Source organism: Lotus japonicus, chromosome 2 (assembly GCF_012489685.1).
Source record: "Lotus japonicus ecotype B-129 chromosome 2, LjGifu_v1.2".
Taxonomy (NCBI): Eukaryota; Viridiplantae; Streptophyta; class Magnoliopsida; order Fabales; family Fabaceae; genus Lotus; species Lotus japonicus.
The window spans coordinates 20,702,268-20,773,683 of record NC_080042.1 but is presented as its reverse complement, the minus strand read 5'-3'; the positions used below and the strand labels follow the sequence as shown (position 1 = coordinate 20,773,683).

The following is a 71,416-nucleotide window of genomic DNA, read 5'->3' as shown; positions in this document are numbered from 1 at the left end:
ATCATCAAATGTCTCATATCAATTACTAGAATCAGTTTCAGAATCAATCCCAGAAATAAGCAGAAACATAGCAAACTTGCATATAATCCTGGTACTAAATGAGCAGTCCAAAAATTATGAAAATTTTACCAAACATAGCCTTATACGTTATCTTTCATATAAAATTGGTTTCACCCAATTTGGAATTCTGTAGAGAGAGTTATGGTCTCTACAGCACAGGCTGTTAGGGTTTCTGCGAGCAGAAACAGAGTGAACTTGCAGATAATTCTGGTATTGAACCAGCAATCTAAAAATTATGATAATATTACCCAATATAGCCCTATGAGTTAGCTTTCATACAAAATTGGTTTCACTCAATTCGGAATTCTGTAGCGAGAGTTATGCTCTCTATAACACAGGCTGCTAGGGTGTCTGCGGGCAGAAACAGAATGAACTTGCAAATGATTCTGGTATTGAACCAGCAATCGAAAAATTATGAAAATATTACCCAACATAGCCCTATGAGTTAGCTTTCATACAAAATTGGTTGCACTCAATTTGGAATTCTGTAGAGAGAGTTATGCTCTCTACAACACAGACTGTTAGGGTATCCGCGGGCATAACAGAACAGAACCCAATTTTCCCCAGAACCTCAATTTCGCTCAAAATCAATTTTGCTCACCACATGTTAACACTCAACACAGTCTCTCAGTTCTGAATTTTCAAAGAAGATGGGGGTTCCTTCATGTTAAACTCAACCTCTGTTATTTTACAATTATACAAGATAAATTCAAACCCTTACCTCTTGAAGATCAAATTCTAGGTTTTTCTTCTCTTTTCTCCCTTTCTCTCTTTCACGCTTCTTTTCTTCTCCTCTGCTAACTTCTCCAATTCTCAAATTCTGATTTCTCTCTTTCTAATTCACACATATCCCTTAAATAGTCATACTAATGGGCCCCACTCTCAATTACTCACACAAAAACCTAACAACCTTATTTATCTAAATCTTATACTATATCACATAAGATTTAAATTATATCACAAATATCACTCATATATAATTTAAATAATTTACTCACTCCATATATCACATAATCACTTAATTATCTAATAAAATCACATAATTCATCAAATTACCATATAGCATAATAATAATTAAAATAAAATACTAAATAACCAAATAACGAAAAATGGGGTGTTACAGGCGGTGCCATCTCAGAACAGGTGGACGCAACAACATAAAGAGGAGCAAACTCGGCATTGGGATAACCATGGCTATGGTGGTCCTCAACGTCAGACAGGATTAAGGAGAGCTGATGTAAATCCTTTGAGCACGCAGCAACAGGGGCGGTGGTGGTCACGTAGAGAGGAGCAGCAATGGCATCGAGATACCTATGGTAATGTTGGCTTTCAACTATAATCAAGATCTGGTGTAGCTAATGCAAAATTGAAAACGCAGCAGCAGTGGCGAACACAACCAGAGGGCAGACATGAGAAATTTGAAAGGAAGAAATCAGGCCAGCAGTCATTCTCAGTGTTCATTGACTGTCTAGGCGAGAGGATTACGCGGGCGAAATTAAGGTCAATCTTTGGTAGAGCAGGGAATCTGTGTGAAGTTTTTATACAGCAGAGAAACAAGTACGGGCGACGCTTTCGATATGGATTTGTTCGTTTCCAGAGAGATGATGAGGCATGGAGAGCCATTCGTATGTTTCATGGCTTGCGCTTGGAAGGAAATTTTATTGTGGTTCAGAAAGCAAAAATACAACGGCCTTCTCGGATGTCGAAGGTGTCGTCGCCCGGACGCTATAAGTATGAAATTCAAGGAAAAGTTTGGAGACCAAAGGGACAGCCACAGACGAACACCCAGGGTGCAGAAAAACAAGAAAATGAGGTAACATAACAGCAAAGGGAATTATCTCAACAGCCAGTGTTTGGCCCGCTGCGTTTCACGAATCCAGAATCTGGTGATGGTTGGTTCAGGAGATGTGCTCAGGCACGCACCCTTGACCTCACGTCTGTCAACACTGTGCAAGATGAGTTGAGTCGAATTGGGATGTATAATTTTCACCTTATTCCATTAGGAGCAAATGAGGTGATTCTGGAATTTGAGAATAATGAAGAAATGCTGGACACAATTGCAGAATGCCGGACTTTTTTGGAACAAAAGCTCTCTGATATTAGACCGTGCACTGCGCTTACTTTTGGCGTTGCACATCTCGTTTGGATTCGCCTCTGGCAAGTACCATTAGGATTATGGATTGAACACTTTTTTACTGCAGTTGGAAACATAATGGGAAATTATGTGTTGTCGGATGCAGCAACGTTGTCGAGGCATCGAGTTGATTATGCCCGAGTACTAGTTAGAATGCATCACCCGCTGGTTCAAAGTCTCACAATGTCTGTTGATGTCGATGGTACTTCCACTACTAGAAATTCGCTCATTTCCTGCGCATTTTCCTGCGAATTTAGCTCCAAAATTCGCAGGAAACACGTTTCCTGCGAAAAATTTTGCGAATTTCAAATACCCAGCTAATACCTTCGTGGATAATGCTTGCTGCGATTTCCTGAAATCGCAGGAAATTCCTTCGACATTTTCTGCGATTTTCACTTCAAAATGCGCTGCAAAAGTCGCAGGAAATTTCCTGCGACATTTTCTGCGATTTTCACTTCAAAATGCGCCACAAAAGTCGCAGGAAATGGCAAAAAAAATTCGCAGGTAAGAACATTTTCCCTAGTAAATTCGCAGGAAAGTTTTTAGAGGTAACATTTTATTTATAGCCCAGATTTTGCATTGAAATTTTTTGGGTAAGCTAGATTTTGCGTTGAGATCCTTTTTACTAATGATTTCCTATATTCACAAGGAATTCATAGAGACAATTTCTTAAATGCATGCAAATCTATTCAATAGAGAATATTTTAAAATTGAAACATAAGCAAACAAGTGGGGAAAAATAGGGTACATATAAATGGGGTAGTATTTAAGACTTAAAAGCAAAGCAAAATATTAAATGTCATAAAAATTAAATGCCTAAATGTCTAATACTTAAAAGCAAAGAAAATGAGTAACATATTAAAATGAGGTTATAATGATCATAAGAATTCTTCATCTTCATCTTCATCTTCATCTTCATCTTCATCTTCATCTTCAACTTCATCTTCATCTTCATCTTCATCTTCATCTTCATCTTCATCTTCATCTTCATGGCTATGTTGAGGTGATTAACAAGTGAAAGCTCCACTAGACTTATCATCAAGCACATGGATTCCTTGTTAATATGCAGCAGAGGAACAAAATTAGGATAAAACAAAATCATCTAACTTCAAACTTCAAAGGGATATGTAGGGACACCACATCACTACAAGGGGGACTAAAATTAAAAGTAAAAGAAAAGAAAATATTTGATTTAGACGTGACAAAGCTATAACAAAACATGCAACAAACTAATTAGAATACACTGACCCATGAAGAGAAAGGCACAAAAGATAAGAAAAAACATAAAAGGGAATAGTAAGCAATCTTACTTCTGTCAACTCCTTTTATAGATCAACCACTGCAGTTTCTTTCGCTTGAATCAAAGCTTTCAAAGCTCTGGATCCAGCTGTTTCAACAACTAGCTGCTAAGATACTCGGGACTGAGCTTTGTAGCACAGCTGAAGTTCCACTTCCAGACTCTGCTTTCTCTTTCCATTAAGAACCTTTCAACCACAAAATACAACATTAAACTCAGAAAGCCCAGGGTAAGGTGGAAATGTGTAAGAATCCCTAAAGTGAAAATGATCATAGAAAAATTACAAGTCTTCTTCTACATACTCACCTAAGTTGAAAAAGCTACCATAAGCTAGAGCTAATTCAAAACTGGACCTATTTACTTTAAGTTGAAGCAGATAGGAGTGGACAAAATACCATAACTGATAAAAAAGACAACAACAAAACAGAGCTAATTCTCTCACCAGTCAGCAGTATTCCAAGTGCAGTTAACATGAAACTAATCAAAAGAGCTAGAGTAACTAAAAAACCACTCACTTCTTATCAATGAAGAGCTTGAGATGTTCCATGTATTCACTAAAAGATAATTGAAGTTACATGTGACTCTTTTGGCCCAAAGAGATCCCACGGGTTCTGTTAGGAAACAAATAAAAAGAAAAAAGGAAACTGTTATCACAGTCTAAGAATTCTGAGAGGAAAATGATTAGTGTGTTTCTCTTAGATCTGTAATACAAGGCGCAGCTATTATATACAGTCTGCATACTTACATTTAGTTAGTAACTATATCAAACATAACTAAGTGACTTAGTAACAATTATGCTAACTCACTATTCTAACATCTCTGCATGCATACATTGAGACATTGAGTTCTTTTAAATGTGAGTGTCAATCTTTACCTCTTATTCCCTTGCGTCCTTTAGCCACTCTGGATCTTTCTTAGGTGAGAACCTTAGGTTTAGTGATGAGCAGCTGTTCACAAAACACAGGAATAAGGAAAGAAAAAGAGGATAGAAGAAATTAATAGCAAATCAGAAGTATGAATCCTGGAATCATAAAATAATACAGTAATTACCTTGGTGATTTCCCTAAATGAAGAACCCACCTTTATAGTGCCCCTCAAAACTGAGACTACCATTCAAAACACTCTCTCTAAGTAGACCACCAATTAAGCAACAAAATTCTCAGAACATACAACCCCACCAATGTTCCTGAAGAATAAAAGTATAGTACATGTAAGCTTACTCAATGTAACCATTGACACAAGCAAAATATTGACATAATAATGTATGGGGTTGTACCAAAAAGAATGAAAGAGGGAAAGTTAACCCAACAATTACCTCCCATGTCTTTATACCTAAGCTTCAATTTCAGCATAGTACTATATATCCAAGAGCTCTCTGTAGATTTTAAAGTTCAATACTCATTAAGCTTCAAACTCAGTTAGGAAGAACTCTGTAAGGTAAAACCTTTCCCAAATATATCACCCAGTGGAAGCAATCACAGATTCTTAGTACAGTTTTCATATACATTCAAACCACATGGAAATCAACTAATTATTTAAGAATTTACAACTCATAATGTAGAAGGCATCAAGTCCAACATACTAATAATGTAGAAGGCATCAAGTCCAACATACAATATCACATGTAGCAGCAGTATCACATACAATTCATCCTAACAACATCTGTTTGAAACACAGATAGACAAGTAGCACATGAGAGCTTGGAAACTAATTAAAAATCTGTATCATATTTACAAATCATAACAAAAATTAAGACATACATTTCAGGTATTTACCACTATTAGGGTTCCAACTCCTAAGAATCTCTTCTTAATCTGTGAATCCAAATAGAAACAAAACTCAAAATCAGGATCAAAGAAAAACTAGCAAAAAAATCTAGAGTTGCTTAATCTAAATTACAGAACATACAATGCGATAAAAAGAAAAATTCCATGGTTTAGGCATTATTGGTGGACCTTAATGCAGCACAAAACAGAAATAAACCCTACATCATGGCGAGGGTAGAGTACAGATGCAGTGAATGACAGCTCTAGCGACACTGGATCCGAAATAAGAAAGAGTGCATGGCCAGAGAATGTTCAATCGCGAGATGGAAAATCACAAATCGAAAATCACAAATCCCAAATCACAAATCACAAATCACAAATCACAAATCGAAAATCACAAAACGAAAATCACAAATCGCAAATCACAAATGGCACGCGCGATCTGGTTGAGTATGTGCGTTACCGGTGTAGTGTCCTCCGGAAAAGTTGTTGGCGGCGTCTTCCTTGCCGGAGATGAGTTGTTCGGGGTGGAAGAGTTGGCGGTAGGTGCCGGCACAGACTTCGTTGATGACGGTGGGTTCAAGATCGACGAAGACGGCGCGTGGGACGTGCTTGCCGGAACCGGTTTCGCTGAAGAAGGTGTTGAAGGCGTCGTGAGTGACGACGGCGAAGGAGGAGTCGGAAGGAGGAACCCTAGGACGCGAGCGAGAGCAGCAGAGAAGAGTTGAGGAGAGAAGCCATGGTTGAGATCGGATAGCGAGATTGAATGAGAAATGAGGAGAGTTTGAGTTCACTTTTAATATATTATTATTATTTAATACTTTTAATATATAATATATAGTTTCCTGCGAAAATTGCTTAGATTTTAAAATACTTCAATTTTTTACCATTTTTCCTGCGCATTTTCCGCAGAAAAATCCCTATAAAATTTCCAATTTGCTGCGAAATTTTTAGCGAAATTTTTCATAAAAATATTTTCGCAAAAACATTCGCAGCAAACATTCAGATTTAGCTACGAATATCTGTCCGTAGGTAATTTTGCAATAAGCTTTTCAATTACCTGTGAATATTTCTTCAAAAAATATGTTGAAAGCGCAGAAAAATTCGCAGGAAATACCTGCGAAAAAATATTGCCAAAAAATGCGCAGGTAATTAACACATTTCTAGTAGTGTTCCTGTATTATTTTAGTTGAGAAGGATTATGTTACTTATGATTACGGGTGTGTTGAAAATATGCCAACTACGCCATGGAAGGAATATGTGTCAGAGGAAGACGATTCTGATGATGATGATATGAACGATGGTTTTGGTATAATCATGGACGACGCTAAGGAAAAAGGTTTTCAGCCCGCCATAGATGTTGTTTCCGATGAGGAAGATGAAGTGTATCGGGACGATAGATTGGAAGGCCTTGCTGTTCTTGAAGTTGAAGCGGTTGTGCAGGGGCTGGACGGTGGCCTGAAACAGAACACGGAGGAGATGGATCCGCAGACGGAGCCGCCGGCGAGAGAACAATCAGATGCAGGATTTTTGAATTCTCAAACGGTAGCCATAAATTCTGGAATTAATTCAAGGGAGCAGTTACAGGACCTATTTGATGCTGGTTATACGTTGAATGACATTGAGGAATGGAGGAAGAATTTAAAAGGGAATCAGATTTCTGATAATGGAAAACAAATTTTGAATAAAGAAATTCAAAATCCAGCCCTAGATGATTCAAAACAATATCCGGTTACAGGGTACTCATTTAATTCCAAGGATTTGGTTTTAAAAACAGATTATTTTAGGCATTCAAATGCTTTGAACTGGGGCCCACGTTTCTCTCCTCAACAACAAACACAAGGGACGTGTTTGCCAGGAAACAAAGCAGCACAAAACGTGTTTTTGAGCTTCCAAGAACAGACGTGTTTGGCTAACAAGGAAAAAATCAAAAACGAGTTTGGGGAAGCTGTATGTGCAACTGAAAAAACAGAGGTTTTCGTTCACACAACTCCAAATCAGATTGTGAGGAAACTCATCTCCACATCCGTGCAAGTGACTCCAAAGCACGATCAAGGTAAACAAGAGGAGGTTCATAAGCAAATTTTGTCCCCAACTAAGCATGTCGAAACTCCTGTCCAGAAATCCACTTCTGTTATAGTTTCACCACAAACAAACTCATCACAAAAAAGCTCTCAGAGGGGGCGCCCAAAGGGGAGTAAAAATAAGCCTAAACCACTGCCTATTGAATTCTTGGAACCAGTTCCAGGAGAAGACGGAGTGACGACTCGCGCACAACGAACTTGGCTAGTTGGAAAACAATTGGGTCTGAAAGCACGAGGGTCGGAAGCTTTGATGATTAGAGGCTTGGAAGCACAAATCCGACAAAATCATCCACACCTTAATTGATATGCCAGGTCCGTGGTTTACATGGAACGTACGGGGGTTGGCAGGGTCAACGAAGAGGGAAGCCGGAACTTTTGTTATTACAGGAAACAAAGTTAACTGAGCAGCGACAGCGTACGGTAGAGTCATGGACACAAGGTATGCAAATGCGTCATGTGGAGGTTCATTCTGAGGGTGCAGCGGGGGGCCTCATGTGTCTGTGGTGGGAGAACTCTTTACAGGTAGCAGATGGTGTCTGTTAAGTTGTGGTGGCCTTGGTGAAGGCTGTGGGCGAATGCTGCTGTTGCATAGTTGCTGCTGTTACTGTTGTGGACGTTTACTGTTGCTGAGGCGGGTCTTTTTTTGTTGCTGTCGCCTGTTGCTGTTGCTGTTATGTAAAAACAGAGCTCTATGATGTTGTTGTTGTTGTTGTTGGCTGTGTTGCTGTTGTGCTATTATGCTGTTGTTGAAGTTGTTATTGAGTTATGTTGTTGTTGTTATCTGTCACAAAAAATGTGATGCTGCTGTCAAAATGAAAGTGTTGTTGCTGTTAAAATAAATGTGTTGTTGCTGTATGCTGTTGGTGCGAAAAATGGATGATTCCGACAGTAGCTGTTGCTGGTTAATAAGAGCTATGTGGTATGTTATGGATGTTGTTGTGCCTGTGTTTGCTGTTTTGCTGAAGCTGTTATTGAGTGTTGGTGTAGATGCTTGATGTTGCTGTGAAAAGAAATATGTTGTTGTTGCTGTCATAATCCACATGTTGTTGCCGTTAAAATAAAACAGCTACTGATAGTTACTGCTGGTGCGAATATGGAAGGTTTTTATAGATGTTGTTGCTGGTTTTGGTGATTAATAAGGTTCATGCTGTTGTTGGTTTTGGTGATTGATTTAATGCATTGAGCTTAAGAATGTAATATCATTGAACTCAGATACAGACTGGCTATCTCAAGATTGTAGTACTCTTTTTCCTTGCTAGGATTTTCCCACTGGGTTTTGCCTAGCAAGGTTTTAATGAGGCTCTATCTTGGGATTTCGTTTATGCCATTCTGTGGGATGGTGGTAGGATTATTTTTTAATTGGCCAGCTTGTTCATAGGTCGTTCGAGTTCAGTTTAGATTGTATTTGGTTCTCGCCTTGAGTTGCTATTGACTCAAGCGCTTCTATTAATAATATACATTTCATTTTCAAAAAAATGTATGTATTGCTGGGAACGTAAGGCGCAAAAAAAAAATAGTGAGAATGGAGAATTTATTTTTGACGTCGACAACAAATTGATTGATAAAAGGTTTTAAAATCTTTTGACAAAAAGAGAATACAAACATGGGCATTTTGGTCATATTCAAAAAATGGATCCTTTTTGCCAGTTTTCCGTCCGATTTGGGAAGAAAACTTTTTCAGATTAGTCCCACCAATTTCAAAAAAAAAGATTAAATAAGAAACAGGGCAAAGCCCAACCCTTACTAGGGAAGTTACAATGGACCAAAGCCAAAAATCTGGTTTGACTATTCAATTGAAGACTGTTCAACAGTACAATAAATTTTTTTTTTTTTTGATAAACCAAAAATTGCATTCAAACTTGGCACAAGGGGTGCCAAACCCAAATACAAGGAGAGAAAAGAAAAATAAAAGGAAAAGGAAAAGAACCCAATGCAAAACAACAAGCTAATGAAGCCCCCTCAAAAGCAAACCAACAACAACACAGCAGCTCACTATCCAATCCCAAATACCCAAAACCACAACCAAAAAATACAAAAGATCCAACCACACCATGATCAAACCCTGCCCACAGAAACACGAAACCAGATGCTGACAAAACAAACCCATACGACAACAGCTAGAAGCCAAGCTTACAATGGAGCTAAGAAATTCATAGGACTCAATTTCCATTCAAACAGAGAATTACAAAATACCTTCCTCTTAGTTTTGATCCAATGCCAAGACCGGACTTGAATCAACTCCAAAAGCAAACTTGAATCAAAATTCCCATCTTTAAAAATGATGTTGTTGCGCATTAACCACAAAGACCAGCAAGTCGCCATCCAAACAGTCAGTAAAGCCTCCCTCTGCGATCTCCGACAACTAAAGAACGGAAATTGAACAAATAAGGATTTTATCAGATCAGGTAAAGCAGTAGAAACCCCAAACCAGCGACACACTGCCTGCCAAACCTCCATGGAGCATACACAGGAGCAAAATAAATGATATGTACCCTCGTCCACCAGGTGGCAAAACGGACAGAGCAGATTTTGAGCATCCCGCATAACTTGACGCCGCCAAAGAATAACCTTTGTTTGAACTCGATTCAACAACAAACGCCAAACAAAAGCCTTAACATTTGAAGGGACAAGGCCTGTCCAAACCAGATTAAAATCAATATATGGATCCACCACAGCTGCAACCTGCAAAAAAGAGTAAACTGAGTTAACTGTATAAATCCCTTCCCCACTTGGCTCCCACAACCACCTATTTGGCCTGCCTTCCCGCAAGCAACCACTATTAACCCCCTTGAGCAAATCGTGCAACCACAATTCCTCCCTCCCTCTCAAACCCCTCCTCCACTTCAACAACCAGCGCCACACTCCATCCCGCCACTCCCCAACCTCCTTTATGACAGCATACTTATTCTGAGATAAGTTATACAGCCTATGAAACCGACCTTCCAAATTCCCCAAGCCCGTCCAATCTTCTAACCAGAAACTAGTTTTATCTCCTTCCCCCAGTGACTTCCCAAGACCTTCATCAAACCAGTGCCTTGACTCATATGAACACAATGAGATCACATCTCTCCACCATGGGGACCTAGACTCGCCAATGTCAGTCTGAGCTTTAATCACCCTACACCAAAATGTATCAGGCTCATTTAAAAAACGCCACTTCCACTTACCCATAAGAGCCTTATTGAAGATTGAGAAATCTTTTTCATGTTTTTTATGAGTTGGTCATGAAAGAAGGTAGGGTCATCAATGGTGACATATCCTGCTATGGTGCTGGCTATGGCTGTTCTGAATGCAGAAGCGAGGCATGGTTTCGCCACTTGGCATGTTGAAGCGAAGTGGATGATTTGCAGATAATGGTTTTGAAGACTTTAGAATGTTGTTGAGAGCTGAAGTTATGTTATATTAATTTTAGTTATTAGATGTTCTGAAACAGCCTATGAAGTCTGCAACTCAGTCATATGTTGTGTTATTGATTCCATTAATCTATTAGAAGCTGAAAATTATTGTCTTAATGATATTGAAGTTTCTAAAATTAGAAGAAAGGAAATAGACTTTAAAGATGTTAATTTGTCGCGTATATGCTGTCAAAATTTAGATTTAGTCTTAGCATTTTATTTTAAGTAGTTTTATTGATTTGAGTTATTTCTGAGATGTGTCTTCTTTTTGTCTTGGTTTGTAAAATTAAAGTTTGTATCTATTCACAATAGTTATGGGACCTACTTTCGACTCCTCAAATATATTGTTCACTGTTTCTAGTGGTCTACAACCACTGGATTCTTTTTTATTAGAAAGGCAGAAACTTGTGGCTGTTTAACCTCCAAAAGTTGTTTATCACCGGCAATAAACGCTTCAGGAACAAGCAATTTACAAACAATCAATTTAATTACTCTATACAAAAGAAGAATTTTAGAATTGAATAGAATGCTTATTAATAGGCATATAGTTTACATACAGTCCTATGAGCACCATTTCATCGCGTACCAATCAACATGTCTCAATTGGTTTGATTTTTTTTCCTACAGGACAAGAAATTAGTTTTGATAATTTGTCACTTGAAGAGAAGAAACGATTTCATAGAGCTTTTGCTTTCAAAGCAGGGATTGCAAGATGAAATTAGAAATGATTAATCCAGTGAGAATCCTCTTGGGTCTGAAAACAACTTCAAGTTGCAAGGTATTATAAGCAGGACAGTTTCAAGTTACAATAGTTTCTAAAGCAGCTAAGGCAAGCTAGAGTCAACTTTCCAGATATCTAGAATAGCACTAATTTACAAAGATAATAATGCATTTTTAAATTTCAACAATTATACTTTGATGTAACAAGAAAATTCATTGCAATAAAATAATATTCGAAGTCCAATTCCTTGTGAATATTTCTTTTAAAAAAAACAAAATTAGAAGTAAATATTTCCACAAAATGTGTAAAGGAGACAAATCTCTATCACACGATAGAGCCACCAACCACGGTTGAAGTTAACTTTTTTATTTTCAAAAAACAAAGTTATCATAATACAATTTTAGACCCCTTGTATCTTGGTCCTTGATCTGTCAGTCACAGACTCACAGGTGAAGTCTCCTCTTCCATGGCCTTCCTCCTGTTATTATTGGCTTGTAGTGTTGTTTCTGTTGATCTATAATAGGATGTACACAGGCTTCAAGAAAAAATTCCTCTACTCCTTCCTCCAAGCATTTGTTAATCCTTGAAAGCACATTCTCAAATGACATAATCACCACTGGTATGTATCTCAAGGATGAAGATTCCTTGATTTCCTTAAGCAAATCATAGCCTATCTTACCAAGCATACAACAATCTGTTATAACAAAGATTCACCTGCACTTCACGTAAAGGCATAAAAATACCATGAAATTTCATAACCCCAGAAAAAGAAATTGATCTATTTCTGATAAACATGCTTTAAGAAGGAAGATAAATTGGGTACAATCCCTCACCATCCTAAACAAAAAATATAAAAGACACAAAATAAAATAAATATAACAAGGAAGCAACAAAACTTCTCAAACTGCCAAGTTTCATATTATAATCATATTAGACCAATTTCCAAAAGGTGCATGACAAAAAATGCTTCCAGAACCACAAGAACTGTATATGAATTAAACTTTATCAAACTAATGAATGGATCATTGTGAAATGAGACCTTAATATGAGAATCATTCCTGCTACTTTATAAGGGTATTAAAACTCAACTTTCACCATCAGGTTTTACTGCATAAAAAGATGTTACAAATCTACACTCAAAAGAAACATAAACATTTACAATATAAGATGCTTGCATCTAGATGCATAAGACTCCGTAAACTCTACTAGGTGGGGTCTTGGTCAGAAATCTTAGATACCGGTCTCTCAGACCATGGATATATGAAGTGTGTCGCTTCAGATAAGCCTGCATATTAGCCAGGGTATCAAATTCATTTTTCAGCAACACAACAGATTTTAAACTTTCCAAACATTTAGTAGTCATTGATGCTCCTTTTTAGTTGGCTGCTTCATGTTCTCTTAACAAACTTCACAAGGTCCAAAGCCCATATTTAATATGCATTTTGAAGCCAACATCATATCGTGAAAATATAAGTTTGGAATGTGTATTGAAAACTCTATTCCACTCCCTCTACTCCATAATGCGTATAAAGAGAACATACAATGAGCTCCTTCTCATATTAAATCACAGCTGCAAGAAGATCAAGCTAAAATAAAATATACTACATTCAACTATTGGGAAAATAAAATCTCAAAATCAGTCCTGCTAACTGATAAAGGTATTGCACGCTCAACTTTCTCCATCAGGTTCACTGCATACAAGAAGCAGAAATAGACATATAACCCAACTTTCTTCTTTGAAGCTTTTTTACAAACAGTTCACTTACAAGTCAACAATGCAACCTAAAGGGGTTCGTTTCGATTCACACATCTCCGATCATACAACTCACAACCATCCATTAAAAAATTAGGGAGTTCGCAAATTTTCAATTAGCATAAATTAATTATCCACTGTGAATTTTTCATACTAGTTTTTTACCCAAGCTTGACACCCAGATTTCACTATCTTCCCAAGTACACAGGAGCAAATAAACAAAATGGAGAAGCTAAGATCAGCCATATTATGTTATGTATCATTTACAATAGTTTTAAAATGAGAAGAGAAGAAACAGAGTTAAGAGGATGCAAGGATGGGGTCAAAGGTTATCCAGTTAGCTGACCTCATATCCAGATAGTTTGCAATTGACATAATCGTTACAGAGCACTCAAATGATAATTGACATACTTAAACATCTGCAAAAAAATTCACCCTCTAAGGAAATTCAATTGAATAGTTAAATAATAATGTAGTTTCAAACACAGTTTTTTTCTGAAAGAACTTAAAGAAATGTCTGTATACAAAATTAAAATCCATATGCAGCGGAAGTTTGACTTGTACTAGCTTCCTCATTGACAGCAAATTCCAGAGAAGTTGCTTGCTAACTAATAAGAGTGACAATCAGTTTTCTATATGCACATTACCTTTTTTCCCCCTCAAGAGAACATATTATATCTTGCAAATAAGTCAGAATCCCTTCTGCAGCTATTTTTGTTGTCTCACATTGTTCTGCATTCACCCATAGAATTCACAAGGATTGATCAGATGTAAAATTAGACTGAGATAATGGTGTGGGAGTGGGGATTGGAGGTCAGCAACAACCACCTCATAATGACATCTGATATAACATATGTAGGCTATTAGCTAATTTATTGTAATACCTCTTTATATACATTTCAGTGAAGAGTGAAGAAGATGAATGCGAAGAAGGCTTTTTTAAAACACCTAAAAGAAGTATGGATTATTTTCCAGAAATAATTAAAAATAGATAATCTCAATATACTTGAGTAAAAAAGACTATAATTAAATAGTCAGTAGATCATAGAGATATCTATTTTTGAATTGCAATTAGATTCCAAAACCATATTTTCCAGAAAAAATAAGAGTATTGAGAATAGTTTGAAATGTCAATTTAAGATGCAAGACTGCAAGTCACCAGAACACATAATCTTTTTGGTTTCTTCAAAAGCTCAAATTTCATGTAAAAAGTTACGAACAAGATGCATGTGGCAATCAGTATAGCACTTATAAGATGCCAGAAAGTGATTTAAGCTAAGGTCCCATCTATTTACTAGTATGTACACAATTATATCACCTTCTTGGTTTTCCAGCATGCATAAGGTAACTTTCAATTTCAACCAGCTTCCTTTGGGTGTGACACTCTAATATCCAATTCTAACACCCAAAAGGAAGAGAAAGCATCAGATTACATTTTAGACTATTACTCACAATCGACTAGTTATAAATGGCGGTTGTTGAGAACATTTTAGAAAGCATCATGGATTGACATTTGAAGGTATGAAAAACGGTAGAAAAGGGGGGTTTGTATAACGTTTTCAGAATAAAACTTTCACCTTAAGATTTTATCAAATCTTTCGTGAACAAATAAAGTGCTTGAGATAAGGGATAGGAAAGCACACAAGGATTTTATCCTGGTTCACTTGATGAATCACTCAAGATAATCCAGTCCACCCGTTAAGGTGATTTCTTCCTTCTTAGAATGAAGGCAATCCACTAATCAGATAATTGTACTCCAAGGATTAGGGTTTGAACACTGCATGGGAATGCTACCGTTGGAGGGCAGGTCTGGAATTTCCAGCTTCTGCTGTGGCTGAGAATGTTAGGTAGGTCGTCAGGATAGTACATTTGCTTTTGTACTTTGGATAGTGACTTGACCTTAAACCTAGTAGACTTCTGATCAGAGGAATGCTTCGTGTTGGAACTTGTGAAGCTCGTTGATCAGAGTCAAAGGGAAGCATGGATCCTCTGACCATTGTATCTTCCGATTCTGAACTCAGAGCGAAGTACTTGGTCTTCAGAGCCATCTGGCTTCTGGACTTCAGAGTTTCCACTTTTCAGTTTCTGGATCTTCAGAGTCTTCTACACCATCAGATCATCTGAACCTTCAGAGTGTCTGGGTTGTCAGAACGTCTGGATCTTCAGAACTTCAAGTGACTGAGTCCACATCAGAGCTTGATATACTTCAGATCTTCTGAAGCTTTTCTACTGTTCAGACTGAACATAGAGATTGCGAAAGCGTTGCTTGGGACACTCTTTAAGCACAGTGCTTCTGATTTGTGTGAGATTAGATATAGGTCAGAGCCTGTAAAAGCACACTCAGAAAAATACGTTAGAGTATCAAAATTGTTCATACTAAAATGTTAACTTGTAATCATCAAAACATAGAGTTGTACTACTCGATCAAAACTTGATCTTACAATCTCCCCCTTTTTGATGATGACAAAACCAAGTATTTTGATGAACAATTCTTAAACAATAAACTGAATTCACTCAAAGTATAGAGAAAAGAATTAGACTTATCCTGATGTGAATGGTTTATTTTGCTCATTCTGAATCCAAGTTACAACTTGATTCTGAGCTTACCTCCCCCTGAATCTAAGACTTAATGAAAACGTTAGTAATGTCTAGATTCTGAGCTAAATAATATAAGAGTTCAGAGTGAAAGCGCATGACATAGATGAAATGAAATAATCAGAGCGCATAGGTATTCAGAGTCACAAGCAGGGTATCAGAGTCAAATTAAATCACTTCAGAAGAAGTGAAATGTATTCCTTGTATTTGCCCAGTGACATATCTATGGTCATAGCAGTGGAACTCTTAAATTCTCCAAATAATTAAATCACACTAATCAGCATATACATCAAAAACTTTGAGTTATACTCCCTTTTTTGTCATAAGCAAAAAGCTTGGGGTGTGAAAAACTTAGCTTGAAGTACAAGGTACTCCCCCTGAAGGAAGGACTAAGTTCGAAAAGATGGAGAATTAATTACTGAGATTAGCGTATTAAGGAATTAATTAATGCATGTGTAGAACGTTTACCACCGGCCACGGGAGTAAAGAGAAGCTTTAGTTACCAAGGATTTATCTTTGAGAAACTGCAGTAGCAATAACTTCCGGAGAGAAGGGGATGCTTATATAAAGCGGGTAGAAACGGAGTAAACTTCACAACAAGATTAATTCCATAAAAAGACATGGCTTCATACATAGTTGCATTAGAGGAGCTTAGAAGGAAAGCCTTCGAGGAAAATATGTTCCTCAACATTAGGCATCCTGATGGTTCAAGAACCATACAAGAGCTGACGAAGACACTGCTACAAGAAGATCTTGGTCTAGAGCTGGAGAAAGATCTGAAGGAATTCCTCTGCTTCGTGGAGGAGATTCTGGAGCTTTGCCAGCTGGAGCTGAATCTGCTGGAAGAGAAGGAAACAGTGAAAAAGAAGCTCAAGACGATAGAAGATAGTCTGGATAGGAAGGAGCTGAGTATCAAACTCGGCAACATAGAGTATACACTGGATCGTCTGGAGAAGGAAAGAGTGAAGCAGCGCCAAGAATGCAGAAGAATGAGGAAGGATCATCCATTATAGATATAGGGAATAATTTATGATGTATTTTAATGTTTTATCATGAATAAAGAGATGTTTGATAAATATATGGTATAATTGATGCATTAATAAACACAAAATCAACAAATACTGAAGAAATTAAACAAGTATAACACATAAAGCAAATATCTTAAAATTAGAAAAACAATAAACTAAAAGTTAAATAATAAGAAGGAAAACCGAAAGAAATCCTAAAACACTAAGGCTTGGTGGTGCGACGCAGAAGTTCTTGAAGAGCTCGGTTCATATCGATTAGGAGAGTCTCATGAGTGTTGAGACGTTGTTCCAAAATTTCAAGTCTAGAAGGACTTGGCTGTGTAGAAGTAGAGGGAACATCCTGAGCAGAGTGAGGAACTTCAGTGGATTGAGAATCAGCATGTGTGAAAGGCACTGGTGCAAGTGCTTGACACCGGAGAGCTTCAGCTTCAGCTTCAAGCCTTTCAGCTTCTAACTTTGCATTTGCAATCCTTTCAGCCTCTTGACGAGCAGCTTCTTCTGCTTGTTCTTTCTTTCTTCTTGCTTCTTCAACAGCTTCCAGTAACTTACTTCTCAGCTGTTGTTCATGCAAAACCAATCTTCTGTTGAAACGCTGCCTAGCAGCCTCAATCCTCTGATCCCTTTCCGCAGTGAGATGACTCATCATAACAGGAACTTGAGAAACTAACCAATCACTCAGGCGATTCCATTCTTCAGCAACAGAGTCAGGATCCTCACTTAGGTCAGTGTGACCTTGGACATTCCGAATCATCAATGATGCTTCATGATTAAACACACTGATGCACTCAAGTAGGGAGTTTGGCTTGAGGTAGGTATAGGGAACAATGGAAAGATTGGTTTCTGGAGAAGTGGGGTGGTTGCTGCTATTGGCCTCAAAAGGACCTTGAGGAGAACCAACATCTAAGGTTTGGACATTTGAAGTGTGGGTCTCAAGGTTTGGTTCAGAGGTTTCAACCTGAGGGTGTGGTGATCTAACCGAAGAGTGGTTAGATACTGAGTTCTCTGGTTCTGGTTGATTGGGTTCTTGTTGAATTTGTTCTGGTTGGATTTGTTGAGCTAAAGGGTCTGCTTCATTCAGAAGGACAACAGGTATAGGATGATCTGGGTCAACTAGACGTTCTGGTCTAGGTCCAGGGTATCTCCTAGGGCTAGGTACAGTCAGGTAGTACTCAGGAATGACAGACTCTTTTTCCTTCGCAATTTCAACAAATTTGCGAACAGATTCAGAGTTGTTTGAGGGTGAAGAGTCAGCAACATTTATGGGAAAAGATACAGAAGTATAGGGTGTTGAGGAATCTGTATCAGTGGTTTTTCGAACAGGACGTTCTGATGTTTTGGGGACAGAGTGATCAGAAGGTCTGGGTTCAGGTTCAGATTGTTCAAGAATAATGGGTTCAGAGGTATGTAGGTTGTATTGAATGGTTCTTGGTGAGGTAGGTTCATAAGGTCTTGGGGTCTGAAGCATATTCCATAGAGGAGCTTCTTGTTGAGAAGGTTGGAAAAATGAAGACCTAGGTGAAGTGGGTGGAGAAGTGGTTTGGTCAGCTGGTTGAGACTCTGGAATAGGAGTGAGTTGGGTGGCAGTGCGGTTAAGAAGTGCAGAGATGGGGAGTGCATCAAGTGTATTTAAATCATCATCAGAATCAATAACGGCAGACTTACTTGATGATCGCACGGCAGACCGAGTAACTCTGGCAGAAGTCTCCATTCTGATTACTTTAACAGCTGGTTCCACACGTGTTGGCTTCTCCACAATCCTGACTTGCTTCTTTTTCTTCTTTGGAGGAGGAGCATCATCATCATCACCATAAGATGGAGCATCTGGCTTGGTGGGCTCCTCGTGCTTCCTCTTAGACTTGTCAGCCTTTTTCTTCTTCTTCTGACCATCAGACTCTTCAGAGGATTCCTCCAAGATTATTTTTCTCTGTGTCTTCTTCTTGGGAGGAGAGTCAAACTCTGGAGCTGGTGGCAGGAAACTGAAGAACTCGTCCACATCTATCTCATACCCTTGTTTCCTCAGATCATCAATGTAGCACAAAATTGCAGTCGGATCATCTGCTTGAGACCACAGAGGGTAATCAGTCAGAGGCACCCTTCTTTGTCTCACTTCATCAAAAGTATCTTCATGAGCAGGAGCAACCTTTGTCTTGATCAACCCCATCTTCTTCAAAGATGTGGAGGTGAAGACATCACTAACAATGGTCGACAGATCCTCTGTGCATCCTGCCGTAATCAGATCTTCTATGAATTTGCTCTCAATGAAGAGGTCTGAAAGCAGTCTTCCAAAGGGGATGTACTTCATGGAAGACTTCAGAGAGGCAGTGGTTCTAGATTTCCTGATACACTCTTTGAGGTAAGAGAACAGGAAGAAGGGAAGGCAAATCTTCTTGTGATCCTGAATGAAGAACAGCATCGCTTTTTGACAGAAGTTGATGTAGTCTGGAGAGTTGCCCTTAGGTCTCTGATTGATGCAGTGAAGCAGAATCTTGTGCCAGATCCTTAGCTTTGGATGAAGATCCACCACCTTGTAGTCACTCTTGCCAGGTTTATAGTTGGTGTAGAGAGCCTGGTTGGTTTGGTCCTTTGTCCTGGGTTTCACCTTTGATTCCGTCAGTTGGAATCTATAGCCTGTGCCAGTGTGTGCACCCAGAAGATCAACAATTGACTTCTCTGTGATGATGATCCTTCTGCCAGCAATGTAAGACACTACTTGAGTGTCATCGCAGTCGGCATGTTTCCAGAATTCCTTGACCAATTTGACATAAACTGGACCTCGAAGCCTGTTGAAGTATTGTTCCCAGCCTTGAACACGAACTTCAGGACGAAGATCATACCCATTTGCAGCTATGTTGTCCAGGTCGAATCTCCATTCAGCAAGAACCTGGAGTTCTTCAGGAGCAGAGACACAATGAACGGCACAACCCCGTTCTGCAAGAGGGATCATCTGCCCTTGAGCTTGAGCTTGAGCTTCTGGTTGATTTCTTTGATTTGCAGAAGCCGATTGCCCGGTAATTTGACCTACTTCCATAACTGGAAATCCGGTTCCTTCGGCAGTTTCTCCTCTGTTGGATTTCACCATTTTTGAGTCGGTTGAAGGTTTGGGTAGAAAGGTAGAGGATGAAATAAGAGAGAGAGAGAGATCGTGGGGATAAGGATTTCACAATCGAAGAGAGAGAGAGAGTAAAATTAGAAGTGATGGAGAACGTATGTGTATAGTGTGTTTTTGAAAATAACCGTTGCTGATTAAAAGCAAAATAAAATCAACGGTTGAGAAAATAAAGACATCATAGCAGCAGATAAAATCAATAGCACACATTGGAGAGAAGCACATCAACACTCATTACGACAGACTGTCAGCACGGGCACAAGGAACGATGTATCATAGCTACTGACACACGTTTACTATCTCAGCTTCAGAGTGAGCACCAATGGGTACTTAAACTCTGATGGAGTTACCTTCTGAACTAGACATCTTCTGATAGAGAAGCATCATAGTCAGAGGTTCTGATCCATCTTCATGCTGGACAAAAGTCCATATTCAGATTTTTCAGAATGAAATTAAATCTATCATCTGCTAAGGGCTTTGTAAAGATATCTGCCCATTGATGGTCAGTATCAACAAACTTCAGAAGAAGTACGCCCTTTTGAACATAGTCTCTAATAAAATGATATTTTACCTCAATGTGCTTTGCCCTTGAATGTAAGATAGGATTCTTACTAAGTGAGATTGCAGCAGTGTTATCACAATAGATTGGAATGTTGCTCTCAAGGATTTGATAATCCTCCAGCTGATGTTTCATCCAGAGCATCTGAGTGCTACATATTGCTGCTGAGATGTATTCTGCCTCTGCAGTAGATAGTGCAATGGTTGATTGCCTCTTGCTTGCCCATGAGACTAGATTGCTTCCCAGAAATTGACAATTTCCAGAAGTGCTTTTTCTCTCTGTTCTATCTCCAGCATAATCAGCATCACAATAACCTGAAAGCTTATACTCTGATGTTTTCTTATACATCAAGCCAAGGTTAGTGGTACCTTTCAGATATCTCAGGATCCTCTTAACAACAGTTAAGTGGGTTTCCCTTGGATCTGATTGGAAACGAGCACATAAATGGACACTAAACAAAATACCTGGCCTAGATGCAGTTAAGTATAGAAGTGATCCTATCATACCACGATAGAGCTTCTGACAAACTTTACCACTTGCATCTTCTTTTTCCCGAATGTATGTAGGATGTATTGGAGTCTTGGCAACTGTAGATTCCAGCATGTTGAACTTCTTCAGAAGTTCTTTAGTGTACTTGCTCTGATGGATATATGTTCCTTCTGGTGTTTGATCAACTTGTATTCCCAGAAAGTACTTGAGTTCTCCCATCATACTCATTTCAAATTCAGCCTGCATCATCTCAGAAAATTCTTTGCATAGAGATTGATTATAGAACCAAATATTATATCATCAACATAAATTTGCACAATTAAGATATCATCTTTGTAAGTTTTTCAAAAGAGAGTTGTATCTACTTTACCCCTTACAAACTCATTTTCCAGAAGGAATGAGCTGAGTCTCTCATACCATGCTCTGGGAGCTTGCTTCAGACCATAGAGGGATTTCTTCAATTTGAAAACATGGTCTGGTTTCTTCTCATCTTCAAAGCCTGGGGGTTGATGAACATAGACTTCCTCTGAGATGTAACCATTTAGGAAGGCACTCTTAACATTCATCTGATGAAGAATTATATTGTGATTCACTGAGAAAGAGATCAACAGTCTGATTGCTTCTAGTCTTGCTACTGGAGCAAATGTTTCAATGTAGTCTATTCCTTCCTGCTGACTGTAGCCTTGAGCAACTAGCCTTGCCTTGTTTCTGACTACATCTCCTTTCTCATTTAGCTTGTTTCTGAATACCCATTTGGTTCCAATCACATGGACACTTTGAGGTTTCTTCACTAAGTTCCAAACATCATTCTTGGAAAATTGATTCAGTTCTTCTTCCATAGCTAGAATCCAGTCCTTGTCTTGGAGAGCTTCATCAATTGACTTAGGTTCAATTAAGGACACCAATCCTTTCAGACTGAGCAAGGTCTCTTCAGAGGGTCTGAAGGCTGATCTGGTTCTGACTGGTTCATCTTTGTTGCCCAGAATCAATTCCTTAGGATGAGCTGCAGTGATTCTGCTCTTCTTCTGAGACTGTGAATCAGAGGGACCAGCTTCTTCTGATTCATCTTCCTCTGGCTCAGCTTCCTCTGGAGCTTTGCCCTTGTCAGAAACACTTATACTTAAATCTGCAAATTTCTCAACTAGCTTTGACTGGTCGGAGTCAAGCTTATCGTCAAATCTAACATGAATAGATTCTTCAATTGTTTTAGCTTCAGTATTATAAAATCTGAAACCTTTAGAACGATCAGAGTAACCAAGCAATAGACATTTAGAAGACTTAGCATCAAATTTATGCAATCTATCCTTAGTATTAAGAACATAACAAACACAACCAAAAGGATGAAAATATGAAATATTGGGTTTTATATTCTTCCACAATTCATAGGGAGTCTTATTCAGAATTGGTCTCACAGAGATTCTGTTCTGAATGTAACATGTTGTGTTTACTGCCTCTGCCCAAAAGTGCTTAGCCATGCCAGTTTCTTGGAGCATGGTTCTAGCCATCTCCTGAAGAGTTCTGTTCTTCCTCTCAACAACCTCATTTTGTTGAGGAGTTCTGGGACAAGAGAAATCATGTGCAATTCCATAGGAATCAAACAGACTCTCAAACTTGTCATTCTCAAACTCTCCACCATGGTCACTTCAGACACGCACAATCCTACAAGCCTTCTCGTTTTGCACTTGGGCTATGAAGGTAGAGAACACAGAATGAGACTCATCCTTGCGGGTTAGAAATTTTACCCATGTCCATCGGCTATAGTCGTCAACAATGATCATCCCATATCTCTTGCCACCTATAGACTCAGTTTTCACTGGTCCAAATAGGTCGATATGCAGAAGTTCCAACGGCCTTGAGGTTGAGACAACATTCTTTGCCTTGAAAGGGACTTTTGTGAATTTGCCTTTCTGACATGCTTCACAAAGAGCGTCTAAAGAGAACTTCAGAGTGGGTAAGCCCCTGACAAGGTTGAGCTTACTCAGCTGAGAAATCTTTCTCATACTGGCATGCCCTAACCGTCTATGCCATACCCACTGCTCTTCATTAACAGAAAGAAGGCACTTCACATTCTGAGATTCCAACTCAGATAATCTGATATTATAAATGTTGTTCTTCCTCTTGCTGTTAAACAGAACAGAGCCATCGATCTGACTTACAGCCCGGCAGGACTTTTGATTGAAAATAACATCATAACCCTTGTCAGCTAATTGACTTATAGACAATAAGTTATGTGTTAAACCGTCTACCAATAAAACATTATCAATGCATGGACTACTATCTACACAAATAGTACCAGTACCAACAATTTTACCCTTTTCGTTGCCACCAAAGCCAACTTCGCCTCCAGGCTTAAGTTTTAGCTCTTGGAACATACGCCTTTCTCCCGTCATGTAACACGAGCATCCACTGTCCAGATACCGTGATTGGTGTTTCAGTGGAGCTATCAAGGATATCTGCAACATAGATAATCTTATCCTTAGGTACCCACTTTCTGGGTCCTCTCTTGTTAGTTACCTCAGAGGTTCTGATCACCTTGGGTCTCTCAACATGATAATGTAAAGGAATTTTTGCATGATATTTAGACATAGAGAATGTTCCCTTTTTGAGAGGGGGGTTAGCAACTTTAACAGGTAAAGGTTCAGGCAATATAGTACCAGAGGGAACAAAGCATTCATATAATGATTTATCCTTAGGCATAGAGGGCTCATTTCTATTAGGTTTAGAATAGCCAATGCCATGCATTCCATTTCTGCTTACGCCATAGATCATTGAAGCCATTAAGCTTCTATCTACGCTTTTAGCCAGGAATCTTTGAAAGGATTTTTCATATTTAGATTCATGTTTACTATCAGAGGCATCACAAGCAATTACTTCTTCTAACTTAGCAATTTGGTTCTTAAGCACAGAGTTAGAATTCAATAAAGCATGATTATCATTTTTCAAATCAGAAATAATTTTCTCATGTTCAGAAGGAGTCTTAGAAGCAGCAGAGAAATCCTTTTTCAACTTTTTATGCTTAGTCAATAAAGAGTTATATTTATCCATAATATCAGACAAAGCATGTTTTAGTTCAGAGGTTGAGAAAGAAGCGAATACCTCATTTTCATCGTCTGAGTTAGGATCTTCTTCTGATGCTGAGTCAGAATCAGTTTCATCTTTTGACTCTGCTCCTTTATCTTTGACAATGGCCATGAGTCCTTGAACTTCACCATCAGAGTCAACATCCTCTGACTCTGATTCGTCAAAAGTCACCATCAGACTTTTCTTTGTCTTGAAGTGCTTCTTTGGCTTCTTGTCCTTTTTCAGCTTTGGACAGTCACTTTTGTAGTGCCCTGATTCTTTGCACTCGAAACATGTGACTTCCTTGATTGAGGACTTCTTCTGGCCTGATGAGGATTCAGACTTTCCTTTGGCCTTTCCAGAGCCTCTGTACTTGCTCTGTCTGTGCTTCCAGATGCGGTTGAGTCTCTTTGAAATCAGAGTCAGCTCATCTTCATCAGAATCTTCTGATGCTTCTTCAGATTCTTCTGCTTCAGCTTGGAGAGCTTTTGACTTCTCAGATTTAGCCTTCTCAGATTTAGATTTTAAGGCTATTGATTTCTTCCTCAGATCCTGCATCTCTGAGCGCTTCAGCTCATGACATTTCAGTATGCTAATGAGTTCTTCTAGACTCATACTCTCAATATCTCTTGTAAGCTCTATTGAAGTCACTAAAGGCATCCAGCTTTCAGGAAGGCTTCTGATGACCCTTATGACATGATCTTTTGTTGTGTAGCTCTTGTTGAGAGGTCTTATTCCAGCTACCAGCAACTGAAATCTGGAAAACATATCCTCAATGGACTCGCTGGGCTCCATGATGAAGGATTCATATTTCTGGATCAAAGACAGCGCCTTTGATTCTTTCACTTTCTTGTTTCCTTCATGAGACATCTTCAAGGAATCAAAGATGCCCTTGGCAAACTCACGATCTGTAATCTTCTGATACTCTTCATAGGAAATAGCACTAAGAAGAATAGCTCTAGCTTTGTGGTGTTGTGAGTAGAGCTTCTTTTGCTCAGCAGTCACCTCTGATCTGGAAATCTTCTTGCCATCTGCATCAACTGGACGCTCATAGCCATCCACAATGATATCCCAGAGATCTGCATCGAAACCCAGAAAGAAGCTTTCTAATCTGTCTTTCCAATATTCGAATCTTTGCCCATCGAACATGGGAGGCTTTGCATTGTAGCCATCTTTTTGCGTTTCACTGGTGGTAGCCATTTGTTTTTCACACCGGCCCGGATCACTGAACATTGTTAGGTGTGGTAATCAGAACTTGCGCTCTGATACCAATTGAAGGTATGAAAAACGGTAGAAAGGGGGGGTTTGAATAACGTTTTCAGAATAAAACTTCCACCTTAAGATTTTATCAAATCTTTCGTGAACAAATAAAGTGCTTGAGATAAGGGATAGGAAAGCACACAAGGATTTTATCCTGGTTCACTTGATGAATCACTCAAGCTAATCCAGTCCACCCGTTAAGGTGATTTCTTCCTTCTTAGAATGAAGGCAATCCACTAATCAGATAATTGTACTCCAAGGATTAGGGTTTGAACACTGCATGGGAATGCTACCGTTGGAGGGCAGGTCTGGAATTTCCAGCTTCTGCTGTGGCTGAGAATGTTAGGTAGGTCGTCAGGATAGTACATTTGCTTTTGTACTTTGGATAGTGACTTGACCTTAAACCTAGTAGACTTCTGATCAGAGGAATGCTTCGTGTTGGAACTTGTGAAGCTCGTTGATCAGAGTCAAAGGGAAGCATGGATCCTCTGACCATTGTATCTTCCGATTCTAAACTCAGAGCGAAGTACTTGGTCTTCAGAGCCATCTGGCTTCTGGACTTCAGAGTTTCCACTTTTCAGTTTCTGGATCTTCAGAGTCTTCTACACCATCAGATCATCTGAACCTTCAGAGTGTCTGGGTTGTCAGAACGTCTGGATCTTCAGAACTTCAAGTGACTGAGTCCACATCAGAGCTTGATATACTTCAGATCTTCTGAAGCTTTTCTACTGTTTAGACTGAACATAGAGATTGCGAAAGCGTTGCTTGGGACACTCTTTAAGCACAGTGCTTCTGATTTGTGTGAGATTAGATATAGGTCAGAGCCTGTAAAAGCACACTCAGAAAAACACGTTAGAGTATCAAAATTGTTCATACTAAAATGTTAACTTGTAATCATCAAAACATAGAGTTGTACTACTCGATCAAAACTTGATCTTACAACATTAACCGTTACAAATGATAAAAGCATGACTTCATCAAATATTAAAATTGATGTGAATACTGCACTCAACAAGTTCTCACCCGTGCCTAAGCGCCCTGCGAGGTACGAAGCCAGCTAAGATCTTTAATATAACATCAACATCATCGTATATGTATCCCTCCTAACATCGAGACAGAGCATAGACCTGGAATAGTGGAGGAAAATGAGAGGGGAGACAACTCACCGGCGGTAGAAATCGGCGATGGCAACGGAGACGAAATGAAATGTTGATTGCTTGAAAACATACAAACACAATAACCTAAAAACGGCAAGAGATCGACATTCAGAGATTTTAGGTGAACAAAACTGAAACAGTGGCCGAGAATGAGAGAGGAGAAATTGAGAATCAATGGTCCTCAAGTATAAGGATGACTAAAATCTTCTAAAGCTTATACCTACAATGTACTTCATCCAAAGAGAGAAGCCTCTGGAAAAAAAAATTAAGCAAAGCTTTCTTAACCGTTCTTAAGGTACAAGAATTTGCGCTGCGAGTGCTCGCTGCCATGCTTTAGATACGACGATTCCACGGCGTAGCGATTCTGCGTGAAGGCTCGCAGGTTCAGATGAGAGGAAAGAACACTATCCTCCGATGAGTTTGTGGCGGTTGCCGCTGTTCTTCTAAGAACCACCGAGGTATCATCGCAACCGTCGTTCACTGTCGTCGCCGCAAGGGTGTCGATATGCAATGGAATGGGTGGATGTTGTGATAGTTTGATCAACGATTTGTAGAGAATTAGGAGAAAAATTTGAGTATTGATTTGGGGCTGGTCCATTGAATGAGATTTGATTAGGTTAAGGGTGAGTGGAGTTGAAGAAATAAATTGGGAGAGAGAATGAAGATGCTGATAAAAAATATAAAAATTGAAACAACTTAGAAAACTTGTGAACATTCAAATTGAGAAAAGGGAAATTTTGAAATTCAGGTGTGCTATTGCAGAATTTGCATTGTGAATTTACGGAGGAAGAATGCGATTGAGAGAATGAGGAGGACTGTGATGTTTTCATTTTTAAATTTATTGATTATATTGAAAATATTTTTTGAAATTATTGATTAACAATTTAAATAATAACTAATTATTAATGAAGAATATTTTTCGTCACTAAATTTGCCTCTATATAAAATGGGGTGGGGTGTAGATTTTAGATAAGAATGAGGTAGAGTGTAGTTCTAACAAACCTTGAGGGGGTGAGTACTTTACTCTAAAAATTAACGTTCATATACATATAACGTTGCAATTATAAAATGAAACATGGTGTAGTTCGAATGGCATGCATTTGCAACACTTACTCTTTACTTCATGAAGATGGTGAACAAAACAATTTTAAGATGATAACAACATTTATTAGCCAAGAGTAAAAGAGACCATTTAATAAATCAATTGCTTATATTTTTATAAATTTCTCTCAAAAACTAATAATTAAGAGTAAAATAATCCATTTTTTTAAGTGAAAGACTTGTGAGAGTAGTTATAAAAAAATGCTATTTAAAGGTAAAAGATATTTTAAAATACAGAAACCTTAAAACATGAAACGTAAATTTTCAAGATAAAAAAATAAGAGTCACAAACCATTTGAGCTACGTAACTTTCATATAACAATTGCAACCTTATATGTATATTAACGTTTATTTAAAAAGTATTTTTCGAGCAATTATAGAAAATTTTCTAAAATTTTGAAACTGGGACATTAATTAATTTATCATTCCGAGAATGGTAATTAATTATACTGCAAAGTTTACTTTCTCTACAGCAATTCAAAGGGGTGAATGGTCACTTTCGTCCCTAAAGTTACAGGCGTCGGGCATTTTAGTCCCTATTCTATTGAAATGTCGCCCGTGGTCCCTAAAGTTGCAAAACGTCAATCACTTTAGTCCCTAGCTCGGATTCCGTTAGTGAACGTTAACAGGAAGGGTGATTTGGCACGTTAAGTGCCCTAATAGACTCGCCACGTGGATTTAAATATTGGAATTTTTTTTGGAAAAACTTAAAAAACTTCAATTTAGTCCCCAACCAAAATCCACATATCAGAAATGCTTCAACCTCTCTATCATCTTCTTCCTCCTCATCTTCTTCCCAGGCTTAGATAACAATCACAACACAAAATTTTCATCCCAGCAAGCAAAATGTACTGTATATGTTTATGATTTCACAAAAGAACATTGGCACCAAAACAAAAAAGAATTATAAGACACACAATAGATAGATCTAACAGGAAAAAGCCTTTAACCCCAAAATATACTGTCCAAACAACAATCCCAATCAGATAGGCGCTGAATAAGTCTTTCAAAGTAAAAGAGTAGAATTCAATCAACCACAAGTAAATGAAATTGATGGGTATAGGTGTTAAAATTCAAAACCCACGACCTCCATCTCAATAATTCAATGTTTATATATGTCTTCTCCATATTTCTCCAATTATTTTCAAAAGACCCAAAACTTGACAGACCCATTTTTATTATTCGTTCAATTTGAAGTCAAAGCACGGAAATTTGAAGTCAAATTGAAAAAATTGATCAGAAAGTCTCATCAGTAAAGTGTAAATAACACCCAGAAACAAATCAAATCAAAGATGAAAACTTTGCATCAAAAAAATCCGAAATAAAAGCTTCATCATCAACTCATTTGGCCTCACTATTTTCATTTTCACATCCGAAACCCTAAAACCAAAACCCATAAACAAAATAACTCTAAAAACACTTTCTTTCCCAAATCCTCTACACTTTTGATGCAGCATGTTCGCGAATCTGGGTTTTGGGGTCATATCTGGAATCCACCCTAAACCCAGAAACCCCATAAGACTATTTTTCCTTTTCGTTCTTATCCTCCATAAATGGAAATGGTGGTAGCTATGGGGTTTCACAGAGTCTAAAACTCAGATCAAACCAGATCTACTTTTGCAGGGTCTCAAACCTGGATCGAGAGGGAGAAAGTGATGGTTATGGTGGATGTTGAAGAAGGGAAATTGGGTATGGTGGTGGCTATGGAGTTTCACGGTGGGGTTACATGGTGATTTCTTAATTTTTTTTTTTTTTTGATGATCTGGTTCATGAATGAGATGATGAAGAAAAAAGAGAGTTTTTATGTTTATGTTAATTTCCTGGGTTTTGAAGAAGTGTAATGATGAGGAGGAAGAAGATGATGAAGAGGTTGAAGCATTTCTGATATGGGGATTTTGGTTGGGGACTAAATTGAAGTTTTTTTAGTTTTCCCAAAAAAAATTCCAATATTTAAATCCACGTGGCGAGTCTATTAGGGCACTTAACGTGCCAAATCACCCTTCCCGTTAACGTTCACTAACGGAATCCGAGTTAGGGACTAAAGTGATTGACGTTTTGCAACTTTAGGGACTAAAATGCCACATTTCAATAGAATAGGGACTAAAATGCCCTGCGCCTGTAACTTTAGGGACGAAAGTGACCATTCACCCGTCCCAATTCAAAGACTTTCACAACCGCTCCTAGTGTTTTGTGCCTTGATACTAACTAATGCAGTATGTCATAAAAGTTATTAATTAGTGTTCAATCTTTCACTTTTATCAATGTTCCAAATTTACCATTTTTATCCACTTAACACCTAACCGCGAGTAATGATATATTCACACATCATCTTTTATACATTTCATTTTCACCTATTTTTATTTCTATCTCTTTTCTCTTATCATCTATCACATCTTATACTTTATCTCTCTTACTTTTTTTTTCTTCCTATCTCTCTCCTCCTCCACCTCTCTCCACCTCATCTTAGAGGTGTGAACCTATAATTATTCCCTAACCGCGTCATTGTAAAGTACTCCTATATACTCTCTTTGTTCTTATATAACTGACACTTTAAGGTTGTTGTACAAGTATTAAGAAATAACAATTAATGTTTTTGTTTTATTAAAATTACTATGTAACTTCTTATTATAACATTTATCTATCTTATTAATTCTAACTTATCAAGTTTACTACCATCAATAAATGAATGATACAATTAGTAAAGTATAATTTATACTCTCTTGAATAGCGTTGTGATGGAAGCACAATCACAACTACGAGACTGGGAAAGGGAGAGAACTGTACAATGATTGAGTCAAGGGAGGGAGATGGGTAAATCTGAGCTAGGGAAGATTTTATCCCAAAATACTGAAAATAGAGAGAAAAGGGGGAAATTGGGGGCGGAGAGGAAAGAAATAATAATAATTTCTTCATTTTTTAGGCGTGGAGAGGTGGAGGAAGAGAGAGATAGAAAGAAAGAAGAGATAAAGTAAATATGTGATAGGTGATTTGATTGATAGAGAAAAGAGAAATAAATGAGAAAGAAATTGGAAAAGGGGTAGAGAGGTGTGTATGTATCATAACTCGCGAAGAAGTAAAATGATCACAAGCGGGAATGAAACAAAATGGAGGGAGAGGGAAAATTTTCATCACTAAAATATTTTTAATGTCCTGAATGATAGCTCAAGTGGTAAGAACTATGGAATAAAGGTTGGGTGGGTTGAAGGGTGAAGGTTCTCAGGTTCGAATCCGGCGGATAGACTAATTTACTAACATTTCTAACAATTAACATTTGCCTATAAAAAAAATATATAATTTTTTTAATATGTTAAATTGTATTTCATTAAAAAATAAGTTTTTAAAATTATATCTCCGCACCATTATATTAAATATGATCCTCTTTTTAATTTGTTAATATAGAAAAAAGAACATATGCAGTTAATTATATTTTCATAATTTGCTTTCCACTTGTAACAAAAAAAAAAATTTATATTTGCATAATTCATTAAATTTTGATCTCTGAGCCTTCACCACAACAAAGATCATCGATCTTTGCCGTTGTCCGCACTCGGACACTCCTTTTCCACCGGTGCGAAACCGCCACGAAGCCATAGATCACCGCGAGTGCACGTGCCTCCACCACCTCGGAACTCCTCCTTCATTGTCACCAGCTTCGATCTCTCACACGAAAATTGTTGATCTTGTTCTGACTAGTGAACATGGGTTTCGTGTGAACCACCTTATGTTAATTAGGGTTGACATGAAGCACTTAGAGTGTCGGTGGGATGAGTTGAACTCTTAGTTAAGGTTGACGTGGAATACTTAAATTGTCAGTGGGAGAGGAGTTGATATCTTAGTTAGGGTTGACTTAGAATACTTAGTGTGTCAATGGGAAATAAGTTGAGCTCTTAGATGAGGTTGACATTGAGTACATAAAGCGTTGACAGTGAATGAGTGGAGTATTAGATAGGGTTCACCTCGAACACTTACAGTGTCAGCATGGAATGAGTGGCGCTCTTAGGCAGGGTCGACATGGAGTGCATAGAGAGTCAACAAAGAATAAATAGAGCTCTTAGATAGGGTTGACTTATAATACTCAGGGTGTCTACGAGCAATGAGTGGAGCTATTAGATAGAGTTGAGTTGGAGTACTTAAAGTGTAGGTGGGGAATGAGTAAAGATTTTAGTTAGGGTTGCCATATGCACAATTATTATATAATGAAAAGGTTTTGAATGTAAACTATAAGTATTTGTGTCTATGAAATTTTTTAATAAGTGTTATGTTATGTCCTCCTCGTAACTCGTGACACAAGGGTGATAGTTAGGGTCAGTGTTAGGTGAAATGCAACATAAAGGAAAGATATTTAGGTCATCGACATGAAGACCTTTGTATTAAGGTTCAAAGTATAATTCAATCATTTTCGTGGAACTACCTGACCCTCAAGCTAGGGTTTGTGTTTAGTTCAAGTGCATACATAGAGGAAAGACCTTTAGGTTGTCAACACGAGGACCCTTAATGTTATTTTTCAATGTATGAATCATACGTTTTGGTTAAGCTTCTTGACTCAACGTTTAGAGTTAAGGCTAGTGTTTAATTGAAGTGCATTTACGTTGTCAATATGTGGATCCCGAGTATTAGGGTTCATACTAAGGTATCGTCATTTTCGAGAATTTCCTGAACCATAGTTAAGGTTAATGTTAGTGTTTATTTGAAGTGCAGATGTAGTGAAAAGACGTTTAGGTCATCAGCATTAAAACCCTTGTTGTTAGGGTTTAAAGTATGATGCTGTCATTTTCTTGGAACCACCTGACCCGATAATGATATGTTGTTATTCTAATTACTACACTATAAATTTAATTTAATATTCATTTTATAAGCTAAAGAAAGTAACTTTAACATTTCATATCATTTTCAATGAGTATTATTGCACAGGTTAAAATGTATAGTTTAGAATTTAAACATTAAACATTTTTCATCTAAAAATATTAACCCTTAAATTCTTCTCTAAACCCATCTTTATTAACTTTCAAAAAATTGTTACTCTTTGTTTAAAAAAAAAAAAAACTTTCAACTCCCTCCAAAATTGTTCTCATAAAATTTCTTGACCCGCTTAATTATTTTGATCTTATTGAGTGGTCAAAATCTATCCCTCCAAAAATTTTATCAATTTTTCTCTTCCCGGTAGAATTTCAAATTTCCCTCTATTTTTCCAAAACTGAAAATCCAAATTCGAATGTTTACAATTTGTTTCGATGTTTTTATAATTTTTTTAGCAGCATCTTCACTCTCTCTTCCAATTTATGTCTTCAACTCCACTCACACTCACCCCTAAATCCCTAATCAAATCTCACTCAAAATCTCTACAATTCATTGTTCATCTATCACAACATCAACCATTGGATTGCATATCGACACCCTTGCGATGACGATAGTGAACGGCGACGGTGGCGGTGATACCTCGGTGGTGCTTAGAAGAACGGCGGCAACCGCTGCAAGCCCATCGGAGGATAGTGTTCTTCCCTTGTGGTTATCGTCTACGAGGAATGTTCTCATTGTTGAATGCCTTTAAGAAAATGAGAGAGAGGGGTTTTGGGGATTTTGGGTTGGGTAGAGACAGTTTCATCAGCGACCAGTTGATGAGGCTACTGCTGGTAATGCAAAAAAATTCATCAGGGACAAAGGTGTTCTTCTTATTTCATGCATATTTAGATTTTCAACCCTTTGTGATCTGTTCTGCTGTATAAGCTTGATCTAATTAATGACCTTTGATGGTAATTTCTTAATTAATTTCAGGTTCAAACTTGCTTCCAGGTTCATGCTACTTCTAAATGAACACTTACAAGTTTGCAGAGAGAGCATAAAGCCTTCTGCATTCCTTGAAGCAGCATCTTTGGAGTGTTGAGGTCCAAGGTTCGTGGTTACATCACGGACATGCAAATTTCATTCCCCAGTCGCGACTCTATGGCCCCTTACAGTTATATTCCTCCATTTGATTGTTTTAGGGTTTTAACAAGTAGCTCGCTCTCTTGCATCGTATTTTATTTTATTTTTTCATTCATAAACCAATGTAATTTTTATCCTACTGTGGTTGCTGAGTGGAATTAGTTATTTTGTCAATGTTAATTCTGCACCTCCAAAAGGAGCAGAATGACTTGCTTGTGGAAATAGAAAACTGCATAAATCTCTTTTGTTAAAGAAAGCATAAGTTCTTAAGTAAATATGCCTCCCTCTTGGCTGGTCCAAGATTAAGAGTCTATTTGTTTTTTGGTAAGTAGAGCTTGGATAAAAAAAGTAGGAAAAATTCAGTTGGTGATTATTTGTGTTATTTGAAATTTTGAGAACTCCTTAATGTGAGCTTGTATGTTCAATTTCATTCATGCTTAACTATATTTTTAGAGAAATAACTTGAGCAAAGATTTGACAGATGATCTAATTTAATTGAATGATTCTGGGCCTAAGGTGAAGTGCTTGTCCATGACCAGTTCCCTTAGCTCAACCATGTGAGCTACCCATCCCCCCGTTCAAGCTCTTACATCGGTGATGGAGCAGGTTCCGGCCTTTTTACTGATTGCCTTCTAACTGCTGTTATGGTATTTCCTCTGACTATCTGTTTGGTCTTTCTGTATATCTTCTATATCCAGTTTTATTTTAATGTTTGGAAATTTGAGTGAAAGTGGATCATTAATAGCTAGTTAGGACTTAGGATTATTATTTATTTAGAGGTGTAGGAAAAAAAGGGTGGTTTAGCTTAAGTAGGAGCAAAGGTAGAATTGAAAGGGGCATTCAGATTTATAAACATTAAGCTAAAAGAACAGTGGCTTCTCCATTGCAGATTTTTTCTTGTTCCTAGTATTTTCCATCGTATTCTTCAATTCTGGTTTTTGGGCCCCTGTCCTGCGTTAAGTAATGTTTTCTTGCTGCCTATGGAGGACTTGAAACTATGCCTTTGTTAATTGGTGGTCATTTCCCTTCTTTCAGCCCATTACCATTGTCCTGTGTTCAGATTAAAGGAAACACTTCAAAAATTCCAAGACCATTGCAGATCACGGCTTGCAGCTGCCAGTATTCTGCTACCTACCTCAGGAGGCTTGGGCCAGGCTCACAGGTGTTTATTCTCTTTGCTAACCAAGGTGGAGGTGATGAAGATAAATGTATAGCTCTGGTAGGTTGCATGTTTTAATGTTTCCTCATGAAATTGTGGATGTTTTCACTTCTGCTACTCCCATCACTTCATCATGATAATGCCATTTCAAGCTATCCTTTCTAATGGTAGGTGATGATCAAACATCTGGTGTTTTCACTCGCTCATTTCATCTGGGTCTTCATTATGGTGAACACCTCTTGCATTTGATTCATGACTATGGATGGATAGATGGATGCTTTAAATGGAGAGTCTGAAAACGTTGATTGAAATATAGGATGGTGTCTATTATGGGTCATAATAGTAACATATATAGTATCTTAGTTGGATAGATGAGGAGTAATACCTGTATTCAAACAATAATAATGAAATGTGATGTGACTGTTGATCTGAAACTCTTATTTTATGGCAGCCATATTCTCACAGTGCAGAATGTCATTCTGCAGTGTAGTTCGTGATGTGAGGGACAGTTTTGGGAGCTTATCTAGGCGGTAGTTTTGATGTCAGACTTACTGGCCATCATAGAGGAAAATCTCATGGTTCGCTACAGGATTTGCATGACCAGCCTCTAGTAATTCAAATTAGTTGCTGGGCAAGCTTACCCCCAGAACTACTATTTGATGTCATTAGACGGCTAGAGGAGAGTGAGAATACATGGCCTGCTCGAAAGCATGTTGTTTCATGTGCTGCAGTTTGCCAGTCTTGGAGGAGTATGTGCAAAGGATATTGTTAAGAGCCCGGAGTTCTCTGGCAAGCTTACATTCCCTGTGTCCCTGAAGCATGTTAGCTTCATTACTTATCTCTTAGTGTCTCATTCTTTGTTGATTAATCTGCAACATATTTTGTGGGGATAAGAATGATAGTTGGATGCAACAAAAAACTTATCTTTTGCTCCTTCCTTTCACTTTTCAGCTTGGCCACGCGCCCACGCGATGGGATCATTCAATGTTTTATCAAGAGATAAATCTAACTTAACATACCACCTGTTCCTTTTCTTAAGCCCTGGTAAGCACTCTATATATACATGTAGTTGTCCCTTTTGTTTAACTCTGGTTTCTTCTGTTATGACCCTGTACATTTTATCTGATGTGATGTTTCAATTTTTAAACAGTTCAAGTTGTTGAAGTTACAGTTTATGAAAGCCTCTCCTGTGTAGAGTTTTCAAGTTGATCATACCCAATTTTAAAATACACCAATAGAATATGATTTGCTTACATTGCTTGTGATTTACCTCAGTTTCATAATGTGACTGAGAGCTCAAGAATCACCACCAAGTATGTCTTCTAAGCTCTTCAACCTATATATGAATCGTTTTGTGGTAGTATCACTATCCAATTTGATATATATTAAACTACCTAGTCTGCCCGACTTTAGAAGACATGCTTTTGCAACCTGTTTTTTTTGTTTGTGAGATCTTCATTTTCCTTTATGTTCGTATGTTCAATTGAAGGTGTTCCTCTACCATTTGAGGCTGGTGAGATAGATTTTGGTGGACTAGGAACTAATGGGCAGCATAGCTTTTACCAAACTCATACACTAGGTGATATGATTGTAGTTCATAATTGTTTGTTTGAGCTTTGAAAGGTTTAATAAACTTCTGTTAAAAGTTTAACATTAAAATACTTCTTGTTTGATAGATTTACCAATATTTTTAGGAGCTTAAAAGCCTATCCTACTATATTTTTTACAGTTAATTTTAGTTTTGAAATCATTATAATGAGCTATGTGCCTATGTCTACTACTGCATGTTTCTTTGTATTTCAGTTCTATTTTTTTACCTGTTTCGAATGCTAATCCTTCATTCAAATAATGGATTTTGATATGGGCATAAATTCAGGAAGAAGTTTAATAGCATACTTAAAGTCAAGAGCACATTTTTTTTTCTACATGAATTGCAGGTGCATTTGTTGAATGCTCACCTGAAGGAAGTACGGTCACTACTCACACTCAAGAAAATTGTTGTTTTTATGGCAGCCAGTCTATAACTGCAACAGATATACTTCCTAGCTTGCTGCTTGACCACCCGTTGCCGCCATTCTCTTCTGTGCTCTTGCAGATTTGTATGTCAAGCTTGATGGTTAATTCAATGGTTTACATGTCACATTTCATTCCTTTCTCATTTTGGACATGGGCGTTTAAGAAGATTTGTGCAGCTGCTACGTCCAACTAAAATTGTAAAGACTCTTCGTGTCATTATTTGTCATCTAAATACATGCAGATGTAGATATTGTCTACCCGGTGTTGGCTAAGATGGAGGATTGGTGACCTGTTAATTTTATATGATGTACTACTAGAATTTTAACCTTTGTAAATGTGCAAGAAGTCAAATTGATTCAATAATAATTCATGAACACATCAACTGGACAGCATAAAAAAACACCCATTTTCTTGCTGATTTTTCTTCAAATTACGTGCGGATTTGGCTTCAAAAATATTCGCAGGAAAATTTTGTAAGTAAAACCGCAGGAAAGTTTTGATTTAAAAATTTTCAAAGAAAAATTTGTAGTAAATAGCTTTGCGGGTGTTTTAAACCACCGCTAAATTCTCAGTAAAATCCACAAGAATTTTGAAGGAAAATCCACAGGAAAATGAGTGTTTTTAATGTCTTCCTTTTTGTGTTCATGAATTATTATTGAAATTGACTACTGTTTTGAACCATTTGAGGTTTTATGCAATTTATACTAAGAGGCTTGTATTGTGTCTTGAAGACAATTTCTAATCTAACTGACCATGGTTTTGATGGATCTATGCTTCAAATAGTTTTTCATTTTCATTTTTTACATATCTGCATACTAAAAGCATGTCCACCAATGGTTGTTTTACAACAAATTACAAGAAAGGCGTACTGGACTGGGCGGGACATAAAAGATGCCTATGCCCGCCCAAAATAAGCAATCAACCGAACGAAGGCAGCCATGGCAGGAATTGGCGATATAACAAGTATCCTTGCCCTTCCTTTAGACGGACCCACAAGCCAACTGGAAGATTCTTTTTGATTTGTCTTATACGCATAGAGATTTGGGCCCTGATTGTCAGGCCAAAATATAGGAAAAGTCCATATCATGACCACACCCTCTATAAAAGGGGAGGTCATCATCTTGTACGAGACACTTTTTGAACATTTAATGAGAATTTACCTTTTATGACATCTTTGCTATTTTAAGTGCTCTGCTAGGGTTTGCTTTCTTTCCTTCTCTCACGTAAGCTTCCCTAGTACAAAACATTGGCGCCGTCTGTGGCTTTGACCTAGATCTACCAGTGACATCGAAGGTGAGAGTTACGATTCATGGAGACCCGTTCATGCGGCGTGGGCCGCCGTGATCATCGCCGGAGAGGTGGTGGTCGTCACGGCGGATGCGGCGGCGGACGGGACAACAATCGTCCCATACTTCAAGAGCAAGAGCAGGAGGCTTCCTCGAAAGGGGTTCACTCAGTGGCGCAGTCACCAGCGTCGCCGGTGAACGTAGCTCCGGGAAAGCCCTCAGATCTAATAGCCAAATCAGATCCAGGTGTCAGGCGACGATCAACGCCGTTTGAGTACGTGAATCTAGAAGGTCTTAAAAACGGTGCTCCGAGGAAAACACAAGAAGTAATGACGGGTATCACGCCTACGGCTTTGCAACAAATGTTGGATACTTTGCAGAAGGTACAAACCCAAAACGAGCAGTTACAAGCCGAAGTCGAGTATCTAACTCAGAGGCAAGATTTTAAACAGGGACAACATCTTGAGGCTGAGGACGTCGTTGAATTTCAACCCTTTGTTCCAGCCATCACCAAGGTGGACATACCAAAGCATTTGCAAATAATGGCATTAGACGCCTTTTCTGGCGACTCTGATCTCATGGAACATTTGAGATATTTTAACACCAAAATGGTAGTTGGTGGGGCAACGGACGCAGTGAAGTGCAGATTATTGCCGTCATCATTCAAGGGAATGGCGATGCAGTGGTTCATTAGACAACCGCCCTTCTCCATTGACAATTTTACCGATCTGTCTACTAAATTCCTAACTCAATTCTCCGCCAACAAAACCACAAAAGCAACTATGTTTGATCTCATCAGCATACATCAGCAGCCAGGGGAGAAGTTAAAGACCTACATGGCACGCTTCAGCAAGATGGCTGTTCAACTAGAGGAGGATAACCCGGATGTGTGCCTAGCATCTTTCAAAAATGGTCTTAGGGCGGGGGATTTGAATCGAGATTTAACAAGGCGACCGGCAAGGGACATGATGGATCTTCGCGCTCGCGTTCAAGAATTCATCTTGATTGAGCAAGATGATCAGAAAAAACAGGAAAGAGAGGAGGGGCGAAAACACGTCCAGCCTGGCGGAGTTTCGCAGGAAAAACCCAAGGCTGGAAAGGAAACTATGGTAGCTCAAACTCCACGTATTCCAAGACCTGGCTCATATCAAAATTCCAAACCTGGATTCCAGAATACGTGGCACAGAAATCCCCAAGGTACCACTACAGCCCTGACTGGCCAACAGGGAGCCTCGTCGACTCCGGTTCCACTTACTAAATTGAATGCTCCCCTAAGCACCATCTTGAGAGCAGTTGGACAGACAAATGTCGTCCAATATCCGCCACCGCCTCGGTGACCACCAGCTAATGTGGATACAAACAGATGGTGTGAGGACCATAAAACGTTGGGGCACACCACGGATAATTGTTGGAACCTACGGCGGGAGATTGATCGGCTGATCAAGGCGGGCCATCTAGCAAATTTTGTTAAATATGCAGCAACACCAGAGGTCTCTAAGGTAACTCAAGGGGACAAAGGCAAAGGAAAGGAGATAGTTGAAGAGTTGGGCGATCCTGTGGGGGAATGCTCATCCATCGCAGGCGGATTTGGAGGGGGAGCAATTTCAAGCAAGGCCAGAAAGCGTTATGTGGCGGCAGTACATTCCGTACATGCGGCGTACGAGGGCGAATGCTGGTTGAATCACTCTCCCATTATATTCACCCCTCAGGATTTTGCACATGTTATCCCTCATGACAATGACCCGATTGTAGTAACAATTAGGGTTAACAATTACATGACGAAAAAAGTGTTTTTAGACCAGGGATCTTCGGCGGACATCATTTATGGAGATGCCTTTGATCGCCTGGGGTTAAAGGAGACAGACTTGAAACCATATCAAGGAACCCTGGTGGGATTTACTGGAGACCGTGTCAGTGTACGGGGATACGTAGAAATACCAACAGCTTTTGGTGAAGGAGAGTTTGTCAAGAAATTTCAGGTGAAGTATCTAGTATTGGCGTGTAGGGCCAATTACAACGTACTCTTGGGGCGGGACACCCTTAACAAGTTATGTGCTGTAATTTCAACCGCTCATTTAACTGTCAAGTACCCAGCCTGCAATGGGAAGGTTGGGGTCCTTCGTGTGGATCAGAACGCAGCAAGAGAATGTTATCTAAGAAGCGTGGCTCTCTATGGGCGAAAGGCCGCCAAGGAAAGCCACCGTATCATTGAGATCTTTCCACAAGAAGGGTTTAGCTTAGACCCAAGAGATGATGCTGATGATTTTCGCCCACAACCTTTGAAAGAAACAAAATCAGCGAAAGTCAAGGATAAGGTTTTGAAAATCAGCAGCAGTTTAACAAAAGAACAGGAGGAAAGGTTGATCGCCCTTTTGGGCGATAATTTGGATCTCTTTGCATGGACAATTAATGACGTACCAGGGATTGACCCCAACGTGATCACTCATAAACTGGCCATACGGCCATGAGCAACACCAGTCATCCAACCAAGGCGAAGGATGAGTGATGAAAAGAACAAGGCGGTGCAAGTAGAAACTGAGAAGTTAATCAAGGCCCAGTTTATTCGCGAGGTGCAATATCCAACCTGGCTCGCCAATGTATTGATGGTCAAGAAAGCCAATGGGAAGTGGAGAATGTGCACGGATTACACAAGCCTGAACAAAGTGTGTCCCAAAGATTCGTATCCTCTACCCAATGTTGATAAATTAGTGGATGGGGCCTCCGGAAACGAACTTTTAAGTCTCATGGATGCATATTCTGGGTATAACCAAATCATGATGCATCCTTCAGACGAGGAAAGTACGGCGTTCATGACCAACCAGGCGAATTATTGTTACAAAACTATGCCGTTTGGCTTAAAGAACGCAGGAGCCACATACCAACGCCTCATGGATAAAATTTTTACAAAGCAAGTTGGAAGAAATATGGAAGTTTATGTAGACGACATGATTGTTAAGTCCGCCAAGTCCAAGGATCATGGCGACGATCTTAAAGAAGCATTTGCTCAGCTAAGAAAATATCAGATGAAGTTAAATCCAGAGAAATGTTCATTTGGGATTCAAGGGGGATTGAAGTAAACCCAGATAAAGGCAAGGCGATTTTAGAAATGAAAAGTCCGACAAGTGTCAAGGAAGTACAGCGATTAACAGGACGCATGGCTGCTTTAGCCCGTTTCTTGCCAATGGCGGGCGATAAAGCGGCTCCGTTCTTCACTTGTTTGAAAAAGAATTCGAAGTTTCAATGGACAGAGGCATGTGAACAAGCTTTTACCAAGTTGAAAGAATCATTAGCAACGTTACCGGTACTATCCAAACCCACGCCTGGCGTTCATTTGACACTCTACCTGGCAGTCACGAATAGGGCGGTCAGTACGGTTTTGCTTCAGGAAGAAGGGAAGAAGCAGAAGTTTATATATTTTGTGAGTCATACTCTGCAAGGTGCTGAATTGCGATATCAAAAAATCGAAAAGGCGGCCTTGGCGATTCTAAAAACAGCGAGGCGCCTTAGACCATACTTCCAAAGTTTCCAAATCAAAGTTAAAACCGATGTTCCTTTGAGGCAAGTACTCCAGAAACCCGATTTGTCAGGCCGATTGGTCAGCTGGTCAGTCGAGTTGTCAGAATATGATATACAGTATGAGCCAAGGGGCCAAGTTACAATACAAAGTTTGATCGACTTTGTGGCGAAACTAACACCCGCGGAAGGTGAGAAAAATCAGGAAGAGTGGGTCCTGTCTGTTGATGGATCCTCCAATGGCACAGGAAGTGGGGCTGGGATAACCATCGAAAGCCCGGATAAGATGGTCATCGAACAATCTCTGAAATTCGAGTTTAAGGCGAGCAATAACCAATCATAGTACGAGGCATTAATCGCCGACTTAAGGCTAGCCGTCGAATTAGGCGTTCAAAACTTATTCATCAAGGGTGATTCGCAGCTGGTTGTTAAGCAGGTAAAGGGCGAGTATCAAGTGAAGGATCCACAACTTTCTAAATATTTGGAAGTGGTACATAGACTAATGATGGAGATAAAAAAGATCAGGATAGAACATGTTCCAAGAAGTCAAAATGAGAGAGCCGATGTGCTAGCAAAATTGGCCAGCACGGGGCGATTGGGCAACTACCAAACAGTCATCCAAGAAACCCTTCCTCGCCCAAGTATTGACTTGGTGGAAGTCAAGATAAAAGCAGTAAAGTCAGTGATCGAAGGCGAGCCTTCATGGATGGAACCAATCAAGATTTTCCTTAAAAATCCTCCAGAGGATAATGAGTTGAACACGAGAGCAAAATGTAGGGAGGCTAGCTTCTACACGCTGGTTGACGGTGAGTTATATCGGCGGGGAATTATGTCTCCTATGCTCAAGTGTGTTGACACAAGAGATGCCCTGGGAATAATGGCGGAGGTTCATGAAGGAGTGTGCTCCAGTCATATCGGTGGACGATCATTGGCAGTAAAAGTGTTGAGGGCATGATTTTACTGGCCAACGATGAAGAAGGACTGTCTGGAATATGTCAAGAAGTTTGAAAAGTGCCAAGTCTTTTCTGACTTGCATAAGGCCCCGCCTGAGGAATTAACAACCATGGTGGCGCCTTGGCCATTTGCTATGTGGGGGACTGACATTTTAGGACCATTCCCAGTAGCAAAGGCACAAATGAAATATATCATTGTGGTAGTTGATTATTTCACCAAGTGGATAGAAGCGGAAGCAGTGGCAACTATTACAGCCGCCAAGGTCAGGAATTTTCTGTGGCGACGTATTATGTGCAGATTTGGGGTCCCCATGGCGTTGGTAATGGACAATGGGACCCAATTCACAAGTAATGTCACCCGAGAATTTTGTGCGGAGATGGGAATTGAAATGCGATTTGCATCAGTAGAACATCCATAGACGAATGGACAGGCCGAATCAGCCAACAAGGTTATTTTAAAAGGCTTAAAGAAGAAATTGGATGAGGCGAAAGGTCTTTGGGCGGAGGAGTTGCCAGGCGTCCTATGGGCATATAACACGACTGAACAGACAAGCACGACGGAAACCCCATATCGTTTAACTTACGGAACTGATGCCATGCTCCCTGTTGAAATTGAAAGACAAAGTTGGCGGGTAACTCGGTTTAATGAGGACGACAATGGGGGAAACTTGATTGGGAATTTGATCATGCTGCCTGAGGAACAGCGGGAGGCACACCTAAGGAATGAGGCGGGGAAGGTAAAGGTGGCCAGGAAATTTGCAACGAAAGTAGTTCCAAGAACTATGAGGGTAGGGGACTTAGTGCTTCGAAAGAATACTATACCCGACAAGCATAACAAACTTTCGCCCAACTGGGGCGGGCCTTACAGGATAATTGGTGATGTTGGAGGTGGAGCTTATAAATTGGAACAACTCAATGGTCAGAAGATTCCACGAACATGGAACGCCTCTCATTTGAAGCAGTATTTTAGCTAAAGGGAACAACAAAGATGAATGAAGCCGCACTCTTTTTCCCTTTCTCTGGAAAGGTTTTTAATGAGGCGGCATATGTAAAGAATGAAGGGACAATTGCTCCCATTTATGAAAAGTAATGAAAAAATCATTTTAAGAAATTGCTTATTTTTTGATTTATATTACGAGTTTATGCGGCGCAAGTCGTATCAGGGTATAAAATACCGCGAATAATCCTTTCGGAATAAGAAAGTATCACCATCAAATATCAAAAGCCTTGGCAATTCTAGTGGCCACTAGAAACCAAGCCACGTCGAAAAGTCGACTAAGGTATATCAACCTAAATGACAACGATTTAGAAAATAAACAATGCCAAGGCAACAACAGTTGAATTAAAAAGTAACAACAGTTGAATTAAAAAGAACTTCATTAAGATAAGAAAAGGGCGTGGCCCCTACATGTCGTTAACACAACAACAAGCAAAAAGGGCAAAGCCCAAAACAAAATAAGACTTAAACAAAATAAAACAAGTAAAATCAAGCCAAATTCTCAGTGTTGGCGTTGTTGTCTTGGCTTGCGGCAGCTTGTGGATCCTTCTCCCCATCATCCCCATTCTTGCCCTCGCCATGAACATCTTCACTTTCTTCCTCAAGTTCACTCTCAGAATCGAATTGAGGAAGGAGGGCAACGTCAACGTCATCATCGCCGACCACCTGACCATCCTGGATCTCCTTCAAAAACCCGATGCGGGAAAGGTCAAAGCCCAGCTCAACAATACTGATTTGCTCTTTGGCCACCAGAAAGCCTTGAGCAAATTGAATGGATGCGCGCCCTAAAATGGAAGCGTTCAGGCGTTCATATTTCTTTGCTAGCTTTTGGCACTTAGCCTGAACAGCAGTGTGTTTGACGTTGATGGCTTCTTTCAGGGATTTAGTCTTCTGAAGGAGCAGGTCAGAAGTCTCCAAGTCTTCAGTTAACTTAGCACATTTCTCCTCAGAAGACTTCAGGTGCTTGTTGGCGGTTTCAGCGTCGACTTTTGCTCGCTCATACGCAGCCTTATAATCAGTCGCCTTCTTCTCAAAACGATTCTTGGCCGCGTGCAAGTCCTTAACATAATAAGCCATACCCGCCACGGTACTGGCGGCAGAAAGTGCATTGTGAATGGCCATAGAAGCAATATTGAGGGGGCCTTGACCAGCAATGTCTTTGTGAAGCCGGTTATCGAAAGTTCGATTCATGAAGTCCAGACCATTGAAGTGAGGGTCGGACAAGTTTAACAAAGGAGGAGAAGCCTCGCCTCCAATGGCTGAACTAGTGCTAGCATGGCCAAATGGGGTCGGCGGGCGGTTGATCATCATGCTTGAATCCTGTTGGGGGGGCGGGACGTTGTCATGTCCCTTCTTTTTCTCCACCGGTTTACTCTTAGAGCCCGAACCAGTTGGATTGAGAGTTGTCTGGTGAAGAGGTTTACCACCGGCAGTTCTTTCAGTGGCGCCCGAAACTTTTTGACGCTTAGGATCCCGGAGGTTGTCAGAATCCGAAGCACCTTCAAGCTTCTTCTTTTGCTCAGCTTCCGCTCTTTTTCTCGCCGCCTCGGCAGATTGGGCGAGATACTCTTTCATCTTCAGCGGGCTGGCGTCGACCTTTCCCTTACCCATCGTGGCTGCACAGGAATGTAACAGTTAGACATGACACATGAATAAAAAGAAAAGAAAGTTATGTGCGAAGATTATAAACTTACTAAAAAATTGATTTAAGGTTCCGGATTTCGACGCCTCAATCAAGTCATGACCAGAGACTACCGGCAGTGAGCGGAGATAACCGGCGACCCCTCGCTCAGAATCATCCAAGGCGTCATATGAAACGGAGATTTTTCGGCGAGGATTTTTCGTCCAATAAAAGAGGAAGAGAGGATTATTGTCGGAATCTCGAAACAAGTTCTTTATTTCAGGCGACTCCACAACTTTGAAGTATTTTTTCTGCCACACTTTGTAATGGCTCTTAAGGGCGGTAAATCGGCTCATTTTCTTGCGGGCTAAAAGGGGGACCCACTTTACGGACGTAGGTTTCTTGGTAACAGACTTATAGAAAAGGAAAAACAAAGGGTAGGTGGGTGTGAAGCTCAAATGTTCACAGAGGATTTCGAAGCAACGGATAAAACCCCAGGCGTTGGGCTGGAGTTGACAAGGCGCCACGTTCAGAAAGGATAGAACGTGACATATGAAAGGCGAGAAAGGAAGTTTAATATTCAAGTCAGTGAAAAAATAACCATAAACGAAAAAGAAATCGGGCGATTCATCTGATGACTCTTTGCGTAAAAGAACACAATCATCCTCGCCACATGGAAGAACATTCAACTGAAGATCTTCGTTATTAGAAGTGGCTGGATTTATCTTCGTAAACCCTTGGGCAGATATCCGAAGCGAGTTAATGCTCCCAATACTACCCCAGATGGAACGCCACAGACATTTATCTTCAAACAAATGAACGTTTGTGCGCCATTCGGGCGAAGATAAATCTCCATTAGAAGAAAGGACAGAATTGACAGAGCCGGCTGGCCCGGAATCCTCGTGGGTAGAAGGCGAGGATTGGATTTCAATAACAGTGGGGGCAGAAATTTCCCCCTCGGTAGAGGGTGAAGAAAGTTCTAGGGAAGAAATACTAACATTATTCAACGACATGCTGAGTAATTTCATAAAAGATAAAAGAAGAAGATGAACAGATTCAAGAAGATAAAAGAAGAAGATGAACAGTTTCAAGAAAGAGAAAACAAAACGAGAGGAAAAGGGTGTAAAGAACTCACCGGAGGAAGAGATGGAAGATTGGGTAAGGAGAACGTCGGCTAAAGGAGAACACCGCGCAATGACGACGGCCGGAGTAAACGGAGGTTCGCCGGAGTTCAAAGAGGAGAAAGTAAGAATTCCAGAGAAGTTTCAGAGAAAGAGTTTCAGAAAAGTGAAAAAAGTGAAAGGTTAAAAGGGGTTTTTATAGAGGAAAAAGAGGAGAGAGAACGAGTGGGATAGGTAGTGAAGAGTCGTGGGATTTGAAATTCAAAAAGGTATGAAGTGAAAAGGTGTAACTCCTCGAGACGCACAAACGGAAACTGCATTCATGGCAAATGATGACGAAATCCCGGAAAACAAGGATTACGTGTGTCAGTTGAAAAGACGTGATTGACGGTTATGACAATGGCGACGTATCAGCGAAAATAAAAATGGCGATGTAATAATGAACATAAAAGTGGCGTCATATCAACAAAAAGAGAAATGACGGCGTATCAATAAACGAGAACGTGGCGACATGTCCGCGATCATGAGGAACGGCGATATAGTGACAAAAATCACAAGGTGAATAATGAAAGCAGGTGACGGAGTAGCATATTAAAGACATTTCGACTCAACCTACCTGAGCCTCATGTCTTGGGGGCATGTGGACTGGGCGGGACATAAAGGATGCCTATGCCCGCCCAAAATAAGCAATCAACCGAACGAAGGCAGCCATGGCAGGAATTGGCGATATAACAAGTATCCTTGTCCTTCCTTTAGACGGACCCACAAGCCAGCTGGAAGATTCTTTTGGATTTGTCTTATACGCATAGAGATTTGGGCCCTGATTGTCAGGCCCAAATATAGGAAAAGTCCATATCATGACCACACCCTCTATAAAAGGGGAGGTCATCATCTTGTACGAGACACTTTTTGAACATTTAATGAGAATTTACCTTTTATGACATCTTTACTATTTTAAGTGCTCTGCTAGGGTTTGCTTTCTTTCCTTCTCTCACGTAAGCTTCCCTAGTACAGAACACGTACCATATTAAAAGTGTGCTGTTATTCATTGATGTCCATGCCCAATGGTATAAAAAATGTAAAAAAAGTACATGACTATAAGAAAATTTCAAAACTCGCATAGTGAGTTTGCTTCATCATAGCTCCAGTCGCTGGTCTAAGTGGTGCAACTGACAACTTTTCCCTTTGTCTTAAAATCTTTAGTAATTTGCTGCAAATGGTAATCATCTCTATCTTGTGTATTCTTTTGAGCTGTTCTATTTTCTTTTTTAGCTTTTGATCTTGTTACTTTTGTAAAATTCTCCTGTATTTGAAATGTAAAATTAAGAATACAAATATAAACTATTAGTGTGAATAGAGAAATTCTCATGTTATGAAAGTATAAATTGCCATAGCAAAAAAAACTTAAGCAATAATTTTCTTTTGAGATTAGAACAATTTTACTGTCTCATTCTTAGCTGATGCCTGAAACCCCAATTGAAATGTGGTTCTCAAGGCTCTTAAAATGTTTCATAGAAGATACATGAACCCATCAAACTGCAAGTATACAAGCATGATCAATAAGCATACAATATAAAAGACAACTAACTAAACAATGAGTGATGACTGAAATGTCAGCAATGAAATTTTGCATAACTGATTCCATAACTTAATCCAGTCTTGATCCACTGAAGTCATCCTCCTTGGAAACCTTGGTGGAAGCCTCAAGACCATGGAATCTTCTATCTCAATAGGTAAGTGAGTCGCCTCAATCACATTCCTCCTTGTTTCTTGTGCTCTGCAATAACGTACTCAAGTAACTTCACACCTTCATCATCTAATGCCACTGAAGGCTCATCCAGCAACCATATGAGGCGATCAAATTTCGAGCAATCTCGCAAGTTGCAGCCTTTTCCTTTGTCCCATAGGCAACATCCTTGGCTTTTCCTTGGCCAATCTTCCCAGTCCCATCAACTCAAGTTGCAGCTTATACTGTTGGAAGATTCCAGATTCTGGAGTGTTGTGGCCATTCCAAAGGATTTCACCAGCAGAAGGATGGGAAAACCCGGCTAACATGCGCAAGAAAGTTGACTTTCCAGAGCCAATGGCACCGGTTAGCACAAGCGCCCCTCCATCATGAAGAGAGACATTCACGTGCTGCAGAACTTGCTGGGCGTTTCTCATGCAAGAGACATTGTTTAGGAGTAGCCAAGGGAAGGGGGCTGTTCAAGCAGACATCTAGTTTAACAATTCAAAACAGGAACCTTCTGTCAATATGCACAAATTCAGATTAATGCTTTCTGATCCTTTACTGTTGATGATGCAACTAGTGCAACTCATGAGCATCCTGGCGATGTGGCGTAGGGGAGGAGGAACTAGCCAGAGGAGATTTTAACAAGCACAAACTTTATCTCCTTGAACTTATAGGAAAGTTAGCTGGCAAGGATGATGGATCAGTTTTTCCAATGTCCCTAGTTGATGGCCCACCAATTGTACTGTTATTGACTGCACTAGTGTAGCTGCCAGCATGATACCTTTACATCTCCCCAAACTATAACTGGCATAAATTAAGCATACTTATTAGCACTAGTCCAGAAAAATAAATAAAGAAATGAGGAGATTTGGAAAAGTAGACATGACCTTTTTTTCCAGCCTTTGCTTTTGCCTTCTTTACCTCAGTTATGCCTTGCATTGTAGCACTTTGTTTTGGAACCAAGTGATTATGTATTTGCTTCATGGATGCAGATCATTTTCAAGGGGCTAAAATTACACACCCATGTGTGAGATTGCTAAAAAGTCACTATATAAGTAAATAGATAATGGGTAAACAAATACAAGCACACCAGAAATTTCCAAATAAATGAAATAAATCCTGCCCTGCACTTTGGAGGTAAAATAAATAAAAATGCCTACCAAGTTTATAGTGAATTCCAGTGCAACATTTTTCTCAGGGTCCATTTCCATTACATATAGTTTATCTTAGTAAAGTTAGTGTTCCTAAATACGTGAGTCATGACTAATCATATCTTCACTTCTAATATTTTAAAATATTCATCATATTCCAGGTTTAAAGCCTTAATAATTTCCATATAAATTCAACACACAAGCACAACAATGATCAATGTTGAAGCCCAGATGCAGACAAACAATTGAAAGCAAATGCGGATGAAAATCCCATAGCAATGAACTCATATGACGAGAAAAGATAATGTAAATACTAAATACGTATATTCCTTTCCTAAACATCTTTTAAGTACTTTCCATCGAATTTATAAGAACTTGAGGCAAATAGGATGCAAACTCAATCCATTTCTCAATGACAGCATCTGAAATATTTATCACAAGATTTAGGTTAATTCTTTAAAAGAGAACTAATTAGTTGTAGTGCCCTTCAGTGAAGGTTTCCTTTTACTTTGAGTAACAAAAATTAATCTTCACACATGTTTTTTATCGCACAAACTCTCCATGTCCGTTGCTACTTATAGTACATTCAAGATATCTTCATCAAAATTCAACATAGAAGTCAATTCCAACAGCACTTGAGGCTTACATATATAAGCAAATAGCAATAAAAAGAAACTACTAGAGAATTATCTGGGTATGTAAATCAACAAAGATAAACAATGGCACTTCAAATGTTTGTAATGCTTTGGAAACTAAAACTTGCAGCTATGAGCAGAATCGACATTGATTATTGTGCTACAGGCTTCAGCATAAATGGTAGCAGATTATACAAAAATGTAGCATAGAAAAGAAATCCAGACCTGTACTTGGAGCTGAAGCTGTTTAAGGTAATCAATAGCTTCATCAAGCATGAAAGCCTTATCAGTCTGCCACACAAAAACACAACACACCACAATAAGACTAACTATGAATCACAAAACACACCCATTCTCACCAAGGTTGAAGAAACTCATGTACCTTGTTAGAGTTTGGAATTAGATTTTGCAAAGCCTTCATTTTCTCGTTGATCCTGCTCCTTCTCCTCTGCCAAACAAGCCCAGGCACACAAGGAAAATCACATCAGCATGTGTAAAACCAAACACAAGTCAACAAATAGCCATCAACAAAAAAATCACAAACCTTTTCAGACAAATTAAGAACCTCTGCTGCTCTAGTCCTTTTAGATGAGCTCCAAGAAGAAGGAACAGACTTTGTCCTAACCTCTTCACCCAATGCTTCAATGCACTCCTTCATTCAGAGAAATCATCAAACAAATGTACCTAAAAAATGAACATAGTTTTTCACTTAAAATCAAATCCAAAAAAAAAGCAACAAAATCCTCCCTTTTTAGCACCAATTTCACAAAGATCCAAACCAGTAACATACCCAGAATCCAAGTAACAATTTTTTAGGCCACCAGTTTCACAAAGATGCAGAGGAAAGGGAAAAGAAAGTTTGAAGAGAAGGAAGCAATACCACACTTTCACAGTCATATTCATCAGCCTCGTTCTCACTGATACCTAGAGAGGAGGAGGACACATTTGCAGCAGGCAGTGGGTGAGGCGGAGCGGAGAGAAAGGCTCCGGCGGTGGAATGAAGGGGTGAGTTTGAGGATGGAGGCATATTGGGGTTGGAAGAAGAGGATGAACAGAGAAGAATCTGACGGAGGAAAAGGGAGATTTCGTCTTGTGAGGAAGAAGAAGAGAGGTTGTAGCTATCTTCCTCGGCCATTGCTGAAGATTGTTGTGTGTGTGTTTGGGTTTATGTACAAGAACCCATTATAAATTAAATCCGAATGTAAAAAGAGAAAAAAAGGATTTTATCAAAACAGAAGATGCATGACGAGTTAGGGTTTAGAATAGATTTGTGGTTGAGGACCGTGTTGGAACCACCACTCACAGGCTATGTGTGGCTTTAGCCACACCGGTTTTTATTTTTATTTTTTAAAAAAAATTTATATGCTTAATGCCTCTCTCTGCTCTTTCTCAGTCACCGTCGACTCACGTCTCACGGCCGCACGGCGTCTCTCGGTCTGATCGAAGCTCTCTGCCTCGGTGCCTCTCAACTGCACGGCGCACGCACGCGACGACCGACGAGGGTTTGAGACGGTTTTCTGATTTCTCAGTCACTCAAAGTCAAAAGGTAATGCTTTCTACCTTTCTCACTTTCCTGAATTTTCTTTGTATTGGGTTTTCTGAATTCTGATTCTGAAAAAGGGTTTGGGACTTTGGGTTCTTGTTCTAGGGTTTGATAGAATTCTGATTCTGGAAAAAGGTTGATTCTGGGAAAGGGTTGATGAGGAAATTGAAATTGATATGTGGAAATTGAAATTGATATCTCAGTATCTCACTATCTCATAAGGGTGTTTCTGATAAAAATTGTGATGCATAAGGGCTTTTGTCTGTTTGAACTTATGCTGCTGCGAGTAACTGATGAGAATATTGCAGGCTTTTTTCTTTTGATATTATGGTCTGGTAGCATTATGGTAGGGAAGTATTGTTAGTTCTGATATTTTGTTTTGCTAGGATCTTGTTAGGGAGTGCAGTTAGTGCACGAAATTAGCTGGCCAGTACTTGTTATTGTGTAAAACAGAGATGTATTGTTTCTGGTTTGGCTTGCATTTACAGCTAGTCTTGTTCCTTGCGTGATGTAAATGGTTTGGAGTACACCTAGTACTCCTATATTAATTCATTCTTTTCTTGGAGTACACCTACCTAGTACATAGTAGACGATTTTATTGTAAATACACTTTTGATGATGCTCTTCATTGTAAATAAATATTTTCAATATATTTTAGTCTATAATTGCTTTTATGTTTAGCCTCACTAATATTTAAGGTCTGGATCCGCCCGCCCCCTAAGTGTTCCTTCTAGATGAACTTGAGTCTCAGAGGCCTGTGGCTAGATTTTTTAGATGATAGATTTCACCAAAAATAGAGATGGTGATAGATGAAGGTCGAGTAATATTAGCCAAAGCTTAGAAAAAGTTTAGAGATGTATATATAGGCAGTGTTCTACCGACTTAGACATGTCGGTTTACATTTTTTTATCTTTGGTTGCTTCTAGTTGTTTAAACAACATTCTAGACTAGGTAGCAATCTAGATTTCTCTAGAAAATTGCAGCACTTTCTAACAATAAACACTTATTAGGCCCTATCCATTTGAGACTTCTCAACACTCTTTTCATGCCCAGAGTGCGTGAAATTTGCATGAATGAACATCTACAGGTAGCCAATTTATGAGTGCCCAATAAACGGATCTAGTACAGACTGCGTTACTATCTTAGAATTGCTTAGTATTGAATATTTTATTTTTCAGCTCATAACAAGATGAGGTATCCTGTTTCATAGAGTAACTCTGAAGCCTATTCTCCCAAATTTCCTAACAGACACCTTGTGAGCATCAAAAACATCAATCCGTTGGAATCCATCTAAGTTTGAATACACAAGTATCTCCCTCTGATAATCACTAAATGAGAGCACCAATCCGTAGAAACAATTCCAAGCTAATAAAGAGAGATCCTATTAATGATAATAACCGAAGGAAAATTACGAAAGAGCAAATGCTCCAAGTCAAGGTATCAAACTACCACCTATATCCCAAGCTAATACTCGAAACTGATAAGAAAAGCATGCCTATCCCATTCTCCCCCGAAACTTCCCTACCCAACAAAATGTTAGATCCTTTTTCTCTCTCCTCTAAATAACTGTTTTTCCCTAATGTCCTCCCATTTCTATATAATTTTTTCTCTTATACAAAATAGGGGCAAAAAACCTATCAGTATACCACTAAAATAGTCCCTAAACAAGCAATAGTTACACATGTACAGTATGGTTATCTATACTACACAAGGCTCATCATTTATTTGAGCTGACATTCTATGGAATGGGGTCATATTCACAACCTATCACCAATCTTCAGTCATCAGTCAGACCTCTTTTTTAAACATGTCTTCATGCAGAATAGCTCATTTATTAGCAAAATTCATCTTGTAGTTCAAATCAAGGTTAAAATCAAATTGGAATAATAATTCAAAAAAACATCACTACAAACCTGCATTGCTATTACATCTGCATGATCAATAATCAGAACCTGCTTAGAACAAATAATACACAATTGTCAACTTCATATAAGATCCATATAAAGGGTAACTGCATATCCAAATAGAACTTTATAAGACATAGATGGTAGTTTGATACCTTCGCTTGGCCATGTCTTATAAGTATCAAACTATCAACCTATAGTGCCCTGAAATGGAAATTATAACACATGGGCCTCCAACTGCTATGCCATGTCCAATATTAAATTAAGCAAGCAAAGCAAATTCAGGAAAAAAAATTGAAGTTGTTCAAAATATCAAACAACTGATTTGTATAAAACTCAGCTCAAAAACAGTCAATACATCGACATATAGCCTTTAGTTCAAAAAGAATTAACAAGTTCATCTAATCATAATCCTATTCTACTATGGAGAAGTGTCTTCCTTTCTCCTTTGCTGTTTCTTCAGGTAGTTTAAAAGGCCTCCTAGAGCTGATTCTGCACCCTCAAAGCGAAGAAAATATTCAGCAACTTCGGCAGGCGTGATGTCTAACACTTCAAGAAGGTGCTGAATTTCTTTAAAAGCCGGATGATCCTGATGCTCACCTCCGAGATAGTTCTTAGCCAAAATCTCAAAGGCCTTAGATTTAAGGTATGACATGTTGATTTGGTAATCAATCCTCCCAGGCCTGAGAAGGGTCGGATCCAACACCTCCTTGTGATTGGTGGTGAAAATGATGATCTTCTCTTCCCCAGCTCCTGACCAGAGGCCATCCATAAAACTGAGCATGGCTGATAGGGTGAACTTGTGCTTGTCAGCTTCTTCACTCATTTTCCCAGCAGAGTGTGTGTGCACCTCCTTATTGCAATCAATATCTTCAATAATGATCATAGATCGTCTGGGGGTGCTCAACACCATCTTCTTCAAATTAGCATCAGAAGTCACACTAGACAATTGAAGATCAAAGATGTCAAATTTTAGATAATTTGACATTGCTGCGATGAGACTTGATTTGCCTGTTCCAGGAGAACCATACAACAGGTAGCCCCTCTTCCTGAGAAATCTATCCAAGTCTTCGATTATGGCATCTTTAAGACAAGGATCAATGGCAAGCGTTTCCATGCTTGCAGGGTGGGACAATTCATTTCCAACCCAATAACCCTCGTAAGAAAATATTTTAGGAACCTTTACCTGAGACACTTTACATTCATGCAACTTAACCAGATGTGGGAGATATTGGTGGATAACTTTCTCCCTGCAGTTGTGATTAAAGCTCAAAATTATTGCTTTTTTCACATTGCTAAATGCTTTGTCGGATGCCTCAGCCTCTAGTTTCCATCCGATATTTATCCCTTCAAACTGATCCATCGCTTCTTGACCTTCCTCCACCGCCTGCAACAGGGACTTCTTGTCAAACCTTGCAACTCTCAGACAGCTAGAGTTGTTTGCGACAAGAGTTGGTAGATGACTCTGCGCAGCCACATAAAACTCATTGGCCACCAAGCTGGCATCCCAATACTGTTCAATTCTCAATGCTGCTTTATCCTCTTTTTTCAGCAATAAAGAAACGATCTTTGACCAGAAAAAACCTTGGATTGATGGAGGAATTATGTCATCGAACTCTTTTCTCAGAAATCTGAAGAAATTGGCGATGGAAATGTATACTTTCACCCATGATTCGGTGGAACGATGCAAGTGTTGAGTCTGATTGGCTAAATTTGAAAAATTGGAGGAGGAAGCTTTATCAATGCATTGGGAAGGGGTAGAAGAAGAACACGTAAGCGACAATGGTGTGGATGAGACAGGTGAGGGTTGATTTGGGAATCTGCAGCAAGAAGGAGTGTGATTTACGGAATTGGAGGAGAGAGATTGGGGTTGATTTAGGGTTTTCATCGTATCGTGTCAGAGGAGAGAGACGTTGAGGGTTAATTTTGGAATTGACGAAGGAGATAGGGATGATTTAGGGATTTCGGCTATAATAAATCAATCATGTTTTTTTCCGACCGTTAGTTTGAATTCTTTTTCAAATAATAATTTTATTTTTAAATGTTTATTTAATGGGCTTTAATTGCTATTGTAGTTCAAATCTTCTTTCGAACTTAATCGAATTTTCCTTCAATTCAAAGCGACCTCAAAATTGAATTAAGGGTTAAATATATTTTTATTTCCTATAGAATAGGTGTTAATTAAATTTACTCCCTTCAAAAAAATTCATGTTTTTATTTTGTAAGTGGATATAATTCGATCCGCAAATTTGATCAAACTGAACCGAACCAAACACATTATAGTGGATTGGCTTGGATCATCATTTCAGTTCGGAATTTTTTTACCGCATCCGATCACCATCAGTTTGGTGTCAAAATTGTGGATTGAATATTCGATGAATCCAAACCAACTCAATAGTGTGAGAATAATTTTTTTGTACTATTTAGCTCAAGACATAATGTTTGTTTAAGTTAATCACCTAATATACTTATGGGTTTAATATTATGTTGTATTGTATTCTAGAGATTGAGCGACGGTATTGGTGAGAAATGAGAATCACATATCAGGAAGGAGAATCGTATCTAAGGAAGGAGTGAGAATCAAAGATCTCAGCTTCTCAATTCTCCTTTTTGTGATTTCTGGATTCTAGAGTTTGAAGTGGAAAAGGAATCATTGTTGATTGATGAAGTCTGAGGTTGTTTTAGAGGGAGATATTAGCAACGATACCCATAAGAGGGACGACGAGGCGTGATAATATCAAGTATAACCAAAAGTACCAGATGGAGCTCATTTTCAGATTGAAAATCATGAGCTTCTTCCCCTTTTGTTCTTCAACAATTTTTTTGGGTTTATGTTTGGGTATGATTTCTGGCTTTGGTTCGGCTTGATTGTTGCAAGGGATCCTCGGTAATGTGGACTGCTTGTCAGAGCTATTGCAATGGTGGGGGCTGGTTTATAGTGGTGGTCGTGAGATAGGGGTTTATGCAACTTCTAATTTATACAGTACTGGGACTATACCTGTGCGATGCACGACGCTTGTATTTTTTTCCTCGCATTTCAAGTCACAGACTGAATGTACAAAATGGTTGTTACTATTTTTAGACGTTCTTGACTGTGTTGTTCTATAGAGGCAGTCTATGTCTTTAGCAAAATTTATATACATTATAAAAAATTATGAGTATCTAAATTACTTGATTATTAGTTAGGTTTATTTAGGAAAAAATTTGGGGCTTTGATTATAAATTTAATTTGTTTATTTTTATTTTAACAAAAATGGATATCTGCGGTGACCGGAGCATCATCGGCGGTGAGGACGGTTTCTAAACAAAAACCATAGTTTGAGGACGTCCATAAGAAGGTTTTCCGACGGGAAATGAAAATCAAAACTCACTCAAAGTTCAAGGACGATTTTCACGTTTAACCCAAATATTTTATTATTTCCTTTCTAGTTTGTTCATGACCACAACACTTGGATTCCACACACATTTAAAAACATTCCCTGTCAACTCTACTTACATCAATCAATTTCCCTCCCCGGTCACTCACTGTAGTTGACGTCCCCGAAGGTTAGCTCAAGTGGTAAGAGTTAGAGACATAATAGTTGGGCGAGATGAAGGGTGAAGGGTCCAGGGTTCGAACCCTGAGGATGACTAATTTACTAACATTACTAACAATTAACATTTTCCTGTAAAAAAAACTCATTGTAGGTGAAATAATTTACAATCTCCCCACTCAACATCCATTCCCATATATTTTTGTCCTTCCCATACTAATGAAAACTCAGTTTGTATTTTCGAATAATGCAAAAAAGGGTAAAAAAAAGGTTTTGGGAGAGTTTTGGACAGGTGGAGGGCGAGGTGGCATGAGGTGGGAGTATTCGCAAATCCTGGCAGACGAAGAATGAATGGTGTGGGATCTAAGTGAGAGATGATGAAGAAGAAATATGAAGGTGGTTTTTTGAATTGGGATTTTTTTTGTTTTCTAGGGTTTTTGAATTTCAGCATATTTGAGAGAGAGAGAGAGAGAGAGAGAGAGAGAGAGAGAGAGAGGAACATGGTGTGCGATTTTGAAAGATGAAGAGTGAAATGGAAGGATTTGTTTTCTGCAGAGAAGAATTCAGTTTGATGCAGGTTGTGTAAGGTGGAGGTAGGTTGTGCTAGGTGTTTTCTGGAGACTAGCAGCAGAAATAGAAAATTCTAGAAGATGATGATAAATAAAATTAGCACTTAATGTTGTTATTATTAAATAAATATACTAATAATATTACACTAATTTTTTTTAAAATACTATATTACCTGATAATCCACAATAGTGGGTAAAAAGTAAGTTGTACAAAGATGCACAATCTAAAACTTGTGTACATTAAAGGGCTCCCTCATTTTCATATAATTTTATTTATATCTCTCTCATATTCCCTATTGTGCTACATATCAAATTTTACACTTTATCTATTTTTTTTCTTCTATATCTCTCATTTTTTCACTTATTTCCACCTCAAATTGAGTGTCAACAAAACATTTTTGTTTTAATTCCTTATATTAGAATTCTAGTATAAATAGGAAACTCATTGTAATACTTTACTATCAATTTTAATAATGAATGAATATTGGAATCAATTTTCCTATTCTCCCTTTTGCTATGTTTGGGATCCCATTGAAGAAATCCATGTGATTTCTAACATGGTATCAGAGCTCCAATGGAGCTCACCGTCACTTCCGCCGCCGTCGTCACCGAGTTACGAGCGCTTCCTTCGACCTGAGGGTTTAGGGTTTAGGGTTTAGATTTTAGGGTTTAGGGTTTAGAGTACTCCAGTTACATAATAGATGCTTCATGCTTTGCATAGTTTGAGAGTAGTTCAACTTTGTGTAGCTAATAGATGCTTCATGCTTTGCATAGTTTGAGAGTAGTTCAACTTTGTGTAGCTTGATGATTCTTTCTTTGCACTTTATTGAATCCTTGTGTCTTCATTAGAAGCTTTGCAGACGATATGGCTGTGAGAGTCTCGTAGATGATATAACTTTGAAGGTCTTTGCTTCTTTGACTTCTCAACGGACAATGACTGCCTTGTGCATAATGGATAGATGATAATTCTTGTGCGGCTTAAATAAGTTTTTGGTCCCTAACCTTTATCATATGTTTGGTTTTCGTCCCTCGCCGGAGCAAAGGTGGGTTTTAGTCCCTAACATTTGTCAAAAGGTTTGGTTTTGGTCCCTCCGGAGCTCTCGGTCAACGCCGGAGCTCCGGTGGTCCATGTGGCATGGCCACGTCAGTTTAATGAGCTGACGAGGAATTTTTTTCTTTGAAATTAAAAAAGAAATTGTTTAAAATTCTAAAAAAAAACTTAATTTATTTAAAATTCTAAAAAAATAAAAATCATTATACCCATTTTTAGTAGAAAGATTGTTATTGCAAAAAAAAAATGGGTATGGAAATACATGAACCAGAATATCCAGAAATCAAAGCCACAAAACGATTAAAAGAGAAACCCCAGGAACAAAGGAATCCAACAACCCCAACCCCACCACCAGCTTGGAAAGAACAGAGGGGGTGAGGAGAAAGAGAGGCGGTTGGGAGAAGAGGTTGTGATAAGGAAGGCCAACTAAATCCACCATCGTGAAACCATCCACCGCAGCGCAGCCCCGCGCCGTGAGGCCCTTGCGCTGCCATCGAAGATCTCGTCGCGCCCGTCTCAAAAGAGGGGGTGTTTTCATCTCCTTCAAACCCTCCTTCCCTCATCCTCAGATCGAGGTATCCCAAACACTTACGGAACCAGATCAAGGCATCCAGACTAAACAGAGATGAAGAAAACGATGGCAGAAGGATGAAGAGGAGGAGTGAGCTGGGACTAACTTTCAAGGCCTTGTCATTGAATCTGAAAGTGCTACTGTCAAATTGAACGGTGGGTGGCTAGGTTTAATGTAGTTGGGATTCAGGGATAGGAATGAGTTTTTTGGTTTTGGGTTTTAATGTTTTGGTTCTGGGTTTGGGTTTTTTAGATTTAAAAATTGAAGAAGTTGAAAAGTAAGAACACTAGTTTTTAAGTTCAAGGATTTAAGATGATAGAAGATGGTGGAGGATGAATTTACGTTAATTTGTTTATGAATTAGGAGATTTTATGTTAATTTGTTTTTCCCATGGAAGAAACTCTCTATAGATCAATTTCCAACAATTTTTTAGAAGAAAGATTGTTATTGCAAAAAATGGGTATTATTGATTTTTATTCATTAGGGATTAAAGTTAAATAAATTTAGTTTTTTTATAGAATTTAAACAATTTATTTTTTTAAATTAATAAGGTTTTTTTTAATTTAAAAGAAAAACAAATTCCACGTCAGCTTATTAATCCCACCGTGGCCATGCCACATGGGCCACAGGAGCTCCGGCGTTGACCCAAAGCTCCGGAGGGACCAAAACCAAACCTTTTGACAAAGGTTGGGGACTAAAACCCACCTTTGCTCCGGCGAGGGACCAATGCGAAGTATTTATTAAAAGTTAGGGACCAAAAACTTATTTAAGCCTTCTTGTGCAGACGTTGCTGATTCTTTTGGTCTTGTGCTGGATGATGATATGTTGATCTTTCTTTGTAAGGCAATCTAGCAGATGTTACTTGATCTAATTACCTGTATTATTAGACTTTGAACATAGTAGATCATTAGCCTTTATAACTTTTCCTTTTATTATCATCAAAACTCAAGATGAGACTGTGACCAGGACATTTTATCCTAACAGAAAGTTCTTCAACCAAATTAAAAATTAGAATTTTATTCTTAAATAACTTAATTCCAAACAAAGAAATTACCAAACGAAAATTCTTTTTGGGAGCTTATGAACTCGCTGAAAGTAGAAGAGCATCACGAAAGATCCTAAGCAACGATAACTACGTCAGAATGGCGGCACCACACCAAACTTTAAAAAAGAAGGAAAACACCCTAGATGTCCGACTTCCACGATTTTATGACGCCACTATCACGCTCGTTCTCATCCACAATGATTGCTGGTTTGAGAAACCTTCTCTAACCGCGTGACGCTCGGGGACACCACTACTTCATGCTCAAACGCGACAACCTTCTCAAGAATTACTGGCACAACGTTGTCAAAGACCGCATGATCACACGAATGTCAACTGCAGGGTGGGTCTCCTCATTCGAACTCTACCATGCTTTCTAAATAATTGTGTTAAAACATTTAAATTCTGTTATGAACAGATTTTATTGAATTAATGTTTCAGTTTGAAGTTTTTTTTTTGGTCAAATATGTATAGAATAAAACCCAAAAGGTTGTCAAACGACACTTACAACATGTGAGAGCAAGTCTCTAAGAGTGCTACAACAATGCACAAAAACATAAAACATGAGGAACAAGCATGCACACTTTGAGAACCAACCGAAAATATGATGCAAAACCCTAAAGGCCAGTCAGAAACCCCTAAAAACCCCAAAAATCCAAAGATGCTAAAAGACTTCTAAGCGAAATAATACATCATTTTGATCAACGCTCCCAAAACAAACAACTCAAGATGGCTCTGCCGTGGTTGTAAACTGTGCTGCTATCAAGAAGCTCATCAAGGCTTCAGCGGCACCAGGGGGTCAAAACGCGATCTCTGGAAACATGAGGAAGACAGAGAAACTTCCGAAGATTCCATACATATCTTAGATGTAGTTGAGATGAATGGCAGAGGATGAGGTGCGGGATGCCCAAAACATCCGATGAAAACTGGTGGTGGCCACAAATCTGATGATGATGGAGGAAAGAGCTAGCAGGTGGAGGTGTCTCGGACCTGTTGATGGTGGCGGCGGAATGACAATGGTGGCACAGATCTGCTAGCGGCGAAGCAGAGGCGGTGGCCCAAAACTGCTACTGTTAGCGAGATGTTGGAGGAGATCGCAGATCTGATGGTGAGACGAGGCAACGAGTGTGCGGCGGTGGTTGCAGATCTGCTTCGTCGGTGGATGGGTTGTGGTGGAGAAGGCAACCGATGGAGACCGGAGGTGGTGAAAAGACAAGGAGAAAGAAAGAAAACCCACTTATTTAGGTAAATAAACCACCTAAAGTGGTACAAAACTCACCTAATGTGAGAGAAACCCAACTAATGTGGGAAGAAAACCTAACAACAGTAGGTAAAGGACCTCCATAAAGGAGGAAGACAATCCCCCAAGGGGGAGAAGCTGCAAATCACAGGAAAACCCTAGCGGAGCACTTTTAATAAATTTGGTATTTTCTTTTCCAATATTGTCAATTCTATATCAGTTTGCAGTTAAAGTAAAGATATAAACTTGTTACCAAAAAAAAGTAAAGATATTTTTTTTTGGTCAAAAAAAAAAAAAGATATCATCTACTGGATCTGAATCGTCTCCTGCAGCGTACTGTCTGCAGCCTCTCCAGCAGGAAATCTGACCGTTGGATTGATATGATCTTAACAAAAAAGAGGCACACCTTGTCATCTGCTACAAGAAGAAAAAAACCAACAATATATGTTATATGTATTGCTATAATTGAATTATGTTTGATTTAAAATGCAATGCTGTCTACACCTTCACTTTTCAGTTTTGTTTTGCCCCATTAGGCCATTACGATGAAAATTATAGCAATACAAGTTATATGCAATATTTTTTTTTTGTGCACGCATTCATTTTTTTTTTAATTTTTTTGCCGAAAATTGGAAATGAAATGAAATTACCAAAAAATATTTGTTTAATTAGTCAACCAAGCTTTATTTTTTAAATTCATAAATAAAATTTTTATATGAATAACTTAAAATTTAAAGCCTCTTAAAAAATTATCTTTAAAAACTTAACATTTAATTATCTTTGTTTATATACAAATATCATATTTTTCAAAATTTTGTTATTTATTCCATTAAAAAAGCATTTAATTAGTTACTCTTTAACAAATATTCATTCAATGTAAAAAAAAATTGTTTTTATTATTTTAACCTTTTCGACAAATAAGAAAATTGAACAAACATAAAAAATTATTTTTATCTTTTAAAAAATGTAACATTGAAAAATAAAAGGTTTTGCAAAAATTATAAAGGATTATTGTGACATTTCAAATACTAGATTTTGTAACTGACATTTCAAATAATTAACGTTGTTTTAATTTTTTTTTCCCTAGGCATCACATATAAGGTGTGTCTATTTATTGGATGGCGTTAGATTTCTGCTGGAGAGGCTGTAGACAAAATCCAGATGGAGAGGATCCGTATTCATCATCTACCTTTCTTTACAATTGGGCTGCTGAGTATAAGTTAAATTGTAAGACCTGGATTTGCAGAACATGTTAATTTCCGACTCACGCGTAGAATCAGTGTAAGCGTGACAGGAGTTGATATTTGAGAAAGATTAATGAAGAAGAAAGTTCAGGAATTGCTTGAGGAATGTTGCGTAGTCGCTTCAGGAATTAGTGCGAGTTGTCTGCACACCTGCCTTATGGCGAGCGTGTCCAGTATAGGCTATTTCGCTTTTAGAGCAACGTTTTAAGTGAGATTTCGAATCCTTGGAAAATTTAAAGATTCTTTTTATTTTTCCTTCGACCAGCGTTTCATTTCGGAACCCTGGACTGTACGCACGATAGTATTTACTTTTCGGAAGCTCGACGACGCTAATTTCTTTGCTTCGAAACCCTAGTTTCGAGCGATGGATGAAGACTTTTTCTATTCGGGACTTCTAACGAAGTTTCCGTCCGCATTGCCAAATTTGTTTCGACGTTTCCAATCTTTTTCCAGTACAAAGTTTTGTCGTTTGAGCATCACATCAAAAAGTAGTTTTTCGGGACAGATTAATTTACACCGCTTTTGGGATTTTAGATATCGTTTTTCCCAAATCATAGATGTTTGTTTTGAGCTCTGGAATTCTGACGCCAGAATCTCTCTTAGAATTCATCGGTGAATGTGCTGCAAAAATCGGAATCGCGAAATTTTCATTTTTCCCCAAATCACTTCCAAATCCATTTTTAACATTTAAACACAACTAATCAAGACTTAAATTTAAAGCTCTTAAAACCCCAAAATCACTTAACTAAAAAAAACAACTTTTTTTTAGAAAACTGATCGGGATTTGTGTTGTATTGACCGACACTAACTCTTCAAAGACTTGTCAGAAGGCGAAGGTAGAGCATCAAAGACCTGCTGGTATGCTACAGAGTTTAGACGTGCCAGAGTGGAAATGGGATAGTATATCCATGGATTTTGTGGTAGCTTTGCCAAGAACACAGAAGAGACATGATTCGATTTGGGTGATTGTGGATCGTTTGACCAAGTCAGCGCATTTTCTACCAGTGAGAACTACCTACAATGTAGAGAAGTTGGCTGAGATTTATGTGTCTGAGATTGTAAGACTACACGGAGTTCCGACGAGTATTGTGTCTGATCGGGATCCAAAGTTTACTTCGCACTTTTGGGGAGCTCTTCATGATGCGTTAGGAACCAAGCTGAGATTGAGTTCGGCGTATCATCCACAAACTGATGGGCAAACAGAGAGAACTATTCAGTCGCTAGAGGATCTTCTACGTTCTTGTGTGTTAGATAACAGAGGAAGCTGGGATGATCTTCTGCCATTGATTGAATTCACCTACAACAATAGTTTTCATGCGAGCATTGGGATGGCACCGTATGAAGCTTTGTATGGTCGAAAGTGTAGGACACCGTTGTGTTGGTATCAAGATGGGGAGAGTTTGTTGATTGGGCCGGAATTGCTGCAACAGACGACTGAGAAGGTCAAGCAGATCAGAGAAAAGATGAGAGCTTCACAGAGCAGACAGAAGAGTTATGCTGATCAAAGACGTAGAACCCTAGAGTTTGAGGAAGGCGACCATGTGTTTTTGCGAGTTACTCAGACTACGGGGGTTGGACGAGCTATTAAGTCAAGGAAGCTCACGCCAAAGTTTATTGGGCCTTATCAAATCACTCGACGTGTTGGACCAGTTGCATATCAGATTGCACTACCACCATTTCTTTCCAACATTCATGATGTATTTCATGTGTCGCAGTTGAGGAAGTACATTCCAGATCCGACTCATGTAATCGAGCTAGACAACGTTGAATTGAAGGATGATTTGACCTTCGAGACACCGCCAGTGAGTATTGGGGATAGAAGAGTGAAACAGCTGAGGGGAAAGCAGATTGCGTTGGTAAAGGTGATATGGGACCAGGATACGGGGGACGCTACATGGGAATTGGAGGATAAGATCAAGGAACTGTACCCCGGACTTTTTGCAGAACTCTGAGTTTCGAGGACGAAACTTTCTTTTTGGAGGGGAGTATTGTAAGACCTGGATTTGCAGAACAAGTTAATTTCCGACTCACGCGTAGAATCAGTGTAAGCGTGACAGGAGTTGATATTTGAGAAAGATTAATGAAGAAGAAAGTTCAGGAATTGCTTGAGGAATGTTGCGTAGTCGCTTCAGGAATTAGTGCGATTCGTCTGCACACCTGCCTTATGGCGAGCGTGTCCAGTATAGGCTATTTCGCTTTTAGAGCAACGTTTTAAGTGAGATTTCGAATCCTTGGAAAATTTAAAGATTCTCTTTATTTTTCCTTCGACCAGCGTTTCATTTCGGAACCCTGGACTGTACGCACGATAGTATTTACTTTTCGGAAGCTCGACGACGCTAATTTCTTTGCTTCGAAACCCTAGTTTCGAGCGATGGATGAAGACTTTTTCTATTCGGGACTTCTAACGAAGTTTCCGTCCGCGTTGCCAGACTTGTTTCGACGTTTCCAATCTTTTTCCAGTACAAAGTTTTGTCGTTTGAGCATCACAGAAAAAAGTAGTTTTTCGGGACAGATTAATTTACACCGCTTTTGGGATTTTAGATATCGTTTTTCCCAAATTATAGATGTTTGTTTTGAGTTCTGGAATTCTGACGCCAGAATCTCTCTTAGAATTCATCGGTGAATGTGCTGCAAAAATTGGAATCGCGAAATTTTCATTTTCCTGCGATTTCGCCTGCCTATAAATAGCTCAAAAGTTAAAATATCTTCATTTTCACTCTCTTGGGGCCGCGAGTTTGAGGGGAGCTTGGGGGAGAAAGATTTTCGCGAAAACTTGACTGATCTTCGTGCAGTTCGTCCCTACTTCGAGGTACTGAGGTAACTAGCTTGATTCTTACATCTGATTACTGTTTCTACTGCGTTTCTGAAGTCGTTTCTGTGCTCACAGTTTTGAGCTTTTTGTAAAACTGTCTGTTTTCTCTGATTTCTTGCTTGGGTTATCTTCCTTACGTGCCCAAGAGCCTAAAACCTCTGTCAGTAATCGCCGATTGCGTTCGAGTTGTCAAAGATCTGAAAAACTGATTCGAAACCCCTTTTGTCGCACATTTCGAAACTTGATTGTCGAAAAGTCGTAATCTGACTTCGTGCCTTTAGAATTTGTTGTCACGAATGTCGTTAGGATCATTGCTGTCAAATTTGTTTTCCGAACTGATAACTTTGAGGTTTTGAGCTTTTATTTTGGACCAAAACGCCCCCTGAACGGCCGTATTTTGATCCGATTGTCCGAAAATTGTTCCGACAGTTTCTTTGCCTTGGTTTTACCCTAAAACTACCTTGTAAACATATTTGATCGAAGAAAAAGAGCCGAAACCCTTTTTCCTTCCTGGCCGTGGGCTATATCAATGGGGGGGAAGTTTTTCGTTTTCGAAAACTTGTCTTTTCGTACCCGATTGTCGTATTCTGAAGCTTTAATGCTTTGTCTATCGTTTATGTGTTGTTTTGCGATCGAACTAATCGATTTTGTTTGGATTCTGCTTTGTTTTCTCCGAGGTTCAGTTGAAGGAACTTTAGGAGCTTCAAAGCATTTGAGTGAAGGAGCTTGTGATTTCGAAGCTGGAGCAGCTCGAGGTTAGGGCAACTTACATATTAGTTATGATTGCATGATAGGCGTCGATGAATTCGACTTATGCTTTACTGATGTTGATTATGTTGATGAACTGATGTTATGATGTTCTGTAACTGATGATGTTGTGATGATTGTTGATTTGTGCGTTTGGACGCGACTTCGGAGTGGAGATTCATTGATCTGGTGATCTTTGATATTTCGGGTTGGATGAACAACCCTAGGCAAGTCCAAACGAGGGGTTTGAGACTTAGCCATTTGTTGGGATTCGTTTGAATACTTAGACTTTCCCCGTGAAACTTCTTTTGGCGGGTTTTTGGAAACTTTGTAAGATTAGAATTTCGAAAACTAGAGACTTTGGGAGACTTAGACTTTGAGAAATAAACTCATAACCTGACTAATTCAATTCGAAACATTTTTACTAAATGAATAATCATAGGAGAATTGGAGGGGAAAATGTTTACGAAAGACGGGGAAAAGTCGACCTTTGTTGTGGGTTTTGGTATTGGGGGAAAGCCACTGAGGTGAGCTACGGTGATGATTGAAAGTCACCGAGTACTTTACGTACTCTTGTTGTTGGGGTTGTGTTGTATTGACCGACACTAATCCCTTGGGTTATCTTGTTGTTGGAGCCGTGTTGTATTGACCGACACTTAGTGCTCTTGTTGTTTGGGCTGTGTTGTATTAATCGACACTAGACCCTTGTGTATTCTTGTTGGTGGAGTTGTGTTGTATTGACCGACACTAACTCCGAGTTGTGTTGTATTGACCGACACTAACTCTTGGGTTGTTGAGATTGGGTTGTGGGCTAAACACTTATGTGGTGAGGACGATTCGATGTTTGGCTAACCATATTGCATCAATCGGGTGAATAACGGGAATGGTTCACCTGTGCATCTCATGGTGAATAACGGGAATGGTTCACCACTGCATTAATGATGAATAACGGGAATGGTTCATCATATGGTGAATAACGGGAATGGTTCACCAAGGATGAATAACGGGAATGGTTCATCCATAGTGAAGAACGGGAATGCTTCACTTGTGGCGAACGGGAACGCGTCACAATCCGGATCATATTGTGCATTTCACGCATACATTCATTCTGACTGGAAACGTGTGTTGTTTGATTTATTGAAGCATTGTTAGAGCCAATAACATGCTAGGATTGCTTATATATATATATCAACATATATTTATACCCCATATCACATGTTGAGTGTATATCTACTTATTTCTGTGAGTTGACCCTAGCGCCTTGGCTTTGGTTGCATATTTGTGTTTGGGCGGTCGGCCTGCTGCCAGATGTCGACGGTGGATTGGGTTTCGATGGTCTCTCCCTCGGGGGGATCAGGTTTGAGCTGGTTGACTGACATGCCCCACCGCTTGGGTGATCTATCTTGTGGGTCATCGGGCGACGTACTGGGGAAGGGTCATGGAGGACCGGATTGACGAGCGTGGACGTCTGACGAAAGGAGTGCTACGACGCATGGAGCTGAGCTTCAACTTGCCGACTTCAGTTCGCTGTGGACTCGGTACCGGGAGGGTAGGTTTAGGCTGGCGTCATATTTTGTGTAGAGCTCTGATTCGTTTTGCTTTTGGGACAGGATAGGTTCCCGACGCATGACTTTTCGTGTGGTTCTCTTCTGAGGGATCACAGTGAGTCAGTCGGACCATAGGGGTCTTTGCTTAGTCCATTCTGAGGCTGACTTTCTTTTGGATGACTGTACTTGTGGTACTTTCACTCACACTTCTGGGTCTGTAAATATTTGCCTACGGGCACATTACTTTGGGGTCACTGCGAGTGCGCGTGACGTGGAAGTGCAGCTGAGGCTGTACATGTTTATATTTGATGTATATTGGTTAGTTTAGTGGTTGGGCTATGTCTTTATTTTCTATTGCTTGATTTAAAAGGAATCAAACGAAAAAAAAATTACCTGTTTTCCGCGTAAAGTATATTTTTAGTTACTAAAGTGACACCTGGAAATCGGGGTGTTACATAAATTACATCCTCATTCCTCACCCACCATTGGTTGCGATCTATTTTAATCACAGCTTCACGATGGTCCAGTATCTATTTAAATTTCACTGTAAATGCAATTTTATTTTATTTTAACGCTCATTATTTTGAACATCCCTTTAATTATCATTCCCAAATACAATTCATTCTCTTAAGAGTAATAATTCTACTAAACTAAGGTTTGATCAATTATTTTTTTAAACATCCCTTTAATCATCATTCCCAAATACAATTCATTCTCTTAAGAGTAATAATTCTACTAAACTAAGGTTTGATCAATTATTTTTTTGAAATCAACCTTTATTAATCTTAATCTTATCGAAGTTTCAAAAAAATAAACGGTCAAATCTATACAATCACCATTTCGACATAGCTGTTGGTCAGTGCGGGGAAGGTAATATGATTGATCAAGGGCATCATCACAATTCTGAGAAGTCCGGCTCAGCCACACCAAAAAATCAAAGTTATTGTTGAACTAAATTCAAAAAGAAAAGAAAAAGATTGGACAAAACTTTCTTATAAATTAAATGCAATTAAATCATCCCTCAGCAGCAAAGGAACTGATAAAAGCCTATAGCTGCTTCTGAAAATTGAAATTATCAGTTCAGACTCTTCTTAAAAGTAAAAAAAAAACAGTAATAAACAAACTGGAATGAAAAATATAAGGGTAAAACAAAAACCTAGGACTCTCAACAGAAAAACTACAGTAGAGAAACAACAGTTTTCTGGAAACATGATGATTATGATTCACATAAACAAACAGAAATGATGCCACAATGCAATCACTTCTTCTTCAGTGCAGCCTTGGTTACCTTGGCTCCAGAGGGGTCCTTCTTCTCCACACTCTTGATGACTCCCACGGCCACCGTTTGTCGCATGTCCCTCACAGCAAAACGACCAAGGGGAGGATACTCAGAGAAAGTTTCAACCACCATGGGCTTGGTAGGAATCATCTTAACAAAACCTGCATCACCATTCTTCAAAAATTTAGGCTCTTTCTCAATCTCCTTGCCAGATCGTCTGTCAATCTTGGTCAGGATCTCAGAAAACTTCACAGCAATGTGAGATGTGTGGCAGTCGAGCACCGGTGCATATCCGTTTCCAATCTGGCCGGGATGGTTCATGATGATGACTTGGGATGTGAAGTTAGCAGCTTCCTTGGCAGGGTCATCCTTAGAGTTGGAGGCGACGAAACCACGCTTGAGATCCTTGACTGCAACATTCTTCACATTGAATCCCACATTGTCACCTGGAAGGGCCTCTTGCAAAGCCTCATGGTGCATCTCCACGGACTTGACTTCAGTTGTCAGTCCAGTGGGGCCAAAAGTCACCAACACACCAGGTTTCAAGACACCGGTCTCAACACGTCCAACAGGCACAGTACCAATACCACCAATCTTGTAGACATCCTGCAATGGAAGCCTTAGAGGCTTGTCTGTGGGTCTCTTTGGCTCGTTGATCTGGTCAAGAGCCTCAAGAAGAGTTGGACCCTTGTACCAGTCAAGGTTGGTGGACCTCTCAATCATGTTGTCACCCTCGAAACCAGAGATGGGAACAAAGGGAATCTTGTCCGGGTTGTAACCAACCTTCTTCAAGTAGGAAGAGACTTCCTTCACAATTTCATCATACCTAGCCTTGGAATACTTGGGGGTAGTGGCATCCATCTATGGCAAAGATTGTAACCAAAAGCCAAAATCAGCTACTTGCCTTGAAAAATGATAAAATACAGTTCAAATCAATTTAGGAAAGGAAAACTTTGGTTAATACCTTATTACAGCAACAGATCATCTGTTTGACTCCTAGAGTGAATGCAAGGAGAGCGTGCTCACGAGTCTGTCCATCCTTGGAAATACCAGCTTCAAAACCACCAGTTGTGGAATCAATAATAAGAACGGCACAGTCGGCCTGGGATGTTCCTGTGATCATGTTCTTGATGAAATCACGATGTCCAGGTGCATCAATGACTGTGCAGTAGTACTTGTTGGTTTCGAATTTCCACAAAGCAATATCAATGGTAATCCCTCTCTCACGCTCCGCCTTGAGCTTGTCAAGCACCCAGGCATACTTGAATGACCTCTTGTTCATCTCAGCAGCTTCCTTCTCAAACCTCTCAATAACACGCTTGTCAATACCTCCAAGCTTGTAGATCAAGTGACCAGTGGTAGTTGACTTCCCAGAGTCGACATGTCCAATGACAACAATGTTGATGTGAAACTTCTCCTTACCCATGACGTCTCAAACTGCAATTAACAAGAGGTTCAATACTCAGAAATGAAGTTAATTATAAAATAACTAAACCCAAACAAAATAACATGACAGAATCTAACTAGCAGATTAGTAATTGATAACAAGCTTTCAAACCAGTAAAGCCAAGTGCAATTCATCTAACAAGATAAATCAAAACTGCAACCACAAAGCAATCAGAGTCCCATCCATAATGTTTCCAATTAGATACAAAAAAGAATTCATGAGCACTGAAGAAAAACGCGTCTACTTGATCCAGAAATGATATTGATATTTATATCATGAAAATTTTAAGAAGACTTAACATCATTTAGCTAATGAAGAACAGCATGGAGTAAAATTCAAGCAATTTATCAACCAACAAATATCAGAAAAATTCCTCTAACAAAAAGAACAACCTTCAGATCAAATCAATGCACATGAACAAAATTCCCTAAGCATAACAGACTCAGTAAACAATCAAAACATCCCCAGCTTCTAACATGTCAAACAAAGCTGGCTGATTTCAACACAGAACCACCAGATCTCTGAATACAGCAAGAATGATCAGTTTGCAAAATCCACAAGAATTCCAAACACAAATCCGATTGAAAAAGCATTTTCGAACATTTAAAACAAACTAAGCACAACACTGAATCAACGAAGACACAAACGTAGATAGAACGGAAGAGACAATTATGGATGGTAGATGATACCTGAGGAGGATCGAAGGTTGCTTGTTCAGAATCCTCAGCCGCAGAGACAGAGACTGAGCGAAAGAGGAAACTAACTAGTAGAGTGATAATAAAATCTTCTAGGGTTAGGATATACAGTTTTATATTGACGGAGATAATCTTTTATTTCCTAGAATACGCTTGGTTCTCTTTCAGATTTCCAGTTATGCCCCGCTCGCTTATTTCAACTTCATTGTGTTCCATAGAATTAAATTGCTTTCGTAATGTCAATTGATTATGGTATGACTAAGTATCTGGTAAAAATTTGGTTCTTAAGAATTGAACTCTCAATCTAAAGTTTGAACAATCACTTTTTACCACCGACATGTATTGGATTGATATGAGTTCTTATTTTTTTTTATTGAAATGAGCTTCATTCAATCAAGAAGAACTAGGCATTGAAGTCAATACATCGTTAGAAACCAAACCAAATCAGTTGCGGCTAATGGAACCTCCTCACCCAAACTAAATTAGCATAGGTAGAGGCGTTCTGGTCAGAAAGTCCGCAA

General features: G+C 39.0%; 4 protein-coding genes, 2 long non-coding RNA genes and 1 pseudogene across 26 annotated transcripts; 2 read left to right on the top strand and 5 right to left on the bottom strand.

Annotated features, from left to right (window-relative positions):
• Positions 1–2,941: 2,941 nt before the first annotated feature.
• LOC130737763 (uncharacterized) lies at positions 2,942–6,040 on the bottom strand. Of its 6 annotated transcripts, none has more exons than XR_009018928.1 (8): positions 5,721–6,040; positions 5,252–5,305; positions 4,807–4,866; positions 4,542–4,677; positions 4,366–4,438; positions 3,798–4,102; positions 3,505–3,678; positions 2,942–3,248 (listed from the first exon to the last, which is right to left on the bottom strand). It is a non-coding gene; the product is annotated as an uncharacterized LOC130737763 (long non-coding RNA). The 6 variants fall into 6 exon arrangements; XR_009018929.1 differs by having other exon boundaries at positions 5,267–5,305; XR_009018926.1 differs by lacking the exon at positions 5,252–5,305 and having other exon boundaries at positions 3,798–3,920; positions 4,007–4,102; positions 5,721–6,039.
• A 26,775-nt stretch (positions 6,041–32,815) lies between these two features.
• On the top strand, positions 32,816–37,481 carry LOC130737762 (uncharacterized). 16 transcript variants are annotated; one of them, XR_009018919.1, is made up of 6 exons: positions 32,816–33,225; positions 33,338–34,134; positions 34,523–34,706; positions 34,818–34,874; positions 35,098–35,467; positions 35,598–37,479. XR_009018919.1 is itself a non-coding variant. In XM_057589609.1 (2 exons), the coding sequence occupies exons 1-2, from the start codon at positions 35,618–35,620 to the stop codon at positions 36,853–36,855; spliced, it is 345 nt and encodes a 114-aa protein (XP_057445592.1). In that variant the 5' UTR covers positions 35,479–35,617; the 3' UTR covers positions 36,856–37,456. The 16 variants fall into 16 exon arrangements, 1 of the variants encoding a protein (XP_057445592.1); XR_009018920.1 differs by having other exon boundaries at positions 34,523–35,467; positions 35,598–35,959; positions 36,660–37,481; XR_009018915.1 differs by having other exon boundaries at positions 34,818–35,467; positions 35,598–37,480.
• Positions 37,482–47,557: 10,076 nt separating this feature from the next.
• Positions 47,558–48,358, bottom strand: LOC130737759 (ABC transporter I family member 1-like; annotated as a pseudogene).
• LOC130737760 (transcription factor SPATULA-like) lies at positions 48,358–51,321 on the bottom strand. Its single transcript, XM_057589608.1, has 5 exons — positions 50,552–51,321; positions 50,216–50,323; positions 50,054–50,119; positions 49,897–49,962; positions 48,358–48,921 (listed from the first exon to the last, which is right to left on the bottom strand). Exons 1-5 carry the CDS (start codon positions 50,804–50,806, stop codon positions 48,853–48,855), a joined length of 564 nt encoding a protein of 187 aa, XP_057445591.1. The 5' UTR covers positions 50,807–51,321; the 3' UTR covers positions 48,358–48,852.
• On the top strand, positions 51,078–51,782 carry LOC130737761 (uncharacterized). The gene is made up of 2 exons (XR_009018908.1): positions 51,078–51,217; positions 51,320–51,782. It is a non-coding gene; the product is annotated as an uncharacterized LOC130737761 (long non-coding RNA).
• Positions 51,783–53,539: 1,757 nt separating this feature from the next.
• LOC130736210 (AAA-ATPase At2g18193-like) lies at positions 53,540–55,006 on the bottom strand. The gene has a single exon (XM_057588053.1). It carries the CDS (start codon positions 55,004–55,006, stop codon positions 53,540–53,542), a length of 1,467 nt encoding a protein of 488 aa, XP_057444036.1.
• Positions 55,007–68,451: 13,445 nt separating this feature from the next.
• Positions 68,452–71,047, bottom strand: LOC130737758 (elongation factor 1-alpha-like). Its single transcript, XM_057589606.1, has 3 exons — positions 70,890–71,047; positions 69,718–70,190; positions 68,452–69,614 (listed from the first exon to the last, which is right to left on the bottom strand). Exons 2-3 carry the CDS (start codon positions 70,177–70,179, stop codon positions 68,733–68,735), a joined length of 1,344 nt encoding a protein of 447 aa, XP_057445589.1. The 5' UTR covers positions 70,180–70,190; positions 70,890–71,047; the 3' UTR covers positions 68,452–68,732.
• Between the last annotated feature and the right edge of the window lie 369 nt (positions 71,048–71,416).

Coding starts and splice junctions, on each gene's coding strand:
- LOC130737760 (XM_057589608.1), bottom strand. CDS start 50,806: ATGGCCGAGGAAGATAGCTACAACCTCTCTTCTTCTTCCTCACAAGAC. Junction 50,324..50,551: donor AATATGACTGTGAAAGTGTG/GTATTGCTTCCT, acceptor CTCTGAATGAAG/GAGTGCATTGAAGCATTGGG. Junction 49,963..50,053: donor TAATTCCAAACTCTAACAAG/GTACATGAGTTT, acceptor TTTGTGTGGCAG/ACTGATAAGGCTTTCATGCT.
- LOC130737758 (XM_057589606.1), bottom strand. CDS start 70,179: ATGGGTAAGGAGAAGTTTCACATCAACATTGTTGTCATTGGACATGTC. Junction 69,615..69,717: donor TGATCTGTTGCTGTAATAAG/GTATTAACCAAA, acceptor TCTTTGCCATAG/ATGGATGCCACTACCCCCAA.
- LOC130737762 (XM_057589609.1), top strand. CDS start 35,618: ATGGGATCATTCAATGTTTTATCAAGAGATAAATCTAACTTAACATAC. Junction 35,691..36,583: donor GTTCCTTTTCTTAAGCCCTG/GTAAGCACTCTA, acceptor CATGAATTGCAG/GTGCATTTGTTGAATGCTCA.
- LOC130736210 (XM_057588053.1), bottom strand. CDS start 55,006: ATGAAAACCCTAAATCAACCCCAATCTCTCTCCTCCAATTCCGTAAAT.